Source organism: Acomys minous (genome assembly GCF_964271855.1).
Source record: "Acomys minous genome assembly, chromosome: 19".
NCBI lineage: Eukaryota > Metazoa > Chordata > Mammalia > Rodentia > Muridae > Acomys > Acomys minous.
This window is the reverse complement of record NC_140499.1, coordinates 13067198-13139286: the sequence shown is the minus strand read 5'-3', so window position 1 is coordinate 13139286 and position 72089 is coordinate 13067198.

Genomic DNA, 72089 nt, shown 5'->3' with positions numbered 1-72089 from the left:
TTTTAAGGCGAGAGTCAAAATTCATTCCAAGAAACATTCAGGCAATACTTGAGACTTGGTAAAGACTACCATGAAAACTATAGGACCTTGATCTCTCGAAAGTCTACATCGAGAGTCCCCAAAAGATATAAACCAAAGAAGAACTACTTAGCAGGACTATTACAGAGAGGAGACAGGATTACCTTCAGTAGGGTTCTTTCTATAAGGCTAGCACTAGAGAAATGATACATGTTTATGTACTGAATTGGGCTGTCAGTTCAGCCTAGCTGAATCAGAAACTTTATATAGGGACAACTTTATTAATGATTTCATACCTAAAAATAACCAAGAGAAACCTGGACCAAGCCATGGGCCTTGCCAGGTCTTTCCTTTGTTTGGCATCTGATTTTCAATGAAATGTGTGATGATGTTATATACAGAGGAAAGGCTGTTTGGGCTACCGAACATACCCATTTATACTTAGATGGTTGCGTGTGTAAATGACACCATAAAGGAAGCCATGTGAACAAATCCTCAGATTCAGGTATGGTTAGCCTCAAACAATGTCAGTAAATACCTTGAGTCTACCTGATAGGCATACTTGAAAAAAATGTGCGGTCAGTCATCATTTTTCCTCTTAATTGTGACTCCTTCCAGTGAGTGAGAATGGATGGAAACCATGTAACTATTTAACTCCTGAATGGCAAAACCCAGTGCATTGGGTCTGAGTCAAATTACTTCCTTCCTGAAACCTGAATTAGTTTGGGAACTTGCTGTTTCCACTGAACTAGGGAAAACCCAAGCAACTCTGATTCAATCAGTGAGTAAGAACATGGCACATGGCTAGTGTTTAAAGGGGGAAGTGAGACATGGTGGCTGAGACGTGCCTGGAAAGGAAAAGCAGTGAGTGGATAGCCTAAGCAGACTGTGTGGCTTCAGCACACATTTTATTGCCTTCCCTTTCCTCCATTCAACCCTTCTTATGGGCCCGCTCACTCTTTCAAATTCATGGCTTCTTTTTCTTTTCTTTGGGGGAGGTTCGAGACAGGGTTTCTCTGTGTAGCCTTGGCTGTCCTAGACTCACTTGTAGACCAGGCTGGCCTCGAACTCACAGAGATCTGCCTGCCTCTACCTCCAGAGTGCTGGGATTAAAGGTGTGCCCCACCACACCAGGCAGCTTCTTTTTCTTTAATTGATGGTACATCTGTACAGCCTACTCAGTCTGTATAGATTTACCCATATGTACATGACCTCAGGGCTAAGCACTTAGGATTGGATGACTAATTGTGGGCCTCTTACCCTGAGAAGACTATTTCTCTCACTCTTAACATCTTCTAGTTGTCCACAGTACTTTGTGTAGAGTTGAGGCCTTGTGAGCTTCCCCCTTCCATGTTAGTATGTCCATTGGTGCTCTTGTTGTTCATGTCCTCTTTAGGCAGCCATATTGAAGAGGCATCATGGGTATAGTCTCTATGACATTTCTAGGAGACACAATCTCACAGCAAACATCCTGTTTGTCTGGCTCTTTTATTTGCTTATTTTTATTCACTTTACATTCACAGCCCCATCTTTCCTCTCCTCCCAGTCCCACTTTGCCTCCCTCTTCCTCCTCCCCTCCCCTATTCCTCTGAAAAGGGGAGCCCCACTTCCCATCCACCATAGCTCATCAAGTCACATTAGGACTGAGCATGTCCTCTTCCTCTGTGGCCTGGCAAGGCAGTCCCACCAAGAGGAATGATCAAAAATCAGGCAACAGAGTCCACATCACAGACAGTCCCTGCTTTTCTTACTAGAGGACCCACATGGAGCCTGAGCTTCCCATTGGATACACCTGTGTAGGGGGCTTAGGTCCAGTCTATGCTTGATCTTTGGTTGGTGATTCAGTCTCCACAAGCCCCTCTGGGCTCTGGTTAGTTGGCTTTGTTGGTCTTCTTGTGGGGCTCATATCATCCCCAAGTCCTTTCTCCTCCCCACCCCACTTTTCTATAAGACTCACTACACATCACCTGAAGTTTGACTGTGAGTCTCAGCATCTGTTTTGAACCACTGCTTGGTGGAGTCCCTCAGAGGACAGCTCTCCTAGTTTCCTTTCTGTAAGCATAGCGGAGTATCATTAATAGTGTCTGTTCTTGGCTTTCTCCTATGGGGTGGGTCTTGGGTTGGGCCAGGCATTGATTGGACATTCCCTTAATCTGTGCTCTATCTTTATTCATGTACATCTTGTAGGCAGGGTAAATTTTGGCTTGAAGTTCTTGTGAGTGGGTTGATGTTCCCCTCTGGCTCTCACATCCTTTTCCACTATGATCCTTGAGCCTCAGGTGCAGTAGTCATGTTGTAGATGTATTAACTGGGACTGGGTACCATACAATCTCTTATTCTCTACATTTTTACTGGTTGTGGTTTCCTGTAATGATCTCCATGTGTTGTGAAGAAAGGTTCCCTGTTGAAGGATGAGAAATACATTTATCTGTGAAGATAAGGTTAAACTTTGGAGTGTAGTTAGGCATCATGCTGGTTTAATAAAGTGGTAGTTGATGGTTCTCCTCCCAGGTGACCTCATTTGCTCCAAGTAGTTGCATAGGTTGTCAATCCTGGGTATGGTTTTCCTCTTGCTGGGCAGACCTTAACTCAACTAGAGTGTTGTTGGTCACTGCCGAGATATATTGCCACTATTGCACCCTTAAGCTGGTCATTGCTGTTCAAAGGTATCACAACTGGACAGGATGATTGTTTGTCCCCTTCTCTAAAAGTTTCCTTGGCACTTTTTGGTGCCAATAAAAACTAGTTCTTAGGGAAGAGGCTTTCAGATAAGTTCCATATCAGCAGTCTCTGGGCTCGGTGTCTCAAATGCATGGTATCGACAGCAATAGGGATTTTCCCTTAACCTCTTGAAGACAGACAAAAACAATAGTAATAGCCTACAATGTTTTGGGAGTCTCTTGGACGGCCTTGACCCACAATGAAATAGGGAGTTCTCATGCCTGGTGTTGGGGTTTTTATTAGGTGGTCTCTGTCTCTCCTGGCTTTCCAAGATGGGACAATTCCATTTAAAATATATAAGTATATGTACGAACAAACTTATGTGCATTGTATGCAATTTTAGGTAGGTAGATAATATGCCCTATGATTCTTCTAGACATCCTTATTGTTATTTTACCCTCCTTCTGTATTCATCTCCCCTCTCCCTAGCTAAAGGTCCTTCTGTTTTTCCAATTTTCCCCTTTAGATTGCTTTTCCCCCTTCAATTTCCATTTCTATCATCCCACAACTCTCCACAGTGGTCCCTTTTGGCTTTCCAGTTTCTGCAATTACCCCATAATATGTACTCACATGGGAAGATTTGGAATTGGAGTCTCCAATAATAGAGGACATGTGTGACATTTGTCTCTTTGGCCTTCGTTACCTCACTCAAGGTGATCTTTCTAGTTCTACCCATTGACTTGCAAGTTTTATGATTTCATTTTCCCCTTTATAACTGTTAGTATTTCATTATGTGTATGTGCCACATTCTCACTCATTCGTAATTGGAGGGCACCTAGACTGTTTATCTCCTGTCTGTTGTGAATAGAGGAGGAATGAGCCGCTGAGCAAGCACCCGTGATGTCGGATGCTGATACTTTTGGAGCATGTAGTGAGGAGCAGGGTAACGGGTCATGTGGTAGATTTGTCTTTAGATTTGTAAAGCTTTTCTACCTTTGTTTCTAGAGTGGCTGGATCAGTTTGAAATCCCACTAAAAGTGGATGAGGCTTCCCTTTTCCCCTTAACATTTGCTGTCAGTCGTTTTGTTGATCTTTACCATTCTGACTGGGGTAAAAGGAAATCTCAAAGTTGTTTTAATTTGTGTTACCCAAATTTTGAGTGCAATGGAAAATTTTTTGAGATATTTCTTAGCCATTTTTTTCTTCTTATGTGAACTCTCTGTTAAGGTCCCAGGCCCATTTTTTTTTTTTTTTGTCTCTTGCAAGCTTTATTTATACACAAAATCATTTCCCCAGAAACTTTAAGAATTTATTACATAGCTTTAGTCTTCCTTGGTTACATAAGTATATAGGAACAAGAGAAACAGAGCAAGCAAACAGCAAATTTAGTAAGAACTAAAAGTTAACATTATGATAAAATCAGGTTTTTCCATTTTTTAAAATTATTTTATTTTTGTACATATATATTTATATTATTATATATATATACAATAGATTACCTATGGCAAGAAGAACTGTGACACAATCAGGAATTCTATAAATGTTACATTCTTAGTGTTTTGGCTATTTGTATTTGACAGCCTTGAAGAAAACATCTTTCCTATTTTGGTGCATCTAAAATTCTGAATTTAAATCAATCTCCATCACATATTGTCATCTAGACCTAAAAACATCTAACCTCTAAACAATTAAGCTTCATTGTAAAACTAAGCTACCTGGTCTTCAACTCCCTCTGAGACTTGAGAAGGAGTCAACCTGATTACCTGAGTATCCAGGCCTATTTTTTTTATTAATTTATTCTTGTTACATCTCAATGGTTATCCCATCCCTTGTATCCTCCCATTCTTCCCTCCCTCCCATTTTCCCCTTATTCCCCTCCCCTATGACTGTTCCTGAGGGGGATTACCTCCCCCTGTATATGCTCATAGGGTATCAAGTCTCTTCTTCGTAACCTGCTGTCCTTCCTCTGAGCGCCACCAGGTCTCCCCCTCCAGGGGACATGGTCAAAGGTGAGGCACCAGAGTATGTGAGAAAGCCATATCCCACTCTCCACTCAACTGTGGAGAATGTTCTGACCATTGGCTAGATTTGGATAGGGGTTTAAAGTTTACTGCCTGTATTGTCCTTGGCTGGTGCCTTAGTTTGAGCAGGACCCCTGCAGGCCCAATTTTTGAATGGGCCATTTGTTTTTTGTTTTGTTTTGTTTTGACTCTTTGTATCTTGAGTTCTTTATATATTTTAGATATTAATTCTGTGTCAGATTAATAGCTCGTAAATACTCTTTCCCATTCTGTGTGCTTCATCTTCGCTTGACTGATTGCTTCTTTAGCTGTGTAGAAGCTTTTTAGCTTCATGAGATCAGTTGTTTACCAATTGTTGACCTCAATTCATGGGCAAATGGAGTCCTAGTCAGGAAGTCCTCTCCTGCCCTAGCTCCTGTAGGGTACTGACTGTATTATTGCAGTTTCAGTGTGTCAGGTTTCACATTTAGGTAGTTGGAGTTTGTTTTTGAACAAGGTGATATATACAGGTCTATTTCATCCTTCTGCATGTGAGCGCCCAGTCAATTCATTATTTCCCGCCATAGTCACACTTAAATCTAGCAGTGCAATTCTCTGATCTCTTAGGTTTTCTTAATCCACTCAAGGTGACAATCGAGGTTAAGTTACTTGAGAACTGTGTCGCACGTATACTAACCTAAACAAATTTATCTCCTTATAGGTTAAAAAATTCATGTTTTTTCTCTTTTTTATAGCCTTCACTTGGGATTAATGAGGAAACAACAAGCAGAGATCCAGCAACACACCTGATTGGGAAAGGCATGAAGAAAGAAGACAGCTAGGCAAGGGGTAGATTATAACATTAAGAGTTACTGCCATGAATCCTACTGGTCTAGCAGGACAGGGCGTGACAACACAGAATCAGAAAGAGGAGTTACAGTACCAAGTCTGGGAAGTCGTGATGTCAGCAGAGAAGTAACTGCAGCTTCCAAGCCTCCTGGCGAATTCTGTGAGCACCGAGTCATCTGCTATCTCAAAACATTTCCTCTCCTGCTGGTGTGCAGAATATAAAGCTGCTCTATTGTTTTCTCCATTTCCTTAACTTTTATTCATCTTCCTGGCAAGTTTTATTTTAAGAGTACACAAGTTGTATAGTTAATCAATGCATTTTTTGTTAACTTCATGTGCAAATCTAACAGACTTTGGAAAAATTTTTGCCATGTTTCAACACTGCTAATGGCTGTATAAGAATCTATATTCGTTATTATTTCACTTTTAACTTCGAGACTTTCTAGTAGTTTAGAAATAATACTAGACTTAGAAAAATAGGAGAAATAATATTACCTGTCATTGAAAGGGAGTTAAGCTGAATTAAAATAAAGGTTCTTGAGTAGTTTGAAATAGTTTTTTAGAGAAATGTCTGAAAACTTGCTCATTATTTAATAAGCATTATTTATGTATTTCTAACCTGCTAAAAATCTAAGGAAAATCTTAGTCTTTTAATTCATATTCTGGTTTCTCCCTATACTTGTCAGATTTTAACATAGGAAACAGTTTTTGCTATAAATTATCCCCCAGTTGGTTCTCTCCTCAGGAGTCAGGGCAGAAGCCTCTGCTGCACTCCGAGTCTGCTCCTCCTACGCAGTGCACACTGGTCTTTCCTCTTCCACCCTTTAAGTGCATAGGTGCAGTCCCATCATTACATTCTGGTCCAGACAGTTACAGCTCTGTTCTAAATCCTGAGAGTCACAGCCTGGACTTTTTACCTGGGAGACAGACCTATAATACAAAGGGCACTGCACAAGACGGCAGGCTATCCTCCACAGTACCTGGAGTGTTGAAATCCTATTTAAATCAGTTGTAAGTTCAAATGTATATGCTTACTATTTACGTATTTGCCTCAAAAAAAACAACTTAGGATATAAACCAAGCCCTTTAGCACATAGACTCAAGAAAATTTGAAATAATTATATTTCAGAGTTGTAAGTAACATGCTAGAAGGAGACGTTGTCATTTCTCTTTAGTTTCCAGGAAAGTGATGGCGCAGAGGACTGCCACCCCGCTTCATACTCCAAGAGCTTGTCAGGGTGTGTGCTGGGTAGCAGCCTTCTCTGACACCTAAACGTTCCATCCTACCGAAAGCTCCTTAAGACGGAAAATAAACTTAAGGTAGCTCCAGGAAGCCCCTGAAACTAAACAGATTCTCTAGGAGAATATAGAGCAAGAGTAAATAAAAGAGACTTCTGAGAGGCACCCTCAGCGTCAAGCCGCCTGGAAACTAGCTGGAGAGTCTTACAAGAGGCTCAGATCAACTGAAGGGTGGACTCTAAGCAGCTGAGCTGCCTGCAGTCCTGCAGTGTGCTCCAGACTCCAGCTGTCACCTGCGCTGGGGTGGGCCTTGGTGACGCATCTGTCTTTTGAGTTATTTCTGTTCCTGCAAGTAATCCCAATAAAACTTATGGTTCTGCATGTCTAATGGTACGACCCATACTTTGGTCTGTTTTGGGATCCCTATCTGGGGATGCTCAGCATGTGTGCTATATGTCTCCCCAGGAAGACATTATCAAAAAACATTGTGTTTTATGGATGTAGGACAATCATGGAGGGACCAGATTTCTAGCCTTTGCTTAGCTAGGAAAAAACTGCAGTGCCATTTTTTTGAGTCAGGAATGCTTAAAAACGTTTTTTAAAATAATTAATCTCTGAGTTTCTTCCCACACAGGCTCAATATTGGCACTGAGATATTTATGAGTTTTGAGTTTTATATGCCAGACAAGAGTTTTAGTTATATAAGATTTAAGATATGCGTATCTATTTGTTGAGAATTTCATAAATGTATATAATGAATTTTGGTCACATTCATACTTCGCTACCTATCTCCAACTCCCGGGTCTGTATGTCACATCACACACACTATTTTATATTATTTAAAACAACCCACTAAATTCAATTAATGCTGTCTATATACTCATAGGTGTGGGTCCATCTACTGGAGCATGGAAGACCTCCCAGGAACCACGTCCTCTAAGATCCTCCTTTCCTTAGCAACCATCCGCTGCTAATAGCTCCTCAGGTAGGACTGGAGGTTCGTGTGACTCTCCATTATCTATGCTGGGGTGTTAACTGGCTTGATGTTATACAGATGTAGGCAAGCGAAGACAACTATGATGTCCAGAAGACACCGTTGCCTTCCAGCCCTTGCTCACTTCCGGTTCTTATTGTAAGTGTTACAGCTTTGAAGGAAGGGGATCCTGCAAGTTGGGAGCCAAGGAGTGCTATAAAAGTCACACTGCACGACAAACCTCACGCAAGAAACTTAAGGGGAAAGACACAAGAAGGGAGCTGCGTGTGCTCAGGAGGGAAGCAGCAAAGAACTGTGCAGGGGACAGGCTTTATGTAGTTTTGTCGGGGGCGGGCACAGCTTTCCAAGGTGGTCTGGGATTGGTGGGATTTTGTGGTCTGATCTTGGGGCAAGCTCAAAGATTGGTAGAATAGCAAACTCAGGAGTTGGTCAAATTTCAAGATCGGGGATTAGTGGGTTTTCGGAGTTGGTCGAATTTCAAGATCAGGGATTTCTGGGTTTTCAGAAACTAGAGGTGAGTTCAGCCTTTTAACCCAATGCTTAGAATCCTTCATCTCTCTCTCTCTCTCTTCTGTGATCTTTCCTGAGCCCTAGGTGAAGGTGTGTGATATAGATCTCCCGTGTGTGGTTTAGAACTGTTTAGATACACATTTTCTACACTTTGACCAGCTGTGACTTTCTGCCTAAGGAAACATCTCTAATGAGGTCTGAGAGCTACACTCGTCTATGGGTAGAGAGATAGGAATTTAGAGTGTAGTTTGGTACTCTGTACATTTAGGAAAGTATTAGTAGTAGGTTCGCCCCTAAGGCCTATGAGAGCCTTAGCTACAATATCTAAGTCCGATTCACTATACCAGGCATGAGTTCACTCATGTGCAGTGGGCCTGAACTTCAGCTAGATAGTGTTGGTTATCCTTATAGCATTGGTGCCACCATTGCATGCAGGGGCACTGCTTGCTGAGTATGACTGCTGATGGCCTTTCTGTTCCAGCAGCCTCCGTAGCACTTCCCCGCACTCTAACTGCGGGCCAGCAGAGAGGAAGCTTCCATTTGCTACCAGCTTGATTTCTCCACATCATGTGACAAAACGTCTTCAGCAGTCGAGGCTTACCATCAAGTTCTGTTTAGCAACCAAAAGCGTTGGCAATAGCATGTGTTGTTGTGAGTGTGTCAGGGAGACTCTTGTGACCATCGTTCAAGAGAAAGTATTCCATGGCTATCCTGGGCATTTTACATAGCAACCTATGGCCTCCGGGGGGGGGTGGGGTGGGGGAGAGGAAGGGAATTATCTTTGTGTAAGTAACTCTACCATTTGTACATTTTATATATGCATATATGCATATTTTATATAAAATGTAAGTTTTATACATCTTAAAATATTTAATTTATTTTCAATCATGTACTTATGTGTACATGGGTATGTGTGCATAGTGCATGTGCCAGCTGAAGTCAGAGGCGTTAGATCCCCTGGCTTGCTTCTCACCTTATACGCTCCAAGCTGTGATGCTGCTCTGAGGCTTTTTGTTTTCTTTGCTTCTTTGTTTCTTTCTTTCTTTGGTTGGTTGGTTTGGTCTTTCAAGACAGGGTTTCTCTGTGTAGTTTTGGCTGACCTAGAACTTGCTTTGTAGAGCAGGCTGGTCTCAAACTCAGAGATCTGCTTGCCTCTGCTTCCTCACTGATGAGATTAAAGGTGTGCACCACCACCATCCAGCTGTTGTGATGTTTTTACAGGTATCTTAGTGTTTACAAAGCTATTCATTCTGAAATTGCCTTTCTTACCTTGAATATATTATAGCTGCCTTTAATATGCTGTGTCCCTTCCTTTCCTCTTCATTCTTCTTCGCTTCCCTCCCCCTTTTCCTTCCATCTAACAAAGGATTTGAGGAGGGATTTATTTATTTTTATTTTATTTTTATTTTTTAGAACAAATATTCTAGTTACATTTCTGTTGCTGAGACTTGACCAAAAGCAACCTATGGGAAAAAAGGTTTTATTTGGCTGACACCTCCAGTTCATGTTGTGTCACCGAGGGACGTCAGGGAAGAAACTCAAGCAGAAGCTTCTAGCAGAAGCCACAGCAGAGTGCTGCTGGCTGGCTCACTCACAGGCTTGTGGCCAGCTGGCTTGCTCACATAACCCAGGAGCTCCTGCCTGTGGAATAGTGCTGCCCACAGAGGGATGTGCCCTCCCACACTCACTACCAGTCATGGCAATCCCCACTAGATAATCAAATATAGCCAGTTCTTCAGTCAAGGCTTTCCTTTCAGATGACCCTAGCCTTTGTCAAATTGACAATTAAAGCTAATCAGAATGACAAACGTTTACATGACACAAATAATAAGACATGCAATGTCTTCTTCAACACAAACATTCCCTTATTCAAAGATGATATGGAACTTATCAGGCTTCATAGAAACAGTTCAGTTTTAAATTTTATTCTAGTGTCATAGTGCAAATGGGTACTGTACACGTTTCTATGCACTTTCCACTAACACTTTTGCTTTCCAGTTCTAGTTCCTTTGGATTTTCTTTCCCAGGGGTCCCTGCAAATGCCATGCTCAGCAAACTAACAACCCAATCTCAGTAAAACAAGAAGAAAATCTGGTCCAACCCAACTGGACAGCCAGTGTTGGTTCAAACATCTAGAGTCCGATGTGGGGTAGTTTATTTTAGGCACGTTCAAGCACAGCACAATTTTGCGAGGAAAGTTTCTTGATGATAATTAACTCAGTTCCATGTGTGCAGCAAAGTTTAAGACCTGTTCCCCTTCAGGCTCTTTACAAAGTCCACGTGACCTCTTCCATAAGGATGGGTTGAACTGGCTTAAGATAACAGCGCTCAAGTGTGAAGGATAAGGATGAGAGTCTGTGTGCGTCCAGAGTGGCCTGGCCCACAGATAGCGTGGACGTTACCTAAACTATTGTATATGACACATGTAACATCTTCCATAGGATAGATTTTACTGACTGAGAAACAATGCTCAAGATAAATGCATAGGGACCAACTCTGGAGTAAACATAATGGAGGATTCAGATGTGACCTTGACCTACAGACGGCAGGAATCATGAGGTGACTAGCTGCATCCTTTCCCAGAATCCAGAACAGAAAACAGATATATATCCCTTTTTTTGATGAAATAACTGGGCATGTTTAACAATCTTGGTTTCCCAAGTGCTTATCTGTGAGCACAAGACCTCATGACCTGTTGATAAACTGGCATGCCACTGTAATAAAGATAAGGCCCAAACATACTCTTTGTGTTGCTCTGTGGAGGAAGGCTATAACCATAGATATATGAAGCATATATATAATACATATGAAAATATAGAAAAAATATATATTTATAACTAAATAAAATGCATACCTTGTACTATATTGTTGTCTAGGATCACAGAACACGATTGAATAGCTAAATATCCCCAAAGTGAATTCACAGAAAAGTGTTGACTAAGCAGTCACATGATGGTCCAACCATAGCCACTATAAAGAAGGTTCTAACTGACCTCTGAGACCCTAGACATCTGCCTGACCAGCCTGAGACTCTGGATGATACCATATAGTTCAAGTTGAACAGCGAGGTGAATGGCTGGAAGTGAACTCTTTGTTATTCTGGGACCCTGGGACCTTCTGGCATCTACTGGGCCTCAGGAAGCAGAGGAAGAAATGGGACTTTGGAGACTGAGTAGTTTAGGGCCGTCACTTGGGGTGTTATGCCTCCATATCAAGGAGTTGCCCTGCAATAAAAACCCAAGATGCTGATTCTACTGAACGCCTCTGCTGGCCGCTCTCCAGGGTGTGTATTCTCGCACATTCTTGCCAGTGCTGCCCATATTGCCGTGTAGAACAGCTGAGAGGGCTGTTGCCTGCATCTCCCTGTCCACACCTGCTTTTACTATCTCTAATCTGCAGCTTCCCCTGCCCCTTCCCCCACCCCCCCCCCCGCGCCCCGCCCCAAACTCGAGCTTTCATCTTCTGCAACTTCTTCTAGTAAATCATGAACCCAAGGGTACCTGCTGGAGGCCCTGGGCCCTGGGATTCAAGGGTTCCTACGTAAAATATTTTGAAGCAGGGTTATGAGATATGAAGTGCTGCAGTAAATATCCCCAACAGTCATTGATAGCTTAACATTTACAAAACATTCCCAGATCTCGCTTTCCTTGCTATAGCATCTCATTAACCACGTTAAGCTATGGACGTCCACACAGGTGTTGTAGAAGGAGAGTCTGAGTGAGTGTCAGTGGGAGTGAGTGTCAGTGGGAGTGAGTGTCAGTGGGAGTGAGTGTCAGTGGGAGTGAGTATTAGTGGGAGCGCAAAGGCTCAGGAGAGGAGCAAGGACACAGCAGCCTCAGGAAAAAGGTCAACAAGCAGGAAGTTTTAGTTGAAGTATGCCTTTGAAGACGATTAAGGATAACGCCGAAAGCACAGACTGTGGTTTTGATTCCGCTGTTGCTTTCCACGAAACCAATAGATAAAATTTCAGGGAATTTAACCTGATCAAGTCTTAGGAGATTTCTGTGTGGCGAGGACTCCCTGCAGGGGCTCTTGAGTTCGTTCTCTCTCTCTCTGTATGTGGCTAAGATCTAATCAAAACATCCCTGCGATGCGAACCCGGCAGTGTCCCTCACATATCCTCTTAAGGCCCATAACAAATTTGCCCAATTTACAGCTGCAAAATGAAGTTGTCTTCAGCTGGGAACTGTGTGCTCTCTCCATCATCCAAAAGATCCAGCTGTGTTCCTTTGGACCATTGTCACATCCCAACGATGAAGATTTTGCAATCAGAAATCGCTTTCAGTGTTTGATCATGATTCATGGTGCAAAAATCACTTCCGGCCCAGCTTCCCTGTGGCTTCGCTGGCCCTGCAGCCTCCAGGCCTGCTGTTGTGGGACGCTGGAGCTAGTCACTCACCCAGTGTCTGACTCTGTGTTTTCTGGGGAAGGTAGTTGTGAGCGATGGGGTTAGAGTGGGAGGGCACAGAAGGAGCTGCCAGGGTGGGTGAAGATGTGTAGAACCTTCAAAGTCTTCCAAAGGTAATGACTGCAGTTGGCGCCTACTTCTTCATTTCACAGCAGAATAAAGAGCAGAGCATTTCCCTTTCATCAAATGCATGACGATGATGTGAGAACATTGTGGGTTTTTTTGTTTGTTTGTTTGTTAAATAGAGGCAATTCCTAGTTAACGAGCCTGAATTTGTTCCATGCAAAGTTGGGTGCTTTCGGTCACTGCTGTGTACATCAGTGTTCTCGCCAAAGCCATACTTTCGTCTACCCCTTAAAGGGCCATTTATACTCATATTGCAAAAATGCTCCTTCCATTTTCCTTTTGATGTCTAGTAGTGAGGAACTTGCAGTATGATTAAAGTGAACCTCTGATTTCCTGTTTCCTCAAAGTTACATCCCTGCCCCCCATTGCCCGCCTCAGTGCTGCCAGCACCAGCACCCTAGCACCCGGCCATCTGACTCTGCTTCTTCATATATTCATTTAAGCAGGCTTCCCACCTAGACTCCCACCGGGCAATGTTACTATCATACCACGTTTGTATTTGCGCTCTGCTCATCATAACCTTGATTCGGGCCACTGTTATTTCTCACACCAACCATGGGCAGACTCCCTAAGCTGATTGTTTGGGCTCCTGTCTTCTACTCAGATCATTTTGAGGATGTGTCTTGAGATGCTCTGCCAACCTCTGTGGAAAGGAGAGTGGGACCCATGGCAGTCCAAGGAGACAAGTCATATTTGCATAGGCACTGGATGCGATGAGTTTGAGAAGGAAGGATGGGCAAGGGTTTCCTCTGAAAAGAGGCAGAAAGTAGGAGCTGCTAGAGTCAGAATGTACCCAGAAGTTAGAAGCTGTTCTCAAGAGGAGAGATGTGTATATGCCCACAAACAAGAGAAAATTCACCACAGGAAGGAAAAGAATAGACCAAAGGAATGTTCTTGAACGAGCAGGCAGGGTGAGATATGGTGCACAAGTGGAAAGGCTGGGTTATCTAAGAGCATGGAGAGTCCTCACAGATTCCTAAGGAGCAGGTAGAGCCTGTGGCTCAGCAGTCTAGTGGGTCAGTGGTATCACGATGACGGGAGCTGGGAGGTCTCTTCTGGTTGATGTGGTTAGAGGAACTTGAAAGCAAGTCTCACTGACAAACTTGGGGGCAACTTTCTTAGCGTTTTTTTCTTTTCCTTCAACAATCTGGCTAAAATGCTGCCTCTTTAGCACTCATCACTAACAACCTTTATGGTCAATTACTTGTCAAGTGTGCTGTCACGTGAGCTTCTTGGGAATAGGGTTTATGTTCCTACTTACTCTGTAACCCCAAAACTAGAAAACAGAGGCAAGGAAGTACTTGGTGTTTAATAAACTAACTCATAGGTGCATTTGGTGCTCATTGGAAAGGTGAGATATCTTTACAAAGTCCTTCAAACTTCAAATTTACAGCAATAAAGAAAGATTTAAGTCACAGGAGTGGTGGAAACAGTAGCGGGGCTTCGGGGATGTTTTGTTCAGGAACTGGAATCAGGATTCAGAGGAAAAGGAAGAAAAGAAAGCTGGTTTCTATGGAAACCCTCCTGAGTCAGGCTGATTCAGCAAGTTGCTTATAATAACCCATAAGCTTCCAGGAAAGGAGCCTCCTCGCATATTAAAGTCGGGAAGCTTCAGGAAACAGTTTCCTACTGTGTCCATAGCAAATGCTCAGTGGGTTTCCTTCTTACAAACAGGGGGAGGGTCAGGTTCAGCAGCAGACAGGATTAAAACTGGAGGGAGGGTCAGGTTCAGGAGCCTTCAGGAGAGCTGGAGGCTGAAGGGAACAGAAGCCTCATAACCCTGAGATCTATGGTTGGTTATGGTTATGGTTGTGGTTGTAGTTATGGTTATGCTTGTGGTTGTGGTTATGGTTGTAGTTGTGGTTGTGGTTATGGTTATGGTTATGGTTGTCCTGTTCAGACTCCATATGCTTCTCTGCCAAAATCCAGCCCAGGCAGGAATGAATTTACACACAAACATGTCTTCGGATACCTGTGTCAATACCTTTCCAAATGTATACAATTAGGGTTTTTTGTTTGTTTGTTTTGTTTTTCTTTCTTTCTTTCTTTCTTTCTTTCTTTCTTTTTTTTTTTTTTTGCTTTGTTTTGTTTTAAAATCCATCAACTGACAGAAACAAACTAGATGCAGAAATTTTTACTGCACCATTTTAATTTTGGATTCTTGTTTTTGAGACAGAGAAATCTCTGTAGAAATAGTCTGGGATTGCCTCAGACTTGGAGTCCTCCTCTTTTAGCCTTTGGATATCAAGGATTATATGTGAGTCATTAGGATGATTTCACAGGTCAATAAAAATGTAGGCACTGGACTCCAACAGTCTAATATTGAATCTGTATTTGTTGGGAAGGTTGGGACCAGAGACTGCAATCCAGGCATGATTACAATCTTAGAGAGCTTGTTGCAGGAAGTGATTTTCACAAGCACCTAAAAGGGAGGTTCAAGTCACACTGTGCTGATTGGTCTTGTCAATGGGTACAATTGGAGACACCAACACTGAGGAAGAGGAAACATCAACCAAGGAATAGCCTCATCTGATTGGCCTGTGGCATGTCTGTGGACATCTTCCTGTTTCCTGAGTGATGCCGGAGTACCCATTCCGCTATGGGTCTTATCATCTTTGGGTAGTAGGACTGAGCTACGTAAGAAAGGAAACATGTGACCCAGTAGGCAGTGCTCATCTCTGGTCAGTTACAGCCTCCAAGTTTTTGCCTTCAGCTCCTGCCCTGACTTCCCTTGGTGATGGAGTGTGTCTTAGAGCTGTAAGATGAAATAAACCCTTTCCTCCCCAAGTTACTTTCCAAGTGTTTTGTACAGCACCAGAAAGCAAACTAGGACTATAGGGATGTGATTCCAAATGCACTAATGTGTGCAGCTCCAGGCTCTGAGCATGAACTCATGACATGCTGTTCCTAACTTTCCTTTTTACACATTTTCCGTGAATCATTGTTTTCCTGGAGAGATGGGGTAATATATGATTCAGAAAATAATTTGACTATCAAATTCTGTATTTGGCAAAGCTTTCATATTGGTAAGCTTTATCAGAAGCAGAAAAACAATAATAGAAAGCAAACAGGCTTGAAGGGACAATATTTAAAACTCACATTTATCTGTAGTTTTTCTGTAAACTTTTCATTACTTCCAGGGCTCTCCAACAAAGTAGGGCTTGTAGCAATGGCCATAAACAAAATGAACAAGTGTTTCTAGAAGAGACAATATTCAGTGGTCCTTAATTCTTGTTGCTAAAACAGCATACTATGAGTTTTCACAGACCTAGGAAAAAGATGTTTTTAATGCTTGCATGCAAGTTCTTAAGAGAGGTAATTTTCTTGGCAATGAAACATGCTCCCAAGGTTAGAAGAAGGGCTCATAGCCCTCGACACACACACAAAAAGGCCATAGCCTTTCATTTTGTTAATTTGAGATAGTTGGAAATTTGAGGTAGCTTGGTACTAAAATGATTTGAGCTTCTGCTGAAGGATCTAATTAATTCAACTTCGAATCTCCCACTGAGCTCCCATGCTTGGCTTTGACCCAGAGCTGGTCCCAGGATGAGAGTCAGGATGCTTTTAACGTCATTGATGCTTTCAAGGGGTTTGCTCATTGTTTGTGTAAATTTTGATTTAGGGAACAAAAAATACTTAAAGAAGCAATGAATCATATGACTCACAGTAAATATTTTTATCCCTTAATTAAAGCAGAGTATACAGAACTCATGTTTTGCACAGAGGGATATTTAATTGCAGTAAAAAAAGTTAAATTAAAAAAATAGGTCTAGAATCTTAGTCTGACTTCACTACTTACTATAGCAAGTTTGGAAACCAGCTTTGGATCATATCATCTGCCCTCTATTATTTCCATGGTAACTACAGATATATATGAGAAGGTTTGGTCCACTGCAAAAAGATTTCTTCCCATCTTTTTAGCCGTATTGTTCTTTTACCAACATCTTTTAGTTACCCAGTCACTAGAAAGTAATAAAGTACTCTTAAAAAACTCAAACAAGCCATCTGGATGTAGGGGAAAAGTTCTGCAAGACGTCTGTGTCACTTCCTGTCTTTGCAGCCTACAGACTAAAACTGCCTTACATAGATCAAGGGACACTTTCCAAAGGAGACTCTTAATTTTCAGACTCAGCATTGTTGGTCACGTTTAAAGGTGTTCACAGGAAGCACGTGCACAGTTTGTTTTCTTCTTGTTGAATTGATCTGTAGGTTGAGACTTCAAGAGCAGGCTGCTCCACAAGAACATATAACCCTAGGTCTACCCTAAAATACTGAATGGGGTTATCCAAATCAGCAGATTCACAAGCGACAACTAAAACAATCTTTTTAACAGCAATACGGAAAAAAAATCTCATACAGGCTAGAGGAAATAAATCAGCAATATGGATGAGAAAATGAACAATATAGGTGAAAACATCAGCAACATGAATGAACGTTTTTAGCAAGGAAGTTGGCACGTCTAAAAAATATAGAAATTGGCACGTCACATAACTGTCATCTGGGAGGCTGACATTAAATTTTATTTATTATAAATAAAACTAAACATATCTTGCTCATTCAAACATAGCTTTATTGCTGGGCTGTTCCTTGAGAAGAGACAGTCATATCACTAAGCAGTCTGGGTCAAAGTTTCCTTTTTGGGAGTATATGATAAGAGGCATCAAACACAGCGCAGCATCGAGAACATTAATATTTACATCCAACGAGTGAAATAATGCACATTACATAAACTTTCAGTTAGTTTGGTAATGACGTTATGGAGTCCTTGTTTACCTGCTGACTATTTGCATGTTTTCCTTGGCAAGTTGCCTAAAAATGAGTTAAAGGTGTTTTTTTTTTTTCATCCTTTTCAGTCAATATTTCCTGATCATTCTGGAGGGCAAAAGTGCTAGAATAGGGACTGTGCTCACAGGGGTGTGCTAAATACTATGTTAGAGAATTATAGATCACGAGCTCAGTCATGGCAACACAAAGTGCTTTGCAGTCGTAGTGGAGCAAAGTGCAGCCTCTTTGGGAGTGAACAAGTTCTAGAACGAAGCATGCTTTTGCAGTATAGGAAGTGGGAAGCCTGTACAGAAGATGTCTGGAAACAGACACTCAAGGTGCAGGAGCAATTGCTGAGCTACAGTGTAGATTAGGAAAGAGCAGAGTCTCAGGAAAGGACTTTACAAGAACCAGACGGAGGTACACCTTGCATTCTGTGCTGAGCAGCGTGACTTGACCCTGAAGATGTACCTTAAGTCGCCCTGTAGATCTAATAACCTCTGATTTCATAGCTGAATAACTAGATGCAATTTAGCTTTATAAGTGTCTCATCTGTGAGCCAGAGCAATCTGTTTATACTTGTGCTGTGCTAAACGTGCTGTGGAAAACCCATCACTGATTACTAGGCGTTTCCTTGGAGACATGGAAATTATTTTTGGAAGAAGAGTGGCTGGCCCATTGCTCAATTCCACCAGGACCTAATTATTTCCCTGTTAGCACACCCATTCCTTATCCACTTAGTTCAAGGATGCTGTGACACTTTTCTAGCCACAGTCAAATTATGTATGTCTTAACACTGTCAGTTTTTGTTTCTTTATTTCATACAGATTTGACTTCCATGACTTTACCAAGTCATTGCATGCCATTCAATTTCAGGATGTAGCTAAACCATACTGACCTTCTCATCTGATAGTATTTAAAAATACAGATGTTAATTTTATAGTAAATCATCCTTTCCCCACAGAGGTCAGGAAGGACCCTCTCTCCTGCTCAGTTCTCTCAGCAGTAAAATCAGTCTCATGTGGAAGGTGAGCTCTGGATGCCATAAGTGCAAGAACTGGTTAAATAAGAGTATGCACACACACACACACACACACACACACACACACACACATACACACACACACACACACATCTATAGAAGATACAAGCAAGTATATACATAGATGAATTATCACAAAATAAGTCCCTCATGCATGATAGCTACTCTTGTCTGCCAATTTGACTACACCTGGGACTAACTAAAGGCCCACAAATGAAGAGGTACAATTGTGAGGGACTTTTGCTTAACTTGAGGTGGGAAGATCCACTTCTAATCCAGATCTTTGAGATAGGAAGACACACCTTTAATCCAGATCTTTTGAGCTTGGAAAACCTGCCTCTAATCTGGGCCATTTCTTCTTCTGGGAGCCTATTTGAGGACAAGAAAATCAGGAAATTTGGCCTACTGCTCTTGCCTCGATAGCAAGTCCATTCCTTCACTGGCACTAGAGGCTACTAATTTGGGATTCTGGCGTATACTAAAGACCATCTGAGACATCCAGCCTCATGGACTGAGCAGCTACTAGATTCTTAGACCTTCTATCCATAAGCAGCCATTGTTGGAATAGTTGTACCACACTGTGGGGAGGATTGTAAGCTTTGTCACCGGTGAAAGCAATTTTGGCGGGCTTTGCCTTTGGACGCACCATGGATACTCCCTGAGATTAACCTTGAGATAGACTGGGTGGAGCCATCCCAGCCCTGGAATTCAGGAAGTAGACAGAGGGACTCTATCTGGATTAATGTGTTTCTAATCCACCCTTGATGGGAGGAGGAGACCGGCCCTTGCACGTGAGAGACAGACAGGCAGAGAGGAGAGCAGAGCAGCAGGTTCAGACTGAGCTCGAGTGCACATGGCTTGGGAAGAGGATGAGGGAACAGGCCAGACCAGCGCGCAGACCAGAGACATCTAGGGACCCGTTCCAGGGAACAGATACCGGAAGGTTCACTCTTGTTTCTCTGTAACCTTTTTTCCCTCTTGTGTAAGATAGTTGGGTTGTATAATAAAGTTTAATTGTTAAAAACAGCCAACAAGTGGGCACCACTTATTGTTTTTAAAATTACAAGTATTATCTGTAGGCCCAGCTAGTAATCAATCAAGACACAGATACTTGTTATATTTTAAGATAGCCTTAGTTAACCCGGGGCCGGGCAGATATCAATCCTCGAAACTACTTCCCATAGTGGGGCAGGCATGGGATCCCTGCCCCAATCCCATGCCATCTGCTTCTAATAACTTCTATCAAGCTACCTCCCATCCATAATCCCATATACTTGCTCATGTTTTCATCTGAGCCGGATTCTCCATCCATGCCGTGGGCCATGTGCTTCTCCTCCAGCTAACCCATGGCGGCCTTCCTCTCTTCACTTCAGGTCTCCTTCTCCTGGTGGCAGTCCTTCTTCTTCCCAGAATTCCTCTCTCTCCTAGCCACACCTATCTCCTTTGCCCTGCCCAGGTGGGATGGCTTTTTTTTTTTAAGATTATGATCAAGTATATTTCCCCTAATTGATAGAAAGCATTTTCCACCTCATTTTTGTTTTTTTGGTTTTTTCTTTTTTCTTTTTTTTTTATTAATTTATTCATATTACATCTCAATGGTTATCCCCGCCCTTGTATCCTCCCATTCCTCCCTCCCTCCCATTTTCCCCTTACTACCCCCCCCTATGACTGTGACTGAGTGGAGAGTGAGGTCTTACTTTCACATGTACTCTGGTGCCTCATATTTGACCACGTCCCCTGAATGGGGAGACCTGGTGGCACTCAGAGGAAGGATAGCAGGCTACCAAGAAGAGACTTGATACCCTATGAGCATATACAGGGGGAGGAAGTCCTCCTCAGTCACAGTCATAGGGAAGGCTTTTTATTAAGCAAAAGGTTGGTCACAGGGACAGTAAGCACTAATTAGCATCAAAATACACCAGGCCATCCCCTAACACCACACCTTGTAAGTCATTCTAATATATATATGGTGTGTGTGTGTGCGTACTGCCAAATGGCCTTCCAAGTGCATGTACCCTTTGGTTCTCGATCAGCAGTGTTCCACGTTTTAATCTTTTTTTTTAAACCAACACATGCTGTTTTATGCCGTTTTGTTTTCGCTCTCTGCAAGATGTGTGACAGTTTGTCACTGCTCTTTTTAAAAATCATTTCTAACTTTGCATATAAGTAAGGAGTTTCATTGTGGCATTTTCATATATAAATGTCATTGTTTTTTGTTCTTGTTTGTTCCTCTCTCCAGCTGCTCTTGCTTATCTCCCTTGTCCCCAGCCTGCTGGTCCTTTCCTCTCCTAAAATGATCCTGCTTCTGTTTCATGTCACAAGTACCTCATTACCTGTTCCACTTTCTTGTAATATACAGATATGCATAGACTGACAGATATGCAGACAGACAGACAGATACACACATACTTTTAACCCATATACATTTTGTATATGAGAACCCATGGTTATAGTCTTTCTGAGTCTGGCTCCTTTCACTTAACACAGTGGTCTTTGGTTCCATCCATTTTCCTGCAAATGTCATGATTCCATTGTGCTTTATGTGTGGCTAGCGTTACCGTCTCGTCAGCAAGAACGACGCTGCACACACAAACAGGATCCTTCTGCAGTAAAGCTTTAATGCCTCTTGAGAGGAAGAGCATAAGCTTACAACACGAAAAACGGAGACAGAGAGAGCAAACAGCAGAAACCCCTCCCTTATATAGGAAACTGTCCTCCGCTTAGGACGTGTCAGTCCCTGATTGGCTGTTGCTCATCGGGCGAGATGATGCCACGGGAGAGGCAGAGCACAACGAGTGGAAAATCCCTTCGCACATGCGCAGATTAGTTGTTTGTCAGCATGGGACACAGGGTGTCAGCGCCATCTTGTAATGGCGAATGTGAGCGCGGCTTCCCACATTTATGGCTAAGTAGGATTCCATTGTGTATATGCACCATATTTTCTCTGTACACTCATCTGCCGATCAATATCTAGATTGGTTCCATTTTGTAATTAGTGTGAATGGTGCAACGATAAACACAGGTGACTGTTATCTCTGTGACAGGAGAGGTACAGCTGGGTCTGAGGAGCTTATGTACGGTGTTGAATAAGCACTAGCTTATACTCCTTATCTTCCTAACAGCAGTGAATAAGGATTCCTTCTTTACTATATTTTTGCTGGCATTTGTTATCACTTCTTTACATGGTGATAGCTACTGTCCCTGGGGTGGGAGCGGGATCTCAAAGCAGTATTGTCTTTCTACAAATATGCACTTTACTCATCTCTGTACAGTCTCCAACGCATGCATTACTTAAGTCATTTACTGTTTACTTATTGAGTTGTTCAGGACTTTATACATTCTGGATACTATTTCTTTGCCAGTTAGATGTTTTACAAGTATCTCCTCCCAACTCAAGATGTGCCCTTTTACTCTCTTTATGAGCCCTTTAGTGAAGAGAAGCCTAATTTCAGAGCAGGTCGCTTATTATTTTTCTTTATTTTGTTTTCTTTTGTACAAGAGCCCTTTATACACTCTGTCATGTCCTTTGGAATGGAATGTTGAATCATGTTTCTTTTCACCAGAAACTTTGCATTTTTTGTAACCAATGTGATATTAACATGGGCAAGGCACATTGGGGGATACTGGAGCCCTTGAGTCTTATCAAACGCAGGCTGACTTGATTCTTCAGACACTGCTTTGCCTGAAGCTAATGATTTTGAGCCAGGGACTCTGAAGCATTAGTGTGCCAAGGCCATTTGTATCTTGTTTGTACTGTGGAGCAGACACTCCCTGCTCTGTATAGAACCTGTAATCCTCTGCTTGAGGAAAGGGTAGGGTTAAGAGATTTTACAAATTAAGAATAAATGTGGAGTTGGTGAGATGGCTCTAGAGCGAAGAGTGCTGCTTGCTCTTCCATGGGATCAGGGCTTGTGATCCCCCACAACAAGTGTGATGGCTTTCAACTGCATGTAACTCAAATTCCACGTTCTGACACCCCCTTCTGGCCACTTCATACACCAGGCTTCGTGACAGGGGGTAGCCCCACAGGAAGCAGCTGTGGTGTCTTATGGCTGGGCTCACAGATGTGTCCTGAGCAAACCACGGCACTGGATAGAGAGGCTAGTCTAGAAATATTCGTTGTCACAGCTTTTCTCACGTTTCTTCTCACATTACACATTCCTATATAAATAAACTCTCTAAATATTGAATACATTCATTGCAAAAATGACCATAATTTTAAAGAAATATGGCTCTTGAAAAAATCTTCCATAAAAAGAACACATTTCTGAGTGTTTTATTTCTACCAGGCAGACATTAAGTTGTTTCCCTTGTGCGCAGTGGGAAAATCTGTAATTCTGCGTTTTTCCTTTCTTCGCTGTAGATTGATCCTCTTAGCCCTAAAGGATGCCTTCACTATTTCTTGTCTGTGAGGAGGCAGAAGGGTCTAAAATATTTTTTTTCTGCTCCCACCTTATTCAGAGCAGTGTTCTTGCTTCAAAAGTGTGGTCCTGCTGTCCTTCCTGGATGAAGTTAAAAGATATTCTCTACATCAGTAGCCAAATATGGATATCCTTTGTGCCTTTTAAGCAGTTATAAGACACTTCCACAAGCTGTCTGACCTATCGTTCAGAATAATTATCTTATTGACTCACATGTCTCACTCCATCCTCTTTACTTTCACCCAGTTTCCAATCATTTCCTGTGTCCAAACATAGCTTTGCCACTTGGGTACATAGTATCTTCCGGCTATGGACTTTAGCTATAGTTGGGACCTGGGGGACAAATAATTATGCTGCCAATGGCTTTTGGGGACAGCAGAATAGTTCTACTTATTGGCAAGGAGGCCCTAAGATGTTGTAATGGAGGGATAGGATGAAATGCATTTTCCCCATCACTTACCCCTTCTGATCATATTATGCTCAACCTTAAATTATACTGAACTATTTCAAATATCTAAATCCATGTTCCCATGCCAACTTTATTTTTCAGATGAGGTTGGCTAAAGCCCTATTGCCTCTTGAGTTTGGAAGCCCTTCTAGTCTCTCCACCTCCTCACCCACTGGTTATTGTAACCCTTCCTAGCTCCAGCATCAAACTTACACGCTGCTCTAATTACCCTTCAACCCAGTCCTGCTTTGTCTCAGAGCCCTTAGCTTAGCGTCCCTCATACCTACCTCATTGCGTTTATCTTCCTGACCTCCAGACGCTGACATCAGAGATCCCATATTTTTGTTTGTTGGGATCCAAGCTTCTTTATTAATACCCGACGTTCAACCAACATCTCAAATATATTTGTTGACTGATGATGACCCGCAACTGAAGGAAGGATTAATTTTGAGATCTTTGTCACTGATTTGTGATTTTATTTTGGATCTCTTCAAATGTCTTTCCCTCCTGCTAACACTCTTCCAACACTTCTCTCTCCACACCATAACAGAAAAGGGAAGTGGGTTTACTTTCGCATTTTTAGTAGAGAAAAGTATATTAATTTTCTTCTCACTGATTTCAGATTTGTGACAGTGTAGACAAAGACTAGTTCAAGGCTGACAAGTGTATACCAAAGATGGAAAAACTTAATGTTGACAATTGGAATGTTTAAATTATTCACAAAATAACTACACTTAATATTATTTTACTAAAGACTTATTTTAATTTTAACTATATGTGTGGATATGTGCACATGTGTGCAGTACCTTTGGAGGCAAGAAGAGGACAGCGAATTCCCCGGATGGAATCGTGAGCCACCCAGTGTGAGTGGTCAGAACCTGATCCCAGCCCTCTGTAAAACCAGTACTTGCTCTTAACTGCTGAGCCATCTCTCCAGCCCCTTGGTGTTAATGTATAAAAAAAAAATAAATTTATAGGATAATTGTCAGCTACTTTTTACATTTCTGAAATTTACCAAATATCGATATAAAATAAAATTTGTAGAATAAGGAAGGAAACCAATGTAAGTGATCCTTCCTAGGTATTTGTGGGTATCTTAGAAAAGAATAGGGTGATTACAGGAATGCTAGAACATCTCAGAAGTCACTGTAATGATCTTACTGTAAATGATTGTCCTTTAAACAAGAGGCATTCCACCACACTCACCTGAATGGCAGCAGGCAACTCTAAGTGCCAACTTTCTCATTAGAAAAATGTAATTTCCCTAAAGATTTATGAAAACTTCCTCAGATAAACAGTGTACCCTGTATAAGTCCAGCCCAGATGTTGTTTTGAGCCAGTAGATTTTATTTGTTATGCTAACCTCATCTAAGTTAGCAAGCATCTGTGTGTCTCTGCTACTCCAACATGTGAGGACCCACTCAAGGTAGACAGAAAGGAAGAGCGATTCTCCACATCTAAGTGCTGGATTCTATGGCACGCTGATTTGCTTCTGAGCAGACAGCTGATGCTCTCACTTTGCGTTATGTCACGAAGGTGGTCTTCCCTTGGTCAATTGCTCCTTCTCTAACAGGTTGCTTGGGCTCCATCCCAACCCATTTTCATCTACAGATGTGAGTTCACTTGCCAGATACACTCAACAAGAAAAATTAAGCCCCACTCTCCCTTAGTCCAGTGATGGATTCTGAGCAAATCCATACAGGGCCAGACAGCTTTTGCCACTACAAGAGTAGAATTCTACCCTTTTTTAGATTAAGAGCTACAAGGTTGCCAATGAACTAGAGCGGCTAACAGCCACCTTTTCTGGATGCTTGGGAGGGACTATTTGAAAGAGAATAAAACAAACTCAAAATACAAGACAAAGATGAGAAATGGATGAATTAAGATAAATCTTGTGGGAAGATCAAGTCTATATATTTCTAGGGACAGAACTTTTTGTCTTTTTTGGTTTTAGTTTTGGTTTTTCAAGACCAGGTTTCTCTGCTTAGCCTTGGTTGTCCTGGATTCACTTTGTAGACCAGGCTGGCCTTGAACTCACAGAGATCTGCCTGCCTCTGTCTGGCCCTCCTGCCCCCAAAGTGCTGGGATTACAGACCTGTGTTATCACACCTGTTTATGAATATACTTTTATGCTCTATTGTGTCCAGTAAAACATCTCGAGCAGGGCTTAGGGCTGTGGCTCAGTGGTAGGGCACTTGTCCAGCATGCACCAAGTTATAGGTTCAATTCGCAGCACAGCCATGGAACAAAAGACTAAACAGGAAAAGCCGGTGCTGGTCTGGCAAGTATCAACTACAAGCTCAATTAAAAACAGAGAGAGGTAGGAGTGGTGGCCCACACCTATAATCCCAGAACTCAGGGAGGCAGAGGCAAGTGGATCTGCATGAGTTCAAGGCCAGCCTGGTCTACAAACTGAGTGTAGGACAGCCAAGGCTATACAGAGAAACCCTGTCTCAAGAAATTGAGGCAGAGGGAAAAAAAGCTAACCTCAGAGCTGCTGGGAAATATGGCTGTTCATGATGCAATGCTCATAGTTTAGAACAACATCCATTGTGGTAAATAACTCAAATAACTAGACTTCCCTAGAGAGCAAATATTCACAAATATCTATTCTTTTTGTTATTAATTTCAGGCTATGAAAGATATTTATAGGCAGTGACAGATATTAGGGGGAAAAGATAGGTTGGCCTCATTTCTTAGCCTCTAAATTTAGTATTTCTTATTACAAATTTACAAATGATCTCAGAATAGCCCATGCAATCAAAGCAGGTGTCAGACTAAGTATCCTGAAAGGATCAGCAGTGTTTGGTTCTAGAGTTCAAGCCAAACAGAACCTGAAAAGTCTCAGAGGAGCTGTGGAGGGAGGAGGAAAGTGTGGCTGCTCCCTAGCAAGCTCACAGCAACATTTTCTCTGGCTTCCCACCATAGGGTCTTTGCATGCTCAGCAGCAGCATGAGTTACATTATCAAAGGATTGTATGCTCTCCCACCTTCTATAAGTCCCCTAGTGCTCACCATGAGATCTTTCCTGTGCATCCTTAAGTATGTGTGCAGAGGCAGCTTTCAACTCCAAGGTGACCACTGCTTACTTCCTGTCTTGTTACTTACTTCCTACCTTCATGGAGGCTTGTCTCTTCAACAAACTGGGTATGTATACATGTTTTTCACCCAGAAAGCTAGGAGTGGTTGTAGCTAATAAGCTGGTGACCTTTGCTATCTGTATGGGTAGGCCTTACCTGAATCCCCCAGAATGTTTATCCCAGACCCTTCCTCCCTAGACTTTTCCCTTGAGTATTGTTTCTCAGTTAACAGAACCTATCCTTAGAGGAGATGTCACATGTACTTTGTAGTTTGGTGACCTACACATTGTATGTGTGACCACACCCTAGTCCCTTAAGCTGCCTTAAACATTATAGTGCATGTGGAGTTGAGACGATTGTTAACAGAAAATTTTTTCCAAAATTGTACTGTCCTGATATGCCTAAAAATTAAACTGATTAATGTTAGAGCCTAGAAGGTTGAACCAAAACCAAACAGCTAAAGTGAGTTGTACTGGATTCCCTTCTTGCCTCACCTGGGTCATTACTCTGCCAGGTTTAGCATTTACAGACATCCCCACATCACAGAAGATCCTTTCATGTACCTATAAGCTCTGATCTTTCCCCCCCACCACACCCATCACCAGCAGAATCTTGATGATGGGTAGCTAGTTATTCTAAGCCACTCACAGCCGACTTCTTCCACCTGTCTTTTCTCTTTAAGAGCTAGAGACAGACATATGGCTGCTGTAACCAATGACATTTAAGTGTCCATGTGGTCGGGGGAGGTTATGAGAAAACATTTGATCTTAATGAGAAGGAGATACACTGTTATGATCCTATTCTTCTCCCTTTATCTTGGCTTAGTCATGAATACGTACTCTGAAGAGCCATGGGATATTGCAGTCTTGAGCTATGGGCATGAAGACAAAAGCCAACGTGGAACTACAAGAAGACGGAACATTCTGCACCTCTGATGTCACTGCTTTCTGGCTGAGCCAGTGTGAAGTTGGCTGACTCCACACTCACTGGCATATAAACCAATATGCAGTAACTGTTTAACCAAACATTTCTAATTTGCAACCAGAAAAACAGTATCTATGTTGTCATTTGGGTTTCTTATGCCTGTAAGCTTGTCAGAAGACTTCTTCAACACCTCATGTCTCCATCTCTGCAGGTCACTGATTCTAACTGGGCATGGCCCTGCGCCCGCTATGCACCAGTATCCCTGAGCCTGTCTGTCTTCACCGCTGGGCATCAGCTATTTATTGTAACAGTCTTAGCAAAGTACGAAGTATGATGCTAAACACCAGTCACCAGAATGAGTATTCTCAGGGTAAACTAGGACTGAGAGAGCAAACATGGCGGAGCTTGGCATGGCACGAAGCCTTACGTAGTTTAACTTTTCTCCTCATTCACTGTGACAAAATGCTCAACAAGACAATTTAAGGTAAGGGATTACTTTTCTTCACGGTTTAAGAGGATGTGGCTCATGGTTGTTTGGCTGTTGGGACATTTGGCATGAGAGGTTCTTCCTGGGGCACAGGAGGCAGCGGTTGGAATACTGTTGCTTACTGCTATGTGTTATTACCTCTTCCATTCCACCCCCACACCCAGTCCACAGGGCAGTGCCTCTCACTGTCAATGCCCTCTTCACAAACATGCCAAGAGATGTACCTCACCAGTCTCCCAGGGGACTCTCAATCAATCAAGCTAATAATGAAGACTGACCATCACCACCACCACCCTGTGAAAATGGAGAGTCAGTGGCCAGAGATAACGTGGAACTACTATGTTGAGCCCCTCCAGGTAATAACACTCACCAGTGTTCAACACCGACTAGAGAAGGAAGCAGGAAACTGATTTGCTGTTACTAAATATTAAGCCTGGAAAGAGGTAACCCACTGGACTCAGTTCTACTGACTGAAGCAGGCTCAATGATCTGAACAAGAATAATGAGTTAAAAACATGTCCTCTTTTCTCTATCTTTCTCGTTCCATCTTTGGAATCCCTCCCCGTCCCTTCTCCTTCCGCCATTTCTTTCATGTGTTTTCTGAAACAGAAAACTTTCTGTAAACTATATAAAAAGATTTAACAGTTGGGTAATCATATCATATGTTCCCTCTAAATAGTCATGTGTCAAACTTTCCATTTTAGAAATTTCAACTTTAATTGTTTGAACTGAGAACATTCCGTGGTGTGTGTGTGTGTGTGTGTGTGTGTGTGTGTGTGTGTGTGTGTGTGTGTGTTATATATATATATATATATATATATATATATATATATATATATATATATATATATATATATATAGCACATCTTCCTGGCAGACCTTCTGGTGCCCTTGATGTGGTCTGGTTGCCATACCTCTCACTATAGTATTAGTCATGCTTGCAGGGGCAGCAGCAGGAGCAGTAAGTACATTGGCCCTGTCCAGAGAGGATCCAGCAGAGGGCAAGGCCTCAAGCTCTTCCATGTGCGTGTTCCTGTTTGAAGCCCTGAAGGGAATGGACACAGCCTCCAACATTATCCATCCTCAAGAGGTATGAGTTGATCTGGGCTGGTTAGAAAAATCTTTAATCTTGACTAAGTCAGCAGCAAATTAACATTCTGTTCCGCTTCATAAACAAACGAAAACCACTAAATGCATCTTTGTACTCTATTGTGTACCACTCACTGTTCTGAAAATCACTGATACTACAGCGCACATCTCTCACAGTTATGGGCTGAGTCACCAGGGCACTGAAACAAAGGAGGAAACAGTCATCCTGAAAGGAGATAAACTCCTGTTGATGGTAAAACAACGGAAACACCATCATCATTGCACACCAAGCAGACACACTTTAGCTGCTCTTCTAACTGCTGACTGTCTTAGATTTGTCAATAGACTCCCCCCCCCTCCCCCCCCCCCCCGCCCCGTTCCAGGCTGTAGCCAGCCACAGCAAGAACAAACGGGACTCAGGCCCATGCTGTGCCCTAGAAGAAGTGAAAGACAGAGTATAATGCTTAAAGCTGTGAAATACCAGCAAGTTCCTGTAACTTGCTGACACTCGGCACTCAGATCTGCATGTGTTAGACCTCAGAAAAATGATGTAAGTATAAGGAAAGAAAATTCAGAGAGTGCAGTTTTAAACTTGAGCAAATGTCAGAGAGGTGTCAGTTTGTTAGTAAAATTTGTAGTCATGGTTTTCAAAAAATGTATTTTTACCAAATTAGTTAAGACTGTATTGGGTCAGAAAGAAATGATGGTTCTATCTTAAGTAAAGTGTTTATTAAGAACAATTTCTTGAGAAAGCTACTATTGCCATCACATATTGACAAGAACATCTGTTCCATGGACATCACTGCCTCTTTGACGTGGGATCAAGGAAGGGTTTTTATAGTGTGTGTGTGTGTGTGTGTGTGTGTGTGTGTGTGTGCGCGCGTGTGTGTAATATAAGAGAGGCCCGACTTCTCCTAGCAAGAAAGACGCAATCACAGGGCTCCTAAGGTGGTTCACTGGGTAAAGCATTTTCCACAAAGCGTGATGATGTGAGCTCAATAACCATAACTCATGAAAAGATGGAAGCAGAGCGCCTACCCCACCACATTGTCCTCTGACCCTGACATGGGCTCCATGGCATTTGTCCCCACATCATATGTACATACACAGTAACATTAACTACAGCAAAATAAAGAAGAATCCAATTTGGAAGGAATGCAAAAGTGAATTACTTTTTACCAGAGCTAGGAATAACTAAGGCAGCCTACTTATCTACCCTAATAGCATGTATCAGTATATATCCCTAGAGCAAGCTATCTTCACCTTATAAGAGAGCTGCATTAAAATAAGACCAGACACCCCAAACACACACACACACACACACACACACACACACACACACACACACACACACACAATTTTACTTTTTCTTTAAAATTAAAATATATTTAAAAAATCCAAAAGCCTAGATTACTTTTAGATGAGATCTCTTTGTATATCACTGGCTGTCCCAGTATTCACTCTCCCAAACTCATAACAATCCCACTGCCTCAGCTCCCTAAGATATATTAAACACCTTTGGCAGCAAACCCTAGTGACCAAGTCCACACTAAAGTCACTGTTACGTTTCATGAACAGTAAGGCTCTGGGCCTTGTAAACTTACCCATCAACATGCATATGGTTTAAAAACTCAAATTACCTTCTCTGTTCCTTCATCTGAACAATGTTTCGGGTCCTGGCAGTTCTTTCTCATCCTCCTGCCCATCCCCGAAGCTTGCCTGTCTTCTCCCCGTACTTTAATGATTTCCTACACACTGGGATCAGGGATCCCAGAAAGTGGTCCAGTGTTGGTTTCTCTAGTTTGGAGTTCATTGTTTCCACACGAGAATCTGCTTATATAACCGACAAATCCCAGCATGTCCACAGTTTAGATTTCTGCCATCTTGTGCTATATGTGGTCTGGCTACCCTATCACTCACGATCCCAGGCTCATCAGTGTGAAGGGCAGTGCCTTGGTGCAGAAAACACACTTCCCCTTGAGTGCCTTGCCTTGAATGAATCATCACACGGCTGTTCTGTTCTTTCCAGTCTTTTTTCTGTGCCCCACTCTGTGTGTGAGGAGCTGGTTGAGTTGTCAAGCACCAACTCAGTAGCTGCTTCCCAACATGACTTTGATGTAAAGAGACAGAGGACCCGTTTCCCCTACGCTTCTACCACGGACTTGTAGTAGATGCAGACAACAGTTACACACTTGTTAATGCATCGCATTGTCCATGTAGACTCTCATCTCAAAGGAATTTTATAAGCCAAATCTTAAGCTATTTCAAATTAAGGTGTCATTAAACTAACTTACAGTATTCCAGCTTTCTCTACTTTATTGTCAGTAAATTTGAGAAAAATGGACATGTTAATAGTAGGAAAAATCAGTTCACTTATTTTGCTGAATGGACATGTTGTCAAAATGCCTCTTAAAGATTGCGTTTATTCCTGCATATGTCTGTAGCCATAGCGCTGTTCCTGGCCTTCCTTGGAGAATTCTCTGCTCTGCAGTAGGCAGTGGTTAATGCAGAGACTCATAATGTGTCAAAGTGCCAAGGAAAAATGATTGTCAATGACTCACCCCTAAACAGGATATCTTTACTACCTCCTCCAAAGGCCAGAGAATGGCATGAAAGATGGATAGAAGAGAGAAGCCAGAGGGCAAGGAGCAGAGCTCTGAATGCTGTCTTTGGATGTGACACAGCACTTACCAATTCACAGCAGCTTCCGCCATCAACATGGATTTACACACAAACAGGGAGTGAAAGTAGGGGGATTAGCTGGGGGAAACACAGGGGTCAGAAGGTGGAGGATGGAGATAAGAGGGCGTGGGGGTCACAGTATGTTGCATAACATGTATGAATAAAAAGTATAAAAAGGAAAGAGATGTAGGGGTTACATTCATACTTTTTACTTAGGAAGTCATTTCCTAAAAGTGGCATGTATTATGTATGACACTTTAGGTTATATTTTAAGTGGTAGAAATTAGTGAAAGTACAGCAAAATTGTATCAAAAGAATTATGTAGTCTGCACCTAATATGTATGAAAAATTAAATGACCTGGATTGAGAATGATGTCAGCCTCTCAGGCTTGCAAATGGATCAGGGAAAAGCCAGCAGAATCTGGGTTTGGAGGAAGAGGAAGGCATAGCTCTTTACCATGTTCGTCACTACAAACTTATAAAAGACCAATATTTGCCTCTGAGGAGCTTAGAACATTGCTGTTCTGCATAAACTACATCCTTTGAATCTTGACACAACCTCTAGAGTAAACTTTATGAATCCTGTGCAAATTTTAAGAGCAGTGTACGTGGCCTTCCATACCGTATCCTTCATTTGGTGGTATTTGCTGCCGTGAAATGTCAAGGTGTCTCGAGCGAGCCAAGGCAAAGCAGTAGGTGAGGTTGTACAGCGGAGCTAGCTGAAGTAGACTCCTCCCAGCTGTGCATTTCCACCAACTGACTGACACAGGAACAGAGAAGCTGTGTTAGCCTCCCAGAGAAGCTGGCCTGATGGAATCCAGACTGCCAGGAAGGTTTGGGGTTTAGCTCGCCCAACTCAGAATGGAAATTGAAGTTGGTGGACGGCAGATTCTGAGTCAGGTCAAGGGGTCAGTACTTGCGTGTGAACTTGCTCAAATCCCTGGACAACATGTGAGCCACGCACGTTAAGGATTGTCCCCCAGGCACTCTTGCTAAATCCTGCTACCTGTATTTCTATGGCAGAAGCTTTATGTGGGAGCCACGCCCAGCCAGCCTTACCAGAGCCTAGCCCTCCCTCTTCAGGAAGGCTCACAGCCTTCCTCATCCCTCACTCTCCATGAGCCGCTGGCAAAGCCAGACTTCTCGCCCTCTTTTTGCATAATGCTCACTTGGCACCCTGTACCCCAACCTTCTGCTGTGCTTTAGTAGTCACACAAACATTGTCCTTGGGCTACAGTGTGAAACACACTAGGTATAGATCAGGACCAATGTGCCCCATCCCAGCACCTCATGCAAATGATCCTTATCCATCTGAGCCAATTTTATGGCAATAAAGGCTTCTTTGAAACTCCCATCTCTCAGAGATACTGGTCAGATGTTTTTCAATGGCTGTGCCATTTTTAACCAAAAATCAATACTCTGTTCTTTCTGCTAAGACACAAAGATGACAGAATTAAAATGGAAACAATAGCCAGGATGGAAGGAGAAAGCACGGAAGTATTCTTGTGTGGACATTTCCTGATAAACAGTACCAGAGATGCCAATTAATGTGGCCTCTGTAGAAAATAACCAATGTTTAAATTGACATTTTTACATACTGTGGTAGAAAAGATCTCCTTTTAAACGATTTGTGGATCTATTTTCAACCCAAGATGAAATCGTAATTCACAGAGGTTCCTCATGAATTATTAGTACCTAGACTTTTGTTTGGAGAGACAGTATTCAAGAAAACTTTGTTGTATGTTGCAACTTTTTTCCGAAAGAAAAAAAAAATAGGGGCCTGTGCTGCTGGGACACACTTAGATGCCAACCCCAAGTTTACACTGCATAATTTTAAGGCAGAATATAGGTTTTGCAAATTCCATTACTTAGCTTAAACTAAAGACAGACTGCCACCATTGTCAGGGTAAGTGGCACCTCAATAACTTAGAATAATTGCCACAGTACATATCTTATAATCTTAAACTTAGTTCAGCCAACATTTTGTTGATTTAAAAATGTTGTTAATTACATTAAAATGATAAGTTTGATCAAGGAGCTAGTTGGAAGAACACAAATGGACCATCACTAGCTAGTGCTGAAACTAGAAAAGCATTTTAAATGGTGTTACTTCGCTAACCAAAGTTCACGTTTATGTTAGACTCCCTGTTCTGTGATTATTTACTTTTTATCCTACAGTCAATAAATTCATAGTTGGTACCTTGCTTTCCAATTTCATGTACATGGTGCTGCACAAAGTTTCAACGGGTATTTTTAAAGAATAAAAGATAAACAATTTATAAATAAGACTGTTTATTCCCTAGAAATTAAGTGAAGTATCTTCTGAGATAAAAGTGAATTGAAATACATGGGTTAAGACTGAATGAAACTGAAAAAGAAAAAAGGTAAACACAGATTAAACTCAAATAAAACAACCTCTTCTTCCACATCTTCTACCAATTAATCCTACAAATCAGAAATATAATAAGGTTCACAAGGTGGTTAGATAAAACAGGTTGAAAGTCCACAGTCCCATGATTCCTGCCAATGCTCAAATGCATCCCTCAGTCTCCATGGTGTCCCACCCACCTGCTGCCCTTCATGGTGCCTAGCCCCATGACATGTCCCTGCACCTTCCTCGGCTGCTGTGGCATCGTATCTCCCAATCAATTAAAACTCGAAGAAGTATCTGTGGCCTGAAGGTTGGAGGCTCAACCCCTTCCTTGGGTTTCTGGGCCTTCACAGAAAGATATCTCTCAACTTCCCCCATCATATACTTTTCCTGAATTCTCCCACCATTCATCCAACTTTGACCTAATAGGAATGAAGGTGCGATTCCACTGGATAAAGTTAGAACTTCTAACTGAGAAGCGTTGTGGTGTAGCTTGACAAGAGCACGCGCCACCCCATTTTCTTCCTCTCATTGTTACTATTGGTGGTGTAATTATTAATTTATGTCTCTGCAGCACTTGCTCAATTCTTCCCTTTCACACTAATTTCCTATTTTTATTGTGGAGGAATAGAAATGAGACTTGAATAGAGTAGGTTTCTACATCAGCACACCTCAGAGTCTCCCCAGTAACGGGTTTGTTTTTGTTTTTGTTGTTATTTGTTTTTTATGTAACTTAATAAATAATTTGGGGGCATTGATGGTAGAGTGATGAAGATCAGCACAGGTGATGCAATGGGTTTGGGCAAATTGCAGACTCATTCTACAAGTTATGAATGAGCTAATCCCACAATGCCTTATTCTAGTGGGGACTGTCAGAGTTGGGGCGGGGGGGATACTGGAGACAATTCTAAAGGAGATGTTACTAGAGCGCATGGCTACTTGAGCAGAAGAGAATTCCATCAAGAGTTGCCCCAACTGCAGTAGAATCATATGCATCCATTCCTCTTATGCGTGGGATGGACAGTAGGAGCAGAGTGTGAAAACCTGACTCACAGGGTGTGGCACGAGCCTGTTCCAGAGCACAGGTGTGTGCTGCCCCTGAAGAGGGAGACTTTTGCCTTAGTTCTCTGCTTTCACTCTCATCCCAGAACTCCCCATGCTGGGCCTTCATGGGGCTACATCTCTGTTTCTACCCTCATCTCTCCTTGTCTTGGAGTTCCTATTTTTAAGATGCTTGATTCCACCATCCATCTACTCTAAGTACATTCTCCACCACAGAGGTGTAGCCCTCAGTGTGTGAAATGAGAGTATTTTCCTGATAGGCATGTGTTTTTCCCTAATGGTGGCTTTGTGTGGTAAGGCAGGGATGCTGCCAGTCAGACATACCACAGGATCCACACGGGTGTCAGAGGACTCTGATGAAAGACAGCACGGACAGGAGCATACTCCGAGAGTATGCGCTAAGCACTTAGCAACCAGGCAGTGTGTAATAAGTCGCACCATGAGTGACCGTCTCATAGTGGTTCTGTGAGGGGCCATTGAGCCTAAAAGAAGCCTGGGGAAGCACTCAGGCGAGGCAAGCACTCGGTGTGGTGTGTGACCTTTAACAAGCCCGCGTCTTTCCTGAGATACGAAAGACAGGGATGAGTGCGGATGAGCTTAGTGACAACTTGCCTTACATTACAGAAGGCCATGAAGAGACAGAATAAGGACAAAGGCCCATCCAGACAGTAACGATGATTGAATACTTCACCAAAAGGAGGACTCAGGGCCAGTGTGAGCCTGTGTCAAAGCTGGGAAGAACTCAAAAGCCTGGATGCTTCTACCACGTCAGACAACTGTCTCTCCTATGTGTTATGCCTCAGGATCTCGTGGATTTAACTGCTTCTTTAAAACCCATCCAAGTGTAGCTGAGCTTTTTCTTTTCATGCCTGCATTTTTTTTGGCCATATCACTCCAAGACAAGTATTATTACTTAGTGAATAATGAGTAAATAGATTTCATTTTTCAAATTAAGAAAAAAATTCATTAGGGATGGCACAGCTTTGGATGGCAGTGAGGTGAGGACGCAAGCCAGTCTTTCTAATTTGGAAAGAAGGGATGTTCGCTATGGAGGATTGAATTGGTTCTGGAAAAACATGTATTTTTGATGCACTATGGATTCTCTTAATGTACCTAATTTCATTAGGAGTTTGAGGGGAAAATAGCCGACTTCTGCTCCCGGTGGTCAATTGCTCTGTAGTCCCTGACAGTCACTTAATATCCCTGGCTCTAATTTCATTTGCAAATCACTTAGAGGAATCTAAGGTCCAGTCTAGGGCTGCAGAGATGACTCAGTCTCTAAAGTGATTGCCATGCAAATGTGAGAACCTGGGTTCAGTCCCCCTGGCCCCACATAAAAAAATTTCAGGGGTAGTGGCATATACTTGTAACCTTGGGAGGCTGAGACAGGCAAGTCCTCAGACCAATGAGAGACCAGTTCTCAAAAACAAGATTGGAAGCACATGAAAAATGACACTTCAGGTTGTCCTCTGGTCTCCACATGAATGCACACACACACACACACACACACACACACACACACACACACACATTATAAACAAACATACATAAACATAAACAAACAAATAAGTAAAATGCCTCCTAGTTCTAAAATTAAGATCATTTTGGACTCATTACAGTTTTAAAAGCAAGTTTTCTTTTTGGTTTTTCCTTTTTATATAGAAGTATGAATGCTTGGCTAGGATTAATTTACCTAGCCGAGTAACAGCGTTTATAAAATGAAGCTGTCAAAATGAAAGAGTGACTTTCCAGACAAAGAGTATTAAAGTGCAATTGACCTTGAAACATCCAGCCTGGACCTGGCTCACAACCTCTATGCAAAGCAACGGTCTTGAGAGTATTTGCTTAGTATGCAAATTAAAATCATCATTAAAAGACCAGAGACTGTGGGGTAGCTCTATGATTAATGATTTTCATGGCCATGGGGAGAGATGGTCATTAATTGGCTTGCCTGATCTCTTGCCACTCCTGTCTCTTGGGGTGGAGCTGGCTGCTGACGTGATTCCTCGTGGGACAGGGACACTCTTTACCTGGCTACGGTGGCCTCACCCCCTCCCTCCATCTTAACACTGAAAGAAGTTACCAGTTGGGTAATAGACCCATATGACAGAAGCTGGGTAGTTAGATAACATGCTTCGTTGTTGGCAGGAAGCAACGCAAGACACTACGGAAGGGGAAATACCAAGTGAGACGTAAGAAAAATATGCAAACCACATGCTAGTTTTTTATTTCAAAAGGTGAAGCCTGTGCGTATTCTTTCTGCACGTTGCTTCCTCTGCATTTGTCTCTTTCTTTTTGGATGATGACCCTCTGGCATCGCATCATCTTCTTTTATAACCATCTCTGAGACTCCATGTTCTTGCATGCAAAAAGCACTTGTAGCTTTAAAAGTTCTTCGACTTGATGACTCTGTGATCTTACTGCAAAAAGAAGACAAAATATACTCAAGGAAGTCTCAAGGTCGGAATCAAATGTCAGAGATTGGCAAAGAGCAGAGGATTTGAAAAGATGAGAAAAGCGTTCAGGGGTCTGAAACCTTAGTCCGGTGGGCTGCAACCAGGTCCCCGGGACCTAGAGGAGCTGAGGGTGAACGGGGCTGCTCACACACACCGCACGCCACCACATTTCTTTAATAGACTTGGGTTTATCAGGGAGAGAGGTGCACGGTATGGTGGCATGTAGAGGTCAGAGGACAACTTTTGGTAGTCAATTAATTCTCACCTTCCACCTGGTTGAAGCATTTATCTTGTACCTCTGTTGCATATTGCAAGCTAGCTGTGGTCCCACTAACTTCCAGCTGATTCTTCTGCCTCCTGGAGCTGTTTGTGGAAGGCAGCGAGCACCATAGCTAAGCCCTCGAAGTGACCAGCGCTCAATCATTAGTTATCATTAACAGCATAGTGACCTGGTCCACAAACCAACCTAGGAGCGCTAGGAGTACAGATGGGAGTCACTACGTCCAGGCTTTTATCCTGGGTTCTGGCATCAAACCACGGTCATCAGGCTTATCTGCTGAGCTATTTCTTAGGCTTGAGGTGGTTTCAAACCAGTCTCACATCACTATAGTCATCTGCAGTCACTGCAGTCATCTGGGCTTCTGCCCCTCCCTGGTCTGCCAAGCTCTCCTGGCATACATCTTCATCAGGACCTCTTCAATCTTTTCCCCTTCTAATCCTTCCTCTTCTTAAAAAGTAGTCCTGGACTTCCTGTGATTATTTCTCAATCTATTTCGTTCTTTCACAGCCAACTCCTGAGACAGCTGTTTGCTACTTGATGCTTCTCATTTTCAATTTGCCTCTTGGCTGGGCTCCCTCAGAAGCAGGTTCTGGCACAAGGATTCAAGGGCAAGGAGCTTTAATCTGAGTGACAGCTCCGGGAATACATTAGGGGTGGAAGGGAGATGAGGAAGAGAAGGAAATCAGTGCAGGGCAGCCAATCGTGCCAGGGGTTCTCACTCTGCACCCGCGCTCACAAATGTACTAAGTGCTTCTAACCTAACATTTGTGTCAATTCAGTCACAGCAGTTACATGTATATACCCCAGCCCATGTCCCCCAGCCCCCACATATGTGACACTGGGTTCTTTAACAACATCTTGGAGCTCTAGATAACTCTTGCATAAGAACCCGAACAGTGCCATGGGTTTAAGTTGGAGCTGCTTGTGCAAAGCAGCAGACACCGTAGCTGAGCACATGAAGCGGCCAGTAGTCAAGCAACTAGCTGCCACTGTTAACGGAGTAAGGACTGGTCTACAAACTGCCTTGTGACAATGCATTTCCTGTCTCTGTTCAAGGCTCTCTCATCAACCCACTTGCGTCAGAAATGTAAAAATCATCTCAGAATCTTTCTCACCCTCAACATCAGGCACCATATTCTGCCAACTCCGACTCCCACGTGTTTTTTTTTTTCTTCTTAAATTTGTCATTTCCTCTTCATCCTTCTTCCTCTGCCTACTGCCAGCTCTCATAATTTCTGACTTAGAATTTCTTGGGGGATATTCTTACTGTATGCAGCACCAAGCGTAGTGTCTGACAGAAAATAATAATGTAATAAATGTTTAAATGGTTTGACTCTCAGCACAGCATCCCTGTCATCACACATGGAACTATACCTTTCCAAAGTGCCTAAGAGTCTTTGATTCCGTCTTTTCTTCTATCGCACACATGTGATCCATGACTAATCATGATATCTCTTTTTGGTCACGCTACTCTGGTTTAAGCATCTTCTCTGCTGGAGTCCTAAACGTAAGACTCTCACATGTCTACCCAGATAGATGGTCCGTCTCTCTTCTGTTAGTATGAATTAGATCTCACCAGACCTATTCTTTTTACCTTATAGTTCTTAATTTTAAAATTACATTTATATGTCCATGGTTCTCTCTGTGGTGTGTATGTGTACGTGTGTGTGTGTGTGTGTGTGTGTGTGTGTGTGTGTGTGTGTGTATTCGCACGCGTGACACGTGCAGAGGTCAAAGGACAACTGCAGAAGTCAAAGCTTTCCTTCCAATCTGTGGGTCCCAGGGATCAAACTCAGCTTGTCAGCCTTAGTAGCAAGTGTCCTTACCCTTCCTGAGGCTTTTAGATAAATTCTTGATAAGTATTGCCCTCAGGAGCTCTGAAGTCTTTTGTTAACATTTGTCAACTTATCTTTTCCCATTTCCCCCTTTTCTTGTTTTGTTTTCACAGACATGAGCCTTGTGCTATAGTTGGAACATGCCAAACCTGCGTGTCTTATTATCAACTGTTTTCTTTCATGGACCTGTTGTGAGACTTTTCTCATGGCAATAAGAACAGATATCTAGTCACCCCATAAAGGGCACTACCAGCAGACAAACAACTCTATCCAGATGTAGCTGGCTAACCCAAGAATTTGTAGTGTTTTCTTACAAGAGCGTGAATGAAGAGTTACTTACAGAAACCTGGATGGCTCAATGGAGAAAAGCCCAGACCATCAGACTGGCCCTGGCATGCCCTGAGTCACCCGCAGACAGCCCTGCTGCAGTCTCCTCTCCCAAGCTCAGGGATGTCGAGACATGTCAAGTTTCATGCTTCTCCTTAGCATTCTACTCTCATGCACCTCTCTTCTCCCTTCTCCCTCTGGGAGGGAGTATTTTAATCGGGAGGAAACAGCTGGACGAGAGACCCCTCTTCCCCCAGGTCTTTATGTAGCTTTGCCTCTCTCATCATCGATGTGTCAACTCACCACACCTATCTCATTACTTGGATTATATTTTTACATCTTACTTTCTGGCCACACTCCTAGAATGGAAGCTATATAACACAGAATTCGTGCCTCACCTGCTACACAGAGCCCAAGGCAGTGACTATCACATACTAAGATCTCAATAAACCTTTGTCAAGGATCTTTCTTAATCCCTAACTCTGTTTAAAAATAGATTCATTAGGACACTTGTAAAGGTTAAAAGATACAACATGAATATTAACAAAAAGATCTTGAATGTATATAGATAGCTATAGATGGAAGATTAATTTAGACACATGGAAAAAGGCAGCTTATTAAGATGATACTTCTGTCTTCATTTTTAAATTCAGTTCTTTCGTTATCATTAAGACATGGAAGGAGAAAAGATCTCTAAAATACCACAATATAAACAATGAGTGAACACTTATGTGTGCTGATGAAACACCTCTCCCCAACACTGCAAAACCACCACTGTGAGCTGAGAAGACCCATTTCTGTTATACTTGGTAGCCAACTGTCTGACATGGTAATAATGAAGGTTTTTCTCTCATGTGTTTCCCAACACATAGTCTAAGAAATTAAGATCATAAGTGTTCACGTAGTCACAAAATAGCACATTCAAAGGAATGCCGCTTTGATGGTATGAGTTGAAGTAACAATGTGGAGCCAGTTGGCATAGCACAGTGGGCAGATGCTCATGGTGTCAGGGCCATGGGCTGTTCAGCAAACAGCAGGTGCCTCAGCCTTATCACAGTGTCTCCAAGCTGCTTAACCTGGAAATCCTCAGCCAGTTTCCAAGGCTCCTTTGATTTCCCCTGAGAGTCCCTGTACCAAAAACAGCTCTTATGGTAAACTTGAGCTGAGAAACAAATTGAGCTGAGAACACTCCCATGATTCCCATCACCAGAGAAGCTGCTGCTTTTAATTATAGCACAGATTTAGATTTTCAGAGTGTTATTTTGAGGAAAAATAGGGGGAGAGGAATAAGGAAAAGAAACTTTCATATATATATATGTATAGGTATATAGATAGATAGATAGATAGATGATAGATAGATAGATAGATTTAAAGCAGGGACAGAAAATAAGCTGGTTACATGTGAGCACTGTGGTGATGAAAGTAAGAGCTAGGGCAATAACCATAGTTTATTAGTTAGGCTTCTCTAGAGTGACAACCTGTAGAATGAATCTCTCTCTCTCTCTCTCTCCCTCCCTCTCTCTCTCTCTCTCTCTCTCTCTCTCTGTGTGTGTGTGTGTGTGTGTGTAGATAGATAGATAGATAGATAGATAGATAGATAGATAGATAGAGATAGACAGACAGATAATATTAGAATCACTTACAGGCTGAAGTCCAACTAATTTGTTAATGGCTGGCTAGGAACAGAAAGTTCAAGAATCCAAAAGTTGCTCAGTCCATGAGTCTGGATGTCTCATCTGGTCTCAGTATACACTGGAGCCCCAAAGAAGTAGGTTTTAATGTCAATGAAGTAGTGGACTTGCCAGCAAGATGGCGGTGAGCAGGCAAAGAGCAAAAGCTTTCTTCTTCCATGTTCATATACATGTTCCATCGGAAGACTTGGCCCAGAATAGATCAGGATTAAAGATCTGGATTAAAAGCATGTCTTTTCTTAGCTCAAAAAGCTGTACTAAAGGTCTGTCTTCCTACATTAAGGATACAGATTAGAAGTAGACCTGCCTCCTTCAAACTAAGCAAAATTTCTTACGGGTGTTCCGTCCATTTTTGGATGTAGTCAAGTTGACAGCTAAGATTAGCTATGAAGCATGGTGAGAGAGTTTAAAATCACAAATCCCTACCTGAGCTCTAATTAGATCAGTCATGACAAGGTGGGCGCTATGAAGTCTTGTAGTAGAAGTTTTGGTTTTGTTGTGTAAATGTGTTTTTGTTTTGATCTCAAGTGTGAGATGTGAAATTGCCTTTAGCTTATCTACAGCTCATAACAGCATGAGAGGACTTACGATCTTCATCAGCTTGGAAATGCCTCATGCTGGGGGCATGATCTTTACTAGCTGGAAAACATCCTTGTGTGGACTCTGTTAGGGTATAAAACAGGAGCAGAGAGAGAGAGAGAGAGAGGGGGAGAGAGAGAGAGAGAGAGAGAGAGAGAGAGAGAGAGAGAGAGAGAGAGAGAGAAGTTCCTTTGAAATGACCCTAGAGAAGAACACTCCAGAGAACACTTTGAGGAGGCTGCTGCTGATTTGTCCTACTGCTGCTGTTTGTTTGCTGTTTGCTGTTTGCTGTTTAACTGGACTGCTGACATTATGATGAAGAAGAGTGTAATTGCCCTGTCAGGTCTACATCCCCTGTCCCTGGTAACCTTCCTTCTCTCCTACATAGGGCTGGCTGTTGGAAGGGAGGTAGAGGCTTTAAAATAGGTTTTAATAAATCAAAGTCTACAGAGTCTCCTGGTGAAGAACTCATGTCTCTATGGCTAAGACAAACCTTAAAAAAAAAAAAAGTCCAGAGAATTGCGAATAATAATAAACAGTCAGAAGAACAGTCTCTCTAATCCCCCTGAATTGATCAATGACAAATTAGAGCTTGAGAAAAACAGATGCTTGTAGTGTGAAATATTCTCACAAGCTATTAATAAGTCTTTCATAAATTGTAAAGGCACTATTGGTAAATAATTGCCTTTCTTCTCTTTTAGACTTCATGTTAAAAATGCAAGGGAGTTTGCCCAGTGGCAGGAATTTCCTACTGCTGTCACCAGTGCTTTTCTCTTCTTTCAGGACACTCAGGTGCACTCTGTCCCCCAGGCTCCTTCATAGTTGAATGTGACTGACCTTGACTCAAGAGAATGAGAGTAAAGGCTGTGTCTGCCTCTTTAGGCTGAACTCATAAAAGCTCTTAAGCATACTTTTTATCATTGTTTTCCCTTCCATATAGATACAAGTAAAAACAGTGGCATTTAAATTTGTGTCTGGAATATAGAATGGAGGAAATCAGGGTGTCTGAATCCTTCGGTAGAAACCACACTTTCAGGGTTGGGTTGCATGAGAAGCAAACCTCTTTTATCTAGTTTCTGGGAAGGGGAGTCCTCTCTCACTTTGGTGAGCATCATCTTGGCAAACTCAACAGGTTCAACTTGCGGCTCAGAAATTAAAGAGTATTTTTTTCTGTCATGCTTTTCATTAAGATGTGCTGAGAATTTTTATAAGTATTTTTAATCTCATCATTTCATGCACTTTCACTGTGTATGCAACTTTCCAACTGTAAATCCCAATTGGGAAAATTCTGTTTCTATTGAGTGTTACATAACCACACAGAAAGCTAGGAGCTTCCAGATGGGAACTTTTTCTAACTCTTTTTGTGCACTAATAACTTTTTAGGTTAGTTAACAATGAAATTCAAAACTGTGGGCATATATTATAAAGGAAATAAAGATAAGATAAATTCATTATGCTAATTTCAAGATTCCAATCACTAGCCCCAAATGGTCTGCCAAATTAAAACACCTCTCAGAGAAATGGCTCCCAAGCAGTCCAGAGACCATTTTCACATTATCAGCCCTTTAAAGAGTAACAATGTTTGTTGGAACCTTCTCGGGGCCTCTGGAAGTCTTCAGATACACATGGGCCACAGGAGGTCATAGATTTTTCTAGAGATGCAATTATGGATTACAGTACATTTCTCAATACCAGGCTCCTTTATTCCCCAGTCCTAGTATTTTTATTTCAATGTCGGTTCCTGGTTCCAGACCAAGATTCTCTTATAAGGAGTTAATCAATCATAGTTCTAAAACTGTACTGTGCAGATGAGAAAACAAACTGTTCTCAGGTTTACAAATTAAAGGTTATGGAAATAAATTCTAAGGTGTCGACTCCTGCATGCAGCTCTGTGACTCTATCAGCTCTCAATTTGTCTATGTAAATATTCATGAACCCCTGGAGGTTTCCAAGTAATGTGAATGAGAATTCTTAGTAAAGGAAGGCAGAGATAGTCCTTTCAGCAGAAGTTAGAAGAAGGAATAAACTCCTAATTGTGGTAAAGAGATTTCTTTAGAACAGAGATAACAGAGTCACAGTCGAGACATGGCAGGCTCACTGTCAGCTCTGGAGTTCCTTTGGTTGGTCTAACTACCCTCTATTCTGAGTGCCTGAATCATTAGAAAAAGAAACTGGACATTTCAGAGTCCTTAGCAATAAGCCAGCAGGTGTGTCCCAGATGTCTCACAGGGTAAATCCTCATCTCCTCCTATTCTTCCCCCAAGTCCCTTTTTCCTTTGCCAGACTGTCTTCTTTCTCCTTCATTTTACCAACCCCTACATCCTACTACATACACACCGAAGGATAATGACTCATAGTATCTTGAAATATTGTCTACTCTATCTTACAACCTCTCCTTATGCCATTTGCCAAATCAGAGCTTGTCTGGGGAAGGAACACTGACCTGTAGTTGGATGGATCTAAAATGTGCTCACTAGCAAATAGTATAGTCTAGGATAAATCATCTTTTGATTTCTAAAATATCTGTAAAATGAATTAAATGAATCTATGTCAAAAGATCAGGTGAAAGGGATTCCCTCTTGGAAACTTATCTGGAGTTGAGGAGCAGTAGGTGAGCATGACCTAAGCACACTTGTTCATATATGAAATTACCAGAGAATACAGCTTTAAAATTCTACATTTTGGTATTATTAATGAAAAAAAATGTAGCTCTCATCTCAATGGGAATAAGAGACACTTTAGTTTTTAGTATGTAAGGAACCCTAAATTTCATGTTCCAATTTGGAAGCTATTTCATGGAGTTTTTATAGAAGCAGAACAAAGAAAGGACTAAATCAAGACACCTTTGAAACACATTGGTGAGAACATGGGCGAAGAGGGGTGGTCACACCAACATGAGAAGTTCCCTGAAGGCCTCAGATTAGTTACCCCATGACACTCTCAGTTTTGGGGTCTGTGGAAACTAGTTGCTTGCTAAGTTAGTAGCTTCCAAAAAGATGTAATCACTTAGTCACAGGATGCTAGTTCTGGCACAGAGGTGGGCTAGAGCTAGCCCAGATGAGGTAATTAGGCTCTGAACATGCAGCATGCTGACCTCTCCACACAACTGATGCTCTAATGATCCAGCCAGTCTCTTCGGACACGTCTTCTTTTCAGAATCCTAATTCACAGTATTTCAGTGCCCTCGTTTGCTTCCTGCTGCGGTGATAAGTACATTACCAAAGCAATCTGGTTCATCTTCTAGCTCCTAGTCTATCATGAAGGAGAGTCAGGGCAGGAACTCAAGGCAAGAACTAAAGCAGAAACCATGGAGTAACACGGCTTACTGGCTTGTTCAGTTTTCGTTATTACGCAACCCAAGGCCATCTGCCCAGGAGTGGCACTGCCCACAGTGGGCTGGTGCTCCAACAACAGTCACAAATCAAGGAAATAATCCCCCACCACCCTGCCACAGACTTGCCTACAGGCCAACCCAATGAAGACATTTCCTTCAATAAAATTCCCCTTTCTAGATGATTTTTCTTATGTCACAGTGAAATCGAAGTAACTAGCCCAACAATGTTTTCCTTTTCTGACTAGTTAAGGCCAACTTGTCTCCCCGCCCCCTACACCTCTACAGAAACACTCCAGAATCTCCGAAATTCTTCAATCAATAAGTTTTAGTACCAGGAAAATGCTAGAAATCAAGGAGAACAGATGAACTCTTACAGCAGGCCCAAGGACTTCCTGAGAGCTATTCTTGCCCCAGACCCACAATCCCCCTACCTATCATGCTTGGTGACTGCGAGCTGTCACGCCCACAAGAAATGGGCAAAGAGACCCCTTGTTGGTGTTGTTATTCTTATATCAGTCAAGAGCAGAGCAGAGCAGACGGCAGTCCTTTGTCCGTCCTAGCTTAATGCCTGGCCTGGTGACCAAAGCTGTTTTATGTCTAGGACACATACAAATCAAATCTGGGCAGTGGAGCTCTGGGGGAAGTAGAAAGACAAAGATCTGTGCTCTTCCGTGCCACTCAGTACGCACAGGGAAAGACAGCCACAGACCTGTCCTCTTCCCCTTGGCATAGGAAGGCCATAGACACCACCCAGGTCATGCAGCACAGGTGGATGATGTCATTCAGGGACCCACCAGCTGTGTTTCCAGCCTTCAGCAGGAGCCCCCACCATGTGCAAGTATGAGGTGGACAGATGGGAGAGAAACAGAAGTGGAACATCTTGAGCACTATGAAGAGAGATGGAAGCAGAGACTCCAGGGTGGAGAGAAGTAGCTTATTGTGAGGGACCAGTCCCATCTTCTGTAGCCATGGTGATCTCCGAGCATGATCTGCTGCTGGGGGCCATATCTGGGTCAGTGACTCATATTGCCATGGAGAACATGACCATCTAGATGTTCAGGGCCTGTGCAGAGCTGGCTCCTCCCCTTACTGGCTGCAGTGCTCTGGAGAGCTGGCCTCACCTTTCACCAGCAGCAACAGTCCAGTAGAGCCATCCCTGTACCTAGCTCAGGAAACATAGTGGAGCTGGCCCTGAGGATGTGAGTGTGGGAGAGCAGACCCCACCACTTTTCTGTCTTGGGATGGCACAGACTCAGAGTGGACCTGGCCCTGGCAGCAGGGGTGTGGGCAAGCCACCCCCTCTCAAACAGAGTGTGAGTGTGGGAGAGATGACCCGGCCACTCATCTAACATAGGGCAGCATCGGTAAAGAGGTGATGCTCCCTCTCCCGACCACCACCTCGAGAAAACTGCCCACAGGGTCATAGGCCTGGGAGAGCTATCCCTGCACCTCACCAACTGCAGCACTCAAGAGAGAGGGCCCTGCAATTCATCTGGACAGCAAAGTAGTGCTAATCCTGGTCCAGGGGGCACTGGTTAACCAGCCCTGAGGGTGAGAGAGCAGGAGAACTGGCCCACCACTCATCTGCCTTGAGGTGGCATGGGTGTGGAGGTAACGCCCTCTCTCCTACCCCTCACCAATTTGGGGCAATCTGGAGAGCTGGCTCTGTGGCCATGAGAGCTGGTGAGCTGGCTCTGTCTCTTGCTGGCTGCAGCACTTAGGACAGTAGGCCATGAACTTCTCCTGAGCAATACAGTGGAGTTGGCCTCTATGGCAAAAGCACTGGTGAGCCAACCCCAAAGGGTGTGAGAGTGGAAGAGCTGGCCCAGCTCCTTACATGCTGTAGCACCTGGGAGAGCTGGCCTTGTATTTTACCTGGGCAGTGCAGTGGAGCTGGCCCTCATGGTGAAAGCATGGTGAACCAGCCCCAAAGGGTATGAGAGCAGAAGAACTGCCCTAGCCCCTTACCACTGCAGCACTTGGGATAGTGGGTCCTACTCCTTGACTGGGCAGCACAATAGAGATGTTTCTGAAGGCATGAGTGCAGGTGAGCTGCCCCAAGGACATGAGAGCAGAAGAGATGACCCTGCCTCCTGCCAATGGCAACATTGGGTGGCATAGCCTGAGCAAGTCTAGAAAGCACCATCTGTTGGTGTGGGTAAGGGAGAGCCTAAACGCTGACCAGCTCAGCTACCACCAGTGCCTAGACCAGGGCTCTGAGTTGTCCCATGCCAAAATCTACATCATGTGCAAATGGTTGGGACACATGAAAGGGCCAGTCCTGCTGATCCAAAGCTGCAGGATCTCCATGACACGGAAACAACAGGATAACCAGGAGGAGGACCAATAAAAAATCTAATATTGCTAGTGTCACAGAGGTCAGAGATATCGAACCAGATCAATGACTCATTGCAATGACCATTTGCAAGTGAAGATGTATAGACAGAAAAATATACTGTGGGCCACACAAACATGATACAGCTTCCATGATGAGAAAAAAAAGGTATCTCCTGTTTGCCACCCAGTCTTCCATAATCTCCCAAAGTGGTGTTGTTCCTGAAATAACTCTCAACCTTGAGGATGGCATACTCAGTTTCTCAGTCTTGGTTCTACGGTCCTATTGGAGCCTCATTCTCACCATTTTCCATCATGAATGCTGACAGGAAACTATTGTATCATTATCAGAGTTCTGGCTAACATTTTAGAGGGTAGGAAGGACACACCTACCCTGGATGTACGCACCCAGACCTTTCCTTGCCTATTGTAATCTTGAAGATGGCTTTACAAGTGTTGCTCTGTCTACTGGGTGTCTACGGTAAATGTTGTACTAGGGGCATAAACTGCTCTCTCGTGTAAAGAATCGTATTTTGAGTAGTTATATCCAATTTCAGTTGACATCACAGATTTAGATATTCATTCCCACTTAGGAACCCACAGCTGATTCAAGGGACAATTTCAGCTTCAATTTCTCTGTTCCAGAGCTTATTTTCTTCTGTCAACATGGTATAATCATAAAACGCTATGAGTATAGGGTATATGCTGCAAGGTTTGGGTCTCAACATACCACTTGTAAGTTACATTTGTACAGACTACTGTACTAGAAAACACCTAGTCCATTAAACCCACACAAGAATCTAATAAGAAAACAGGTATAGCCTTTGGCTGCCAGCATCATTTATTCTCATCTCTCTGGCTGGCAGACTCTTGCTTATTTCATAAGACCCAGCTTTGACGCTGCCTTCTCAGTTGACACCTTATCTAGCTCTGCCAGCTCAGGTTGCTTTCTGCTAAGCTCCTATGTGACTCTAGTCTTATAATTGCTCAGATATTTGTTCTCAATGAGAAAGGATGCTCTGCTCTTGCCAGCTTAGTCCAAGATTCAAAGCAAGCTATGCTCAAAGGACTTAAAGGTTAAATCATTTTGAGGGACATTCAAGAGGTGTAAGAGCCATGGCTGGACAGAAGGGGCAATCAGAGGGAGAAAGACCCATTATGAGATTTGCTGTTAAGTCAACTATTTTAGTGGGTAGTTGGTATGAACAAGCCTCCAGGCAAACCCTGAAAAACTCTGCAAGACTTAGTGCTCAGAATTATCCCATGGAGGACTGTAAATCTGTGAGTTTATATGCACATACTAATTAAACATGAATAACAGGAGGTCTTTGGGCCCACTCCTTTCCCCACACCTTCAGCTGTGCTGAACATTGTGGCAGTGCTGCCTACCTCTGTGTCTTCTGTGTGTGTGTGTGTGTGTGTGTGTGTGTGTGTGTGTGTGTGTGTGTAAGCATTCCTGTCACTGCTGGTGCACAGGTGACCTGTGCTTACACTTAGTTAAGCTCATTTCTCCCAGACATTCTGCATAGTGATTTTTCCCTATGCGGTGATGATAACCAGTATACACCCAAACCAAAACCCAAACCCAAAAGAACAACCAAAAAAAAAAAAAAAACCACATCAGCAACAGAGAGAATGAAAAGGCTGAATAGAGGGGTAAAGCCACCTGAGGAGGATTGCAAAGAAAAGAAAGAAAAAGGAAACAAAACACATTATAAAAAAGGAAAGGATAGGAAGGGGAAGAACAGTGTCTGCCCTGTGGCTTGGGGTGTAGATGTCTCTCTCAGCTTTATTATGTTTAAAGGTATCAACAAATAAAATATAGGCAGACACTGAAGAAACAAGAGCCTCCCAGAATGGCACACAGAAGGCTGTTGAAACACATCAGTCTTGGGTTTTTAATAAGAGCATAAATTACCGAACCAGGGTCCTGGCTTCTTTATATATTCCTTACCTCATCAAATAGGGAAAAACTGTCATTATACAGGATGACAAGGTCTAATCCTTAGCATATTCAGTTCGAGAAGAAATTGAAAGAAATACAAGTGAGGATTTTTTTCTTGCAGAACCAGGTAATGAGTTTCGTAATGGGCCACAATCACAAGTTATATAATCAAGTAGGTCAGCACTATCGATCTGCCCAATGACAGGACTACTTGAATGAATTGCATTATCCCAAGAAGACACTTCTAATGCAAATAATGCCAGAAACCTTTGCTTGAGTTCTGTGCCTTCATTAGTATTTGGCTTGATGCTTTTGCATATTAAAAATGTCAGATTCAAGCACCTCTGAGGAGCAATATGGTATATGGGGTCCTGTATCACCTGTCATTACCATATGAGCACAAAGACACCATGGCAGCTCCCTGATATCTGTCACTCATATTGGTGTACTACATCTTGATATTACATTTGACATGTTAAGAGAGATAAGTAAGAAGCTCAGGGCTTGTGTCTGCTCAGTGCTAAAGAACAAATTCTCCTCAGGAGTATTGCTCAGATCCAATCTAGGGTTGCAATAATGAAATTTATCTTGTCTTGTTCCCCAATACCTCTTAATACCCAAAAGCTGACATTTCCTTAAATTCCTTAGATGTTTCTGCGTTTTGCTTTGTTTTGTTTTATGAAAAGCACAGAAGACTTACCGGCGAGCCTACAAGTTCTCTGTTTACCACTGGACAAAGTGAATCTCACCTGCTCACTTGAATTCTTGGTGTCTCAGAATAACAGAGGCAAGAGCAGTCTCTAAGTTTACAAACACCTGGCAGTGTATTTCTCTCTCCTCCACTTGCCTTCTTCCCAAAGGGTGCATGACAAATGCTTATTGAAAAAGGAGGAGGAGGAGGAGGATGGAGAAGAAGAAGAAGAAGGAGGAGGAGGAGGAGGAGGAGGAGGAGGAGGAGGAGAAGAAGAAGAAGAAGAAGAAGAGGAGAAAGCTTCACAGGGCTTTGGGACCCTCCTTCTCCAGCAACACTGATCTGCTCTTGAAGTGCAAAACAAAAGACTATGGCAACCAATCCTTTCCTTGGGGAAATGTCCTACTTATAGTGTAGGACACCTTGAGCTGAAGGTGTTCTCTGTGCTGTGGGAACACTGAAGTCTCTCCATCATCTTTGGGTCACTCTACTCTTTGAGACTAAAGAGCCTCATGTTCAATCCTAGAGATGCTCTGACAAGTTGCTTAATTGCTCCATGTGGGTGACAGGAAGCACAGTCAAAATCGGTGCCAGAGCAGGCATGTTTGTGAGCACCTGTGACCGCAACACTTGGAAGGTGGAGTAAGAAATCTGTAGTGGGAGGTCATCCTCAGTTACATAGAAGTTCCACATCTAGGTCAGCTTGGGCTACAAGGTACACTCCCTCCAGAAGAAGAAGGAGGAGGAGGAGGAGGAGGGAGAGGAGAAAGAGAGAGAGAGAGAGAGAGAGAGAGAGAGAGAGAGAGAGAGAGATGGAAGGAAGGAATGAAGGAAGGAAGGAAGGAAGGAGAATAAAGTCACTGGAGAAGGACTCAGCAGGGAAGGAGCAATATGAAACACAAACAGATGGAGCAAGTTGTGGGAAAGGGAAGAATGACTCAGGGAGGGTGGGGTCACACTTGAAGGGATGCCGTGAAAAGAAATCCCTTTCTGAGAAGCAAGCGTTAAGGAGGACAGAGAAGACCAGATGGCATTGACTTTGGTTTTTCCTGTAAAGTAAGAGCCAACATTTTGTTCAGAAAGTGAATAATGGTGATCTTTTTTTTTTTTTAGCAAGAAGAAAAATTTTGAGAAAGTTCTTTGGTGAATGACAAGGTTGGATGATTTTTTTCTTCAAAATGCCAAGGAGACTTAATATTTATTAGATTTGAGATATTGCAATCCCTCCTTGGAGCTAGAGGAGCTGGCTTAATGCCCTTCCTGGGGAAGGTAAATGGCAAGTTCAGAACAAGCAAAGCGCGAAAACAGGCCAGGGCAGAAGACAAATCTGCGCTGCATGAACCTAGGATGCAGAGCTGCACAGAGGGAGGCAGTATCCATGGAGACGGTCAAGGATTCATGCCACCACGGAAAGATGCAAAAAGTAACAATACAATACAAAACGAAACAAACAAACAAACAAAACCCATAGCCCTGAAGGTCACTGTGGATGCAAATGATTCCACGAGTTGCTTAGTGAACCAGGAACTTGCCATCTTTGAGGAAGAATTTTGGCATGGCCAGCTAGATGTCACAGTGGCAAAAGGTGCTTGCTGCTAAAACCGATGGATTGAGTTCAATCTCAGAATCCCAAAGGGGAAAGGAGAAAACTCCTTCTTTAAGCTCATCCCCCACCTCCATACATGTGCTTTCTATGCATACACTCTCCCCCTCCACACATATACAATCAATAAATGCAATCTACACTTTAAAAAAAATTTGAAAAACACTGTACTAAGTGGCCTCTTTTGGAGAGCATTTTTCACAGAGATGAAATTGCTGTCAATAAAACATACATTTTATCTAGAAAGATTAAAAGCAGCAGCAGTAGGAGGGTCTTTCAGGGAAAAGGGTCAGAGGACTTCAGAGGGGATGACAGAGGCCAGCGGTAAGAAGAGGGACAGCAATGCCGCAGCAGGATCCCCACAATCTGAAGAGAAGCCACAGCAGGTAACCACATGACACTGCATCCCATAAACGTCACATCGCCATCAGTTAAAATACATTTCCAGATGAATCCTGAAAATCTAAACTATAGCAAAGCAGAGGCTTGAAGCCAGGCCGACCCGGGTTTAATCCTGACCATGCAGTGCCCTTGTGCAGAGTTAATTCAACTTCAGGAACTTAAAAACAACAACAACAACAACAACACAAACAAAACCAGTAAGAGATATAAGACTAAAATGGGAGTGGAGCTAAAATCTGGAGCAAATGTTTCAGAAAAGAGTCCCAGTGAAATCATCAAACTTTAAAAGTTATTAAATACCGATGTCTTTACATTCAGAAAAGTAATATTTATCCTGACCTCCTGTTAGCAGCACAGTGTACAGCCTTTGCTATGTGTTAATGCTAGCTACCCACTTAAGAAAGGTCTTGTCCTTTCAGCTGTACGTCTGACACTTGAATGGCTGAGTGCTCTCTCCAGCTCTGTTGAGAAACTTCTTGAGTTATCTCCTCGTGTGACCGTGTCTGTGGCCATCGGCTTTCCTTGTGTGACCGTGTCTGCAGCCATCGGCTTTCCTCATGTGACCGTGTCTGCGGCCATCGGCTTTCCTCGTGTGACCATGTCTGCGGCCATCGGCTTTCCTCGTGTGACCGTGTCTGGGCCATCGGCTTTCCTCGTGTGACCGTGTCTGTGGCCATCGGCATTGGCTGTAGGAATACACAGAACCCAGTTGCTTTAGCACAGCCACTATACGGTCTTCACCAATATTTCCTATCATATTTTTGGGATTGTGCCATTCTTGGGGCATCCTGTTGGCACCTCCTCCTGTGTGCGAACTGTAAAGTGAGGGAGCGTTTCCCATGAATAGCTTTCGGTTCCCACACCCAGGCCTTGTCTTTCCTGTCTTACCCACACACTCCCAGTGCTAGGAGCTAGAGGTTGGCTTCGTGCCAGGAAACAGCTTCTCCTACACCCTGATGCTGAATCGTTACATGGAGGTAGCGGTAGGTCGGCCAAACATAGCTATACCTACTAAATCCAAACTAGTTCTATCTCCAACTCCACTTCCGCCAGCTCCGTACCCAGAAGTTGGAGCACCACCTAGGATCATATTGATGGACAAGCTGTTAGAATCAGCAGTAAAGCTGACCTCAGGCAACAGCTCGTACTGATCTGTCTCATCACTCTGCTTCCCAGGGTTCTTCGGCCTTAGCTGTGACTCTGGCATCTAACGCAGTGCTCCAGGAGGCACCGGATGAACCTCTCTGTTGAGGAGCCTGAGCCAATGCGGGTGTTCCTCTGAGCGCTTTCTTCTCACCCTCCTTCCCTGTTCAGCCAGAGCTCAGGAAGACTTAGAGATCATGTCACTGTATCTACTTGAGGCAGACCCTGAAAAAGCAGTGGCTGGGCGTGGCCCGCTCAGCACACTCTATGAACTGGACCCTGATGCCCTCCTTGGAGGTAGACCCAAGCAGCATTTTTCCATTTTTGTCATCGATAAATGCTACATAAAGAGTCATTCATAAAATAAGAAAAAATTGCAATTGTACTAGAATAGAAACTTGCTATTATTTAGTTTTGTGTGATTATAAGAGACTTAAACTATGGCAAATTTAAAGTTTCTTTGAAAACCACATCTCTCTTGTGTCCTGGGTAGAACAAAGGAGAAGGCTCGGCCACCAGGCAGCAAGGATGAGTCTCTGCCTCTACAGGAGGCTGTTGAGCTGAAGGACACAGTTACTTTTTAGTCTCTTTAATTGTTCACTTTAAAGGTTTTGTTTTGTTTTTGCTTTATGTCAGTGTGTTTGTTCATGCCACATCTGTCCAGGTGCCCACAGAGGCTAGAATTGGGACAAAAAATCCCTGGCGTTAAAGTTCTAAGTGGCTCTGAGCCACTGGGATGCTGGGATTGAACACATGTCCCACGGAAGAGCAGCAAGTGCATGGTTAGGAAACACAGAGCCCGTGTCTGCGCTCCTCTCCCCCCACCCCCGCCCCCGCCACACGTCTAGGTGTCTTTCTTTAATCCTTAAAAAGGAAACGAAATAAAAGCTTCAAGTGAAGCCATATTAAAGCCCGGAAAGTTGGGCTGTGTGGATGCTGGGGACTGGTGGGAGGCAGGGGGATGAGAATGTAGCAAACCCTCCCAGGGAAAGGGGAGCTTGAGGAATGACTTCATTATCCAATCAATGAACCAATGCTGCAGGCAGAATGAAGTAGATGTTAAGACGGATTAATCCACTTTTCAACTCTGTCCCCTGTGGGTGTTTACACAAGTTGTGGTATCCCTCTGTCCAAGCATGGAACCCCAAGGGGACAGCATTCTGTGAGCCAGCTGTTGGAAGGACATGATGCTTGTCTCTGTGACACCAACAGTGCTGGGCCTGTGAAAGCATGTGTGCGCCTAGACAGGCATCATGGACATGTGTGTACACACCACAGAAAACTCCATTGCCTCTCACAAGAAAGCACACATGCACACCTATCCAAAGAAACCGCATGCCCACAAATAAATGAACCTATATCTGTTACCCAAAACTTGAAACCAACAAGTCAATCATTTAATGTACAATGTGAAAACAGTTGGGTAAAGGCTGTGAGTGGGTTCTTGAGGGGAAATATGCCCTTGTATATCATAGGTATATCATATGCCTTGGTGAAATTTGCCCTAGGCTTACAGAAGGTACTGAAGAAATATCTGCAATGAATGACAGATGAAGGTGGGTGAGTGACAGCTGATTAACTACAAGCAAATTCAAGAATTGAGTCTACCCTTCCCCAGTGGCGTTCGTGGACCTGCCTCAAATCTATGACAGATCTTACAGGGATTGTTCCAACATGGTCAGACTTTAGGGGTCATCTCACCCAGGAGAAAATGTGAGGCTAAAGGACAAATGAGTCACAAACGTTAGTTCGAATATTGGGTGATGGTTCTCAACACGCAGATCTGGCTCTGAATTCACAAGCTACCAAATGACCACCGAGAAGTTCACCTATGTTCTGTTGTATGCGTGAGCGGGTGCACCCACCTGTGCAATCTCCCAGCCTTCCTCTTGGCTGTCACAACAACATGCTCATCGGAGGGTTGTTCTTGTTGCTAGGATATGCAAGCTCCCATCTTGTCCCTTCCTGTCCAGTGGCTCGGCCAGCATGGTGGAATATTTTCTTCCTGTAGAAATTCTAGAATGAGCCTCACTTTAGACTAATACATCCGGTTCTGAAAACAGCTCATGCCCCTGTCCGTGAGTCTTGTTCTATTTTTAATCCCTGTGTGGAGAACGATCCCACCTTCCACTAGCAGTTATCGGCCATCACTGGCTGTATCACTGATGCATTCAGATGCTCACTCTCCCTCTCAGGTGCCCTCTGCAGCTAACCTTCCAGAGGACAGCCTGCCATGGCAATTAAAGACTTCCCAGAGCCCATTACAGAATGATGACCTTGACATCTCCGTGCCTGGTGCCAGGTCCCTCTCCGCAGACAGCTATGAGAGCTGGCCTTCTACAACACTCCATCACTCAGCACCTGGAAGCTGGCTTCCACCAACCTTTGGAGTTTTTAATTTCGGTCTTACTTATCCTGTCTCCCAGCTCTTCTCTCTCCTCAGCTTCAGTGCGCTGCCCTGCTTTAGGTCAAGCTTGGCTCGACTTTTCCTTTGTTCATTTAGCTTCTCAGTTCTCCTGACAGCTCATCCTTCTCCTTTGTTAAGGAGGCGCTTTGAAGAATGTCTTGGGTTGAGAGTATAGTGGGTGGACTGGTACTAGGAAGATTGGAAATAGAACACGTGCTGTGCAGGAACTCCTGCACGCTTTAGGAAAGGGGCATCCAGGGGCAGTTTCCCTATCTGGGTGAAGCTGTTGTTGTCCTGAGAGCTATTAGAAGTGGGTGTGTAGCCAGAGTAAGGAAGAGAGGAGGTGAAGAAGCCACACTTCCAAAGTGGGATGCTCCTCTGAGGATTTGAATCTAAGCAGAGATATGAAGGAACACACACACACAGACACATAGACACACTAGACACACACACACACACACACACACACACACACACACACACACACACACACTTGAGCAAAGGCCCATGTTGGGCAGAGGAACTAGCTACCACAAAGGTCTGGAGCAGGAACAAACATGGTCATTTTGAGAGAGACACAGGAACATCATTGAGGTTGGAGAAATGGTTGGAGAGAGAAAGGGCGCAATGGTAGAAAGCTGGGTGCTAGGTCAGGCTACACACTGCATGGCCAGGAAAGGCCCTGAAGGAGCCTCTGGGGGTTGTCTGAGCTATATTCTGAAGGACAATTACCAAGGCTGCACGAAAGATGGATGGGGCAGTGATGCGTGAGAGGAGAATATGGGGAAAGTTCACAAAGCCTGAAGAGCTATCGTGGTAGCATGCAGAGCATAGGGGCAATCTCAGAAACTGGCTGTAAGCTGCAGTGAGGGGAGGGGCAAAGAGCTAAGAACACCTAGCTTTCAGGTCTCCAGCGTGACGGAGAAGGCCTGGGTGATACTGAAGGCTGGGGGTGTGGAAGTTTAAGGGTTCTGATAGATGCAATGCTTGAAATTCTGGTTAATGAAATTCAAGACTACGTAGGCCTTTTAATAACTTTAATATTAGTGCTCCAATTCAAAGGAAAGTTGCTATCAACATATGTGGGATTTTCTCTTTGAATACAGGTACATTGTATTTTTTACTTAGCTTTAAATCTGCTATTTTTCCCTCTCCAATTTGTAACACCTTATTGTATTGATTTGTAAAGACTTTTAAAAAAGGTTTTCTTCATACAAACTGAAAGTTTTATATACACAGACTGAGAAACTCCCAAGAAATTACTGGCCTTCACATCTGAAGAAAGACCCGGAAGCATGGGAGGATACGTGGCCAGCACTGTGGGCCCCTCATCCTCCGGCTACTGATGCTCAGCATAGAGAGGCCGAACGGGATGAGGTCAGGTACTGAGAGCCTTTGAGGTCTGAGGAGACAGTATTGATCTGCAGATGCTTAGACTTGTCTGTCATCTGCTGCTTTCCTCCTTGGGTGACCTTCATGGCCTTTGTGGGATTCAGCTTTGCATCTTTAAAATAGGGAAGACATAGAGGGAAGGTACTGCAGGATCCTCTGGCAGGTTCCTTCACATGTGTGGCCGTTTTTTGTAAGGTGGCCGGGATAATGCACGCACATGCACACACTTATGCGCTCTAACGCGCATGCACACACCCAAAAATATTGTATTTCAAATTGTGAATGTCTGTCAAAATTGCCAAAAGAAATGCCTTTGGTATAATTGAACTGAAAAGAGGCTCAAGGACTATGCTCATAGACATAGCAAAGGCATTTTCTGTCTTAAAGCCAATTCCTTTTAACACAGAGCCTTCCCCCAATGGACCTTGGCCAAGGCCTGTGAACAAACTCACCCATCAAAACAGTGAAACAGGCGTTAAAAAGATGCTATATGTATCCCAAGGCTACCTTGGAAAACCAATGCATAGACATCGTTTCACTTTCCGGATTGTGTGATGTTTTATTTTAGGAGAAGCTGAGATGATTTATGAAGCAATAGCAGCGAGAGTGAAACATGGAATTCCTTTATAGGGAAATAAAGGCATGCAGACAACAGAAGGCACAATGTCATTACAAGAGAATGGCACCGAAGTACTCTTGCTAGGAACCACTGGGGACATACTTGAGCTTGCTGCAGAGACCAGCACAAAAGGCCACCTGAGGTGCACCACATTGCCAATCTTACCAAGAGCAAAGGATTGGCCATGATATGGATTCCTTAGCAAGACTGGTGTAAGCAGACAGAGTTTGAGTGGCCTGAGCTGAGTGAGCAAGACACGGAGCAAAGCAGGAAGGAAAAGAAAAAATGTGAGGAAGCCAAGCTCAGCCTTTTAGAGACTCAAGTTGGAAGACTGAGGTTAGCCTCTGGTACACAATGAGATCCAGGCCAGCCTTGGCCAGACAACAAAAAGGCAGCCTCGAACCCGCAAACAAACAAGAAACCCCCAAACTCACAAAAGACACCTGCTATATTTTGTTTAATAATGGGGAAATAAGTTGAGAAAACAGACAGGAAACTGGACATGTTGTTTGTGTCTAGGGATGGGATGAACCAAAAAGTCAAGGCTACTGGAGGCCTTTGCTATTGTTAGGAAATATTAATATATATATATTTAATATTATATATAACTTTATTTACATTTATTTATGTGTATGGATGCTTTGCCTGCCTGGTATTCGAAAGGCTAAAGAAGGGTATCAGACCTCTTGCAAGTAGAGTTACAGCCATCATGTGAGTCCTGAGATCTGAACCTGGGTCTTCTGCAATTGCTTTTAACTACTAAGCCATCTCTCCAGCATCTCCTTGACAGAGATCTATTTGTATATCTCCCTAAATATATCATTTTAATATTCTCAATTAATTCTTTTAGAATTTTTTTATGTTCTGATCATTCCTCACCATACTCCCCAAACTCCTCCCAGATCCACCCACACTTTCCTTACTCACTCAAATTTGTATCCTTTTTTTTTTCCGTTATTGAATTCAATTTGTGCCATCCTTTGGGTGTGGGGTCATCTACTGGATCATGATCTACCTACTAGGGCCACACCTTTAAAGAGAATGCTCTCCTTCTCACAGTAGCCATCAGCTGCCAATAGCTCCCAGGCTAAGGATAGGACTTCGTGCCTGCCTTCCTTTTCCATGCTGAACTTTTTTTCTGGCTTGAGATGACACAGGTCTCATGCGTGACAACTACTAGGAGCTCATATGCGAGTGATCTGTTGGGTTCAGAAAATGGTTTCATGTAGTCATTGGCTCATTCGGTATTTCTGTTCTCTCTTCCACAAAGGATCTGTGGCTAGACTATCATCTGTTAAGTGGACTCCTAGTGACTGATTGTTGTGCCCATCTAACTGAGTTCCTCTTTCAGCCATCATCAGAGAGGCATCTTTTTGCAGTAGGTCCAGGTGAACATGGAGACTCACAACTGGTCAAGGTTGATTTGAGACTGTGGAATGGTCTAAACACATATTTTGTTTCGGCTAATTAGAGCACACTTCTGTTCTCCATGCTAATGTGCATCACTAATGACTGCCTTGCTATGCCAAGACCTCACTCCAGGTGTTCTTCACTTGCTCATCTCATTAATGTGCTTTAGTCCTTATTATAATCCCCTGAGGTGAGTATTGTTACTTAACTCTACGTCTGTGGACACTGAAGCTCACTGCAATGAGGCAGGAGATGCTCACTAGGAATGGCAGGCTTACAGCCCCAAACACACACACACACACACACACACACACACACACACACACACACACTCACGTAAACATGCATGCACAGACATGCATGAACATGGACATGCATACACAAAGAGAGTTCTTTTGCATCCTTATCTCTGCAAGCCCCACTTAAAGAGAAGAAATGGATGTTTTGGGGGATATTTGCACATACCAGGCCCAAGAGAGCAAGGGTAGTGTGACATAGACAGACATACCACAAATGGAGTAAATGCAAAAAAGCTGGATTCTGAACTGGAATTTGGAAAGTTTCAAAAGCTGAGTTCTCATGTCCCAGGTCTAGAGCCCTGCTCCACCCATGGAGGGCATGACCCTCCCTCTCTCCTATGACCTGTAGGGGCAGCATGCACATGTGACATAAAGCAGAAACAAAACAGTGAAGAGAAACACAGGGCAACAATAGGGATGAGACAGAAGATATGGGCAGTGGGAGGAAGATGCTCAATGTACGGTATATACTAGCATAAAAGTTTAAAAATAAAAGGAAATGTAGCAAAGCATGGAAAAATAATTCTGGGAACGTTGGTGGAAGGAGACTCTGAGGCAGTAGGTGAACCTTAATCAATTCTGGCCTGAATTGCTAAGACACTTCTGGAAGGTTTTCTTGGGTGCATAAAATTGATGATTACTGTATACTGGAGAATAAAAATATTTGCAAAACTGGGTAAATCTTGTGAAGAATTACAGATATATATAAAGATAAAGATAAAGAATACCAGCACCGAAAAAGACAAGAAAAAGTAAAAGAAAAATATGGGGAAGTATTAATAGTAAAGAAAGTGACAAGGCTTTATTTTAATGATGTGGTCAAAATTATGGGTAAAACATAATATTATGCTGGGAGAAAAGTAAAAGAGGCAGAGTGTGTGTACATGCTGGGGTTGGGGGTGGAGAAAGGGAGCTACATTATAATTTTCTACAGAAAGTCAGTAAAAGGGGACTAAGCCTGCCAAGTCTTTTGTCCCAGATGGAGAAGAAAGTATGACATCTTGTTCCTGAAGGTTCTCTCTCCTGTCACCTCTGCCATCTTGGGTTATTCATCCATGTTCTAAGTGTCTCCTTAAGCCAGGCACTGTCTTCAGATGCAAGCGTTCTACATCCTCCTGTTGAATTTTCTCCATCACTTTTCTTCCTCTGGAGTTTTGAGTTCAGATAAAAATTGCTTAGACCAATTTCTCTTATGAACATCGATGCAAAAATACTCAATAAAATACTTACAAAACGATTATAAAAACACATCAAAGATATCATTCACCATAACCAGGTAGGCTTCATTCCAAGGATGCAGGGATGGTTTAATATACGGAAATCCATCAATGTAATCCACCATATAAACAAAATAAAAATAAAAAACCACATGATCATCTCCTTAGATGCAGAGAAATCATTTGGTAAAATCCAACACACATTCATGTTTAAAGTTTTGGAGAGATCAGGGGTACAAGGCACATACCTCAACATTATAAAGGTTATACACAGCAAGCCAATAGCCAAAATCAAATTAAACGCTGAGATACTCAAGGAAATTCCTCTAAAATCGGGAATAAGGCAAGGCTGCCCACTCTTTCCATATGTCTTCAATATAGTACTAGAATTTCAAGCCAGAGCAATAAGACAACAAAAGGAGATCAAGGCAATCCAAATGAGAATGGAGGAAGTCAAATTATCCTTATTTGCAGATGATATGATAGTGTACATAAGTGACCCTCAAAATTCCACCAGAGAACTCCTACAGCTGATAAACACTTTCAGCAAATTGGCTGGATACAAAATTAACTCAAAAGAGTCAGTAGCCTTCCTATATACAAATAACAATCATGCAAAGGAAGAAATTAGGAAAACTACACCCTTCACATTAGCCATAAGCAATGTAAAATATTTAGGAGTTTCTCTAACCAAGAAAGTGAAGGACTTATGTGAAAAAAATTTCAAAACTCTGAAGAAAGAGATTGAAGATGATGATCTTCCTTGCTCATGGATGAGGAGAATTAACATAGTAAAAATGGCTATCTTACCAAAAGCAATCTACAGATTCAATGCAATCCCTATCAAAAACCTACACAATTTTTTAAAGACATTGAAAGTTCAATTCTGAACTTCAAATGGATAAATAAAAAACCTAGAATATCTAAAACAATCTTGTACAATAAAAGATCTTCCATATCTGATTTCAAGCTGTACTATAAACAACAGTAATTAAAATAGCATGGTACTGGCACAGCAATAGGCTGGTTGACCAATGGAATTGAATCAAAGATCCAGATATGAATCCACATACATATGGTCACTTGATTTTTGACAAAGAAGCCAAATCTATTCAATGGAAAAAGGATAGCATCTTCAACAAATGGTGCTGGTCTAACTGGATGTCTACATGTAAAAAAAAAATTGCAACTGGACCCATATTTGTCACCATGCACAAAACTCAAGTCCACGTGGATCAAAACCTCAACATAAAACCAGAAACTCTAAATCAGTTAGAAGCAAGTGGGGAAGAGCCTGAAACACATTGGCACAGGAGACAACTTCCTGAACAGAACACCAACAGCCCAGGCCTTAATGTCAACAATTAATAAATGGGACCTCATGAGGCTGAAAAGCTTCTGTAAGGCAGGAGACATTGTCAAGAGAACAAAGCGACAGCCTACACACTGGGAAAAGATCTTCACCAACCCTACATCTGACAAAGGGCTAATATCCAAAATATATAAAGAACTCAAGAAATTAAACACCACCAAACCAAATAACCCAATAGAGAAATGGGGCGCAGAGCTAAACAGAGAATTTTCAACAGAGGAATATCAAATGGCTGAGAAACACTTAAAGAAATGCTCAACCTCCTTAATCATCAGGGAAATGCAAATCAAAACAACTCAGAGATTCCATCTTACACCCATCAGAATGGCTAAGATCAAAAATTCAAGTGACACCACATGCTGGCGAGGATGTGGAGAGAGAGGAACACTCCTTCATTGCTGGTGGGAATGCAAACTAGTACAGCCACTTTGGAAATCTATCTGGTGCTATCTCAGAAAACTGGGAGTACGGTTTCCTCAAGACCCAGCTATTCCACTCCTTGGAATATACCCAGAAGATGCTCCAGCACACAACAAGAAAATTTGCTCAGTCATGTTCATAGCAGCCTTATTCATAATAGCCAGATCATGGAAACAGCCTAAGTGTCCCTCAGTAGAAGAATGGATAAAGAAACTGTGGTACATATACATTATGGAATACTACTCAGCTATTAAAAGCAAGGAATTCCTGAAATTTGTGGACAAATGGATTGAGCTAGAAGTAGAACATTATGATAGGCAGATTATGGCTCAGGGGTCCTGCTCAAACTAAGACACCAGCTAAGGACAATACAGGCCGTAAAACTTTAAACCCCTACCCAGATCTAGCCAATGGTCAGAACATTCTCCACAGTAGAGTGGAGAGTGGGATATGACTTTCTCACATACTCTGGTGCCTCACCTTTGACCATGTCCCCTGGAGGGGGAGACCTGGTGGCACTCAGAGGAAGGACAGCAGGTTACCAAGAAGAGACTTGATACCCTATGAGCATATACAGGGGGAGGTAATCCCCCTCAGGAACAGTCATAGGGGAGGGGAATAAGGGGAAAATGGGAGGGAGGGAAGAATGGGAGGATACAAGGGATGGGATAACCATTGAGATGTAACAAGAATAAGTTAATTTAAAAAATGTAAAAAAATTAATAAAAATTTTTAAAAAAATTAATTAAAAATTTTTAAAAAAATAATAAATGGGACCTCATGAGGCTAAGAAGCTTCTGTAAGGCAGAAGACACTGTCAACAGGACAAAGTGATAGCCTACAGACTGGGAAAAAATCTTCACCAACCCTACATCTGACAAAGGGCTAATATCCAAAATATATAAAGAACTCAAGAAATTAAACACCACCAATCCAAATAACCCAGTTGAGAAATGGGGCTCAGAACTAAACAGAGAATTCTCAACAGAGGAATATTGAATGGCTGAGAAACACTTAAAGAAATGCTCAACCTCCTTAGTCATCAGGGAAATGCAAATTAAAACAACTCTGAGATTCCATCTTACACCCATCAGAATGGCTAAGATCAAAAATTCAAGTGACACCACATGCTGGCGAGGATGTGGAGAGAGAGGAACACTCTTTCATTGCTGGTGGGAATGCAAACTAGTACAGCCACTTTGGAAATCTATCTGGTGCTATCTCAGAAAACTGGGAATAAGGCTTCCTCAAGACCCAGCTATTCCTCTCCTTGGAATATACCCAGAAGATGCTCCAGCACACAACAAGAACATTTGCTCAACCATGTTCATAGCAGCCTTATTCACAATAGACAGAACATGGAAACAGCCTAAGTGTCCCTCAGTAGAAAAATGGATATAGAAACTGTGGTACATTTACACTATGGAATACTACTCAGCTATGAAAAACAAGGAATTCTTGAAATTTGTGAACAAATGGATTGAGCTAGAAATGATCATAATGATTGAGTTAACCCAGTAGCAGAAAGAGTCAAATGGTATATACTCACTTCTATCTGGACACTAGCCCAAGGGTATGTCCCATGGAAGTCTTCACTCACCAGGAAAGTGGGACAGAGGGGAGGACATCCTATTGGCACTCTAGGTGAAAAAATCATCGGAGAATGGGGAAATAGAAGGATCCAGAGGGTCCTAGAAATCTACAAGAAGAACATTATGATGGGTGGTTCTGGGCCCAAGGGTCCTGCTCAAACTATGGCACCAGCCAAGTACAATATATGCCGTAAACTTTGAATCCTACCCAGATCTAGCCAATGAACAGGACATTCTCCATAGATGAGTGAAGAGTGGGGACTGACTTTCACATGAACTCTGGTGCCCCATATTTGACCATATACCCTGGATGGGGAGGCCTGGAGGCACACAGAGGAAGGAGAGCAGGCTACCAAGAAGAGACGTGATACCCTATGAGCATATTCAGGGGGAGGAGGTCCCTCTCAATCACAGTCATAGGGGAGGGGAGTAAGGGGAAAATGGGAGGGTGGGAGGAATGGGCAGATACAAGGGATCGGAGAACAATTAGGATGTAATATGAATAAATTAATAAAATGTATTTTAAAAACTGCTCTGCTTCTGGCTCACCTTGTCCTTCATGTAGACTCAGTTTTCTTAACCAAAATATTTTATTAACAACTTATTGACCGAGCCTACGTCAATTATAACCAGATTAACTAAAACAGCATGAAATGAGGATTAATGGACACCAAAACAAAACCTTAAGGTTATCAGCCCCGGAGAACTATTCTCTGGCCGGACGCCACAGGATTTCTTCCACTGGAACTGGGGGTAAGCTGACCCCAGAGCCTCAGCAGGAGCCGAAGCTCTGAAGCTTTCCCTCAAGTAGTTTTCTCTAGGAGCATCTCGAAGGGCAGCGATGAACAGCCAATTCTATCCCAAGTCTTCAATCTGCCCAGTCGCCAGTTCTGGGCTCATTTATAAATCTCCTCCCAGAGTCCGTTCACAGGACCTTTTTCATCTGGTAGCAATTAAGCTCCTGCAGGAGGTGATTGCTCTTCTAGTGAATTAACATCACCTGTTCTCTTACTAGACCGTTCGATCCCACACTTGGGATCCTAACGAACAGGTTTCTTTCCTTCACCTTCATTCTTATACCTATGTTTTAATGACATCAAGGGAAACTAGGGTTGGTCTGTAAGATCAGGATCTGGTCACAGGTGGTGATGCTAGTACTAGCTGTCCATTAGCACGAGCTGTCCTCAGAATCCCTCCCTGTTTGCCAGCTGCAATTCTTTGCCCCAAAGGCATGGGAGCCAATTCTGCAAACTTTGTGGATTTTCTGATCTTTGGAGGACCCACTTAGAGATCCAAAATGGCATAAAATATGGACTCCCAGAGCCTGATAAATGGTGTGCAGGGTACATGGGCAGAAAGCACTCCTTTCACTCAGATCCAATTATGATTCCATGTGCTCAGGATGGGAAGAAATAGCAGACTCACATGCCCTTAATGAAATAAAGACATCCAAGCAAATAGCTTTCCAGGAATTGAATGTCTAAGGGAGGAAGGCAGTGGAAACTGCCAAGGTTGATATCTCAGAAAATGTGGGGGAGAAGAGCCGGTCTTCTTTTTTTATTATTTAATTAATTTATTCACATTATAACTCAATTGTTACCCCATCATTTGTACCTTCCCATTCCTCCACCCTTCCTCATTTCACCCTATTCCCCTCCCCGAGATCTAAGACCGAGAGGGACCTCCTCCCCCACTATATGGTCATAGGCTATCAAGTCTCATTGGTAGCCTGCTTATTCTTTCTTTGAGTGCCACCAGGCCTCCCCACCAAGGAGGGGTGGTCAAATATGGGGCATCTTAAATAACCATGGTTCCAAGAGGCTTTAGTTGTCCAGAGTTGCTCATTGCCTAAGGTGAGCACACATGATGCTTTTCTGGTCCCTGGTGAAAAGACTGAGCAGACTCACTTTCCTTTGCTATTTCATGCCCATGTTGCCCCATAAAGATGGCATTTCTCTCACCTGGATATAGACCATATATGCCCAGGAGTGCGCTCTGACCATCTGAAAGCAAAATTTGATTAGAGGATAATCTGCAAGGTGCTCAGTTGTTCAGGAAGAGAGCTTGAGTTTCTTCTCAAGTAGCCCTCAGTGGCACACACTAAGAGTTTGAAGGAGTTTGTCTTTTGACCCAGCATAGGGTGGGCTGCGAGGCTAGCTCAAGCCCTAACCTTCTTACCCTGCAAACATAAGGACTGGAGTTGGAGCTACAGAACCCACATACAAATCTGGACATGATAGGACACACTTGTAACCCCAGTGCCAGGGAAGCAGAGAAAAGAAAAGCTCACTGGCGAGCCAGCCTAGCCTACTTGGCAAGCTCCAGGTCAAGGAGAGACCCTGTCTCAGGAAACATGGCTGATATCTCCCAAGAAACAACACGAGGCCATCCTCCAATCTCCACATGTGCATTCATGTGCTGTGACAAGATGTTTCCTGGGGAGACACAACACACATCTCTCCTCACCCAAGAAATAGAGCCCACAATAGAAGAAAGTAAAGACACCACCAAAGTCAAATTTGGTCAACAGATGAGTTTTATAGGGGTAACGTGCAGGAATATGGGTGTATTTTTATTGCTGTGATGAAACTCCATGTACAAATGCAATTAAGGAGGAAAGAGTTTACTTGGCTTATGATTCCACACCACTGTTTCTCATTGAAGAAACTCAAGACAGGAACTCAAGTAAGGCAGGACTCTGGAGGCAGAAGCTGATGCAGAGACTATTGAGGAATACTACTTACTGGCTTGTACTTTATGGCTTGCTCAGCCTGCTTTCTTATATAACTCAGGACCACCAGACCAGAGATGGTACTGCCCTCAAGAGGGTGGGCCCTTGCACATCAATAACTAGTCAAGAAAATCAAACTATGGTCTGATCTTTTGGAAGCATTTCCTCAGTTGAGGTTCCCTCCTCTCAGATGACTCTAGCTTACGTTAAGCTGATTCAAAGATGGCCAGCATAATAGATGAGAAGTTACTTACAGGAGCAGAAATTACTCCAAGGCAGATGTATCAGCAAAGATCACCCCAATCCTAGTGCCACTCACAAAATCTAGAGACCTGAAGCATGCTACATGGCCTGCAGGCAGCTCAACATTTGGACAGCGTCTTTCCAAGTGATCTCTTCCAGATCTCTCCACTGGTTTCAGACTCTTCTTTGCAACTTGTCTGAGAATAGCTCCCAGCAGTCTTTATTGCTCATCCTGGCAGGGAGGGGGATCTATCGAGTCTGGTCGGTTTCAGGGACTTCCTGAAGCTGTTTTGAGTGCTTTCCCTTCTGGCTTAAGACACTTCCCCACAAGATGGACTATTTCAATTTCGGATGAAATTGTTACCCAATAGCACAAATCCATACAAACATACACCTGCATGCATGCATGCAAATGCATGCGCGCGTGGGCGCGCGCGCACACACACACACACACACACAGTGAGAGGAAGAAAGAGGGAGGGAGAAAGAGAGAGGAAGGGAAAGAAGGAGGGATGGAGAGGGGGAGACAGAGAGAGAGAGAGAGAGAGAGAGAGGGAGGGAGGGAGGGAGGGAGGGAGGGAGGGAGGGAGAGAGACTCACTTCATTGTTGAATCCTCTTCTACAAACTGGACACAGTCTTCAGTTTGGCTTTATATCCATTCCAACTATACTCTGAAGAGGTACCACTGGGTTTTTATTTAAATGAATTTGGTATGTGTATCTGCTTGTATGCTTGTGTGTGTCCACAGTTGCATGTGCATGAAAACATGTGTGTGCAAGCCAGAAGTCAACCTCAGCAAAATCTGCCTTGTTTTTTGAGACCAACAAGATTGACTTCATGTGATTGGAAACTTACAGCTAGTAGTATTGTGTTTAAGTTAGCGGTCAGTCCAAAAGTTTAAGTGTACAGCTTCATCATGCCTTTCCAAGCTACAAGCATTGTGTATCTCAACGGCTTTGCTTGCTTGTCTCTTCCCTATAGCAGCTTTCTTTTCTTTCCCATGGTTTTGTGCAGTAGGCAGAGTGGGCTTGCCTTTGTAACCTGTTATTTTCTAAGTGTATTACAATCACATCAGAGAGCGGCCAATCACCTTGCTTCTTCTAGCCCTTTGTTCTAGCCTGTTCTTTCTAGCAGTGGAAGACAGTGATTTTACTAAAGACCTTGTGGGATATTTTAAAGATGAGAAAATGTTCTCTTCATACTTTTAATATCATTCCAATCATCACTGCTTCTCCCAATAAATCTTATTTTCACGAATAAATTGATTGAGATGCTTTCTAGGACATTGTATATGTTTAATTCCCGGTTTCGTTAAAATTGAGAGGGTGAACCAAGCCACCTTTACAGCTTTAGCTTGTATATCTGTACATCGGTTGTGAGAAAATCATCTTCATCCTCAAAATTCAGAAACTGAGACATAAAGAGAGTTGGTGTTTTTCTAAAGGTAAATGTGCAAGCTAGCAGTGGGATCGAGCAGAGCCCAAACCTAGAACTCAAGTTCAACTCAAGATCTGAAAACTGGTTGTAACGGTCAGCGCACAGCTCCTCAGTGACTGTGTGACTGCGGCCATTATCCAGGTAATAAGTATTGAGAAGTTCATGAGCTTGGACAATATGCCATGTCTGAGGTGCTGGGCACAGATCCTGGGGCAGACTGAGATGGATTCAGGAGTTATCTGTTCACTTCTTTTTGCAAAATAAAGATTAACAATGACAAAATTGTCCACATCCCTCTCAAGTCCTATCATCCAGAAAGCATTGCCGGAACTCATCAGAGATGGTTCCGGCATCTCTGGGATGGTATTTTTAGGGTATTTTCATGCCCACATCATTTTCAACTTTTGGAACGCTACAGGTTTACACAACTGTACAGGTTTTGAAAGAAATTGGAGGAGCAGACAGACTCTGGATCTCAACGTCCTACCAAAGGTTAATAATCATCCTGACACCTCGTGGGTCTCTGGCTTCAGGAGTATTGTCCCACAGATAAAAAAACAAACTGAGGAGTCAGTAAAAGGACCCATGGCAGCTTCTAGCATGTGCCAACTCTCCCTCGTCCACTTGTCCACTTTGTCAAAGGAAAGGATGACAGTTAGTTGCAGATAGGACAATCAGTCTGGAGGTCACTTTAAGCAAAGTTAGGATTTCCATTTTCTTCTTGAATGTGCCTTGAGCCATGGATGAAAGATACTAAAAGAGACCTGGAAGCAGGTGAAAGGACAGAGCTCTAGTTAAGCTCCCATTTAACTTTATAGGACGCTGAGGGCCATCCTGCTAAGCGCTTCCACCATTTTACATCTCCACTTGCAGCCCATGAGATTTCTGGACACTCCATGTTTTCACCAATATTTTGCACTGTGTCCTTTATTTTCATCTCTTTAATAATTATGTTTTCAAATAATTACTCGCCATCAATATCTTCTTTGATAGAGTAACTGCTAAAATATTTTGCTCATTGAGATGAGACTGTGTTCCCACTGTTGAGCTTTAGGGGGCTCTTTGTCTGTTTTGGGACAGGCCATTCCTCAGGGAACTTCCCTTGCTTATCACACCAGCAAGGACCTGTACTGACTATGTGGTTGATCTCGCCCTGACTTTGTTTTACTTTGTTTTACTCCTCAGGTGGTTCCAGTTATCACGTCAAACGCATTCCTACATGTCTATTTTGAATGAAAAATTTAAAAATTATTATGTTATTATGAACTATTGGTGTCACAAGAAATAACTCAACTGTGAGCCCTGACTTTCCTAACAGCACATGTCCATCCTCACAAAGGTGGAGGCTGGGGATGTGCCTTGGGCTCAGACTCCACTGGGTACAAAAGAGACACGTTTTCTCTTGAGAGAACAGTAAGTGTATGTCTCTGGCACTGCACCCTCCTTCATACGTCTATTCCAAAAAGGGTTACCATGTGGATTCCATTGGAATCCAATGCAGAAACTAGGTCACGACAGGAATAGCCATCACTGCTGGCACAAATGATGACTGTTTTCCATTCTCACATGCCATATTTCCACCTAAAGCAGAAAGGTTCTGCTTGTGAAATAATGCAAATGGGGGCATGTAGATATGTCACACTATCTGGATATAGCTAAATGACAAATTCCAGAGGGTCCTGGGAGGTTGGTTCCTTGAGTAAACATTTTTTTTATTGTGCTTGTATGAGAACCCATCTAAGATCTAATTCTCAACATTTATGTAAAAACTCAGGTGCAACTGCACACATGGGTGGCAGCCTCTGGCCTCTACACATGCACAAACTGTACACACACACACACACACACACACACACACACACACACACACACACACATCCAGTGTGTAAATGCAGTGGGGTGAGTGTTTGTACATTCTTTTTTAATTCTTACATTGTCATGCTACCCTAGACGTGATGGTATTAGGAATTTAGAATGTTAGGGGATGGGGATTTGGTATAAGTCATAAGGTGAGCCTTCATGCCTAAAATTAGAAATGTTTCCCATGGCGTTTTCTGTCTTTCTATACCTTGTGAATACATTGTGAATGCCACTATGTGAATGTAGGCGAAGAGCCGCCAACAGAACTGGCCATGCTGGCATCTTGAGATTGGATTTCTGGCTTCCAGCTCTAAAAGATGATGCCTCCCAGCCTCCAGAATTGCAGGTGATGCTTGGTTAGAGCCTGAATTGATGAAAACAGTGAGATAGCTGAAGGACTGCAGTGGCATCTCCAACCTCATTCCTCAACCTTGGCAGGCCACAAGATACCTGATTGGAAGATGCAAAGCTTCATTGAGCAGAGATCTAAAACCACTGACTTGTTCAACTTTCATGTTACAAAGGCTCAAGGGTAATGAATGGCATCAAATGTCTGGACAATGAAAAAAGACCACCTGATCCTTTTCTGGTGTTCTCTTCTGAACCATGTACACAGAGTATAAGCTACAAATGTGTCAATGGTGATAATAATTGCAACTCAAAAGACACATGTTCATGATCTTATTGGCTTCTATTTTAAAACTGCAGACTGAAGCTGAAAGAGAAGCAACTTCCCCTAGGCTGCAAAGCTGTTCTCTTGGTAGGATGATACTTAAAACTTCCTGTCCACTTAGGCTAATGAACTGTCAGCTGTGTCCATAGGAACAGGAGGCTCACAAAGCTCTGTGCAAAGCTCCAGACTTGAGTCTCCAATGACTAATGAGCTATCTGTGCCTCAGGTACTCCAGATGTCCCCAACACGCCACAGCTCAAGGTGAGATAACAATTACACATAGACCCACAAGTGCTAAAACTCAGGATCTATGCAGTTGAAAATCACCTAAGCAGTACTAATATGTGGCTAAGACTGTTAAACACAGACCTAGACAATACATCTCTGGCTTGTTCATATAGGACACTGTCTGAGGATTTCTATCACAGTGAAGGGACACCATGACCACAGCTACTCTTATAAAGGAAACATGCAACATGAGCTAGAGAGGCCATTTTCCTTCAAATCACCATATATACAACATCTCTATAATATTCCCAGTCCCACATGTGATTATACCTGTTTCCTTCCTTCCTTCCTTCCTTCCTTCCTTCCTTCTTTCCTTCCTTCTTTCCTTTCTTGT